The sequence below is a fragment of the Cornus florida genome, unplaced genomic scaffold, assembly GCF_030987335.1.
Source record: "Cornus florida cultivar Cherokee Brave unplaced genomic scaffold, ASM3098733v1 CherokeeBrave_3.0.0_Hap2_Chr10, whole genome shotgun sequence".
NCBI lineage: Eukaryota > Viridiplantae > Streptophyta > Magnoliopsida > Cornales > Cornaceae > Cornus > Cornus florida.
In genome coordinates, this window is record NW_026775580.1 from 66,827,334 (window position 1) to 66,899,422 (window position 72,089).

The following is a 72,089-nucleotide window of genomic DNA, read 5'->3' on the forward strand; positions in this document are numbered from 1 at the left end:
AATTATAAGTGTTTTTAATTATAATGTTAAAATAGGGTTTTAGTCTTTTATGTCTCACGCCGACTGGACTAGGAGTTAATTAGGTTCTTCATCTCTTATTAGAATTGGACCTAGGGTTTTATTAGTGCTTATATATACACTGTTATACGTCTTCAAAAGGGTTGGAAAAACCCTATGCACGTATAGTGTTATACAGAGGAATAGAGAAAGAAACAGAGGGAAACTGAGAGGAAGGAAAGCTAGGTTTAGCCAGAGGGTTGAGCCAAGGAGGAAGAGGAACAGGGGCTGGCTTGTGGGTTAAACCAAGAGTGGCAGAAGAGGTTCAATGGCAACTAAGGTCACCGAAAAATTTAGGAAGAAGACAGTTAAAGGTTTCACACCAAAACCTTTAGAGGCAAGTTCTATTATGTCTCTCTCCCTTTGCCCTGTGTTCTGTGTATACCTAGATGATCTTTAGGATCTTAATCGAATATTAACTGGTTCTTGCATGCTTAATAAGTGTTAATTTTCTCGTCTGTATGTATTTAACTTAATCGGTAATTGTTATTGCAAGTTGGAAGTTTTCGTCTGAAGTTAAAACATAATTAAATCAGTAATTGTTTTTGTTATTCTTTTGAATGCAAACTAGTTGGAAGGAATAACTGGGATGTTACTGGATGCATATAAGACTCTTAAGGTCAATATAAATGAAGAACATAGAGGTTAGAAACGGCCGAAAATGAAACAGACGAAGCGAGGAAGTGCGAGGAAGTGCAGAGCTCTAAGAGAGGGAGAGAGAACCAGCTCCAGGAGGTTGGGAGCCGGCTCCCCTCTTCTCAGAGCCGGCTCCAAGGACATGGGAGCCGGCTCCAAGGTTGTGTGAGCCTGCTCTAAGTTCTTGAGAGCAGGCTCTGTTGTTTTGGGTGTGTACTGAAGTCAGTCTGGGCACAGTTTGGGTATTTTGAGCTTCCCGAACTGTTTTAGAGCACTGCTAAGGGTTTAAATATTAATTTATGGTATATTAAAACCCTATGAGGCATACTTTATTTCTATATGCTAATGGATTACACAGTGTGAAAGTTTAAATAATTTCTTACACTGTTAACGGATATAAAATATTTAGTTACTTAATCATATTTTAGCAACTTAGATGATTGGAACATAATTTTTGAAGCTGTACTGGAGGCATAATAGGGTGATATACATGTTAGATGTTCCTATGTTTGTCCTGGATTTCATTTGATGAATAAATAAATTATATTCTGTCAAATTACATAGATGTGAGTCCGGATCTTAATTGAAGAATAATTAAATTAAATTCTATCAATTACATATATGTTGGTCTGGTTTCTTTTAATTGAAGAATTAGTAAATAATATTCTATAAATTATATGGATTAAGTGTTGTTATGCTATTGGATTCAACAGTATGAAAGTTTAACCGACCTTGCATACTGTTAATGGATAGACAGGATTAAATTATTTAGTCTTATTTTAACAATTTAATGGGTTGTATTATAATTTATAAATCATATTCGGGATGCATAATAAAGTCATTTAATTATCAGACTTGTTTTATGCTTGCTTTGGATTTTAATTGCTTAGATATTAAAACTCTGCTCTGCTTACATGGATTAAATGCTTTGGATACTAATTGCTGAACTATTAAATAATGTTCTAGCAATTACAGGGATATTTTCTTGAATTTTAGTTGAAGAACTGTTTAAATTTTGTTTTATCAACTATATGTATTATGTGGATTGTATTTGATGTACTGTATGAGGTGTTGCATCATTTATGGATCATATGCATTATATGCACCGGTATAGGACGGTGATATATGGAGGGATAGATTAGATCAAAAATCTAATTCCTACCCATTCATACATACGGAATGGATTAACTAAAACAATTAAATCCTACATGGTTTCATGTCCTGTCAACTAAAATAGTTGAACGACATATTGGATGGTTATTTATATTTCTGTATTAGGAAGGATAGGGATTTAATTAAATCATTTAAATCCTAATTATATGTTGTGTCTGGACGATGAACAGTTGACCGACACAACATTGTATTTGGATGGAATTTATATATATAATTATGGTACCGCGATATGAGCTTGAGTCTCATATTCGACGGTTAGGGAGCGTATATGCAGTAGGATGCGTAGCTGGCTATGTTGGTTAAGGTATACCCTGTTAGGCTTAGGCAGTCATGCCTACTCAGGTGCGTTTTGCATGTTGCCTTCTATTCAAGTTGAGACCCTCAACATAGTCTAGTGAGAGTCCTGTAATGTGGATATATATATATATATATATATATATATACGGACTATATAGTTATGGTTGAGACATCTAAGATGTATCTACATATCGGGTCTCTGTTTGGATTGTAGTTAGGACAGAACTTGTCTGTGGGCCTGACCACTTTATTTTTCAGGTAACGGATGGTTCCAGGTCTTAGAGTTTGTTTATGCTGAGCAGAGACGGCTACTCATTCTTCCGATGATGTAAGAGTTTTCTTTATGGTTTAGCATTGGATTTTCTTCAGTTATTATTTCAGTGTTGGTTTTTATTAGGGGTCCACTAGATGGATTCCTGAGTTGTATTAGAAATGGAGAAGTTAAATGTATCGGAATAGTTTCTTATTTATAAAATTTATTCTAAGGTTTTAGTTTCTGAATTATCGTTTTAGTTTCTGTTCAGCAATTTTCTTTATTCTTGTTTATCTTAATTGTATTTTATGTTCGTTTATTACTAATTGGTTTGATATTCTTGGGTAATCGGGCGTGGGCCTGGCCAACCCGTATCCGAAAATCCAGAGGGTATCACAACTGGGTCAGGAGAGCGATACTCATCCTGACTCTGCTCCTGAGAATGTATTGGCGACCCTCCCGGAGAGTGATGTGGTGACTCCGTCGGAAGCTTCTGCTCCAAGTCGATCTCCATATGCGGGTCTGCAGCCACATGTGGGTCTGCTGGATCATGCTCTGCTGCTACTGCCTCTGCCTCTATCTTTGTTAACTCTGCTTCCTAAGCTGTCAATGCTACCTCATCCACTAAGCTCTGAATAAAAGCATTGTAGCTCTTGTCCCAATCCTCCTTGCCATAGTGGCAAGCGCCAGACTCAGTATGCTCTGCCGGATGGAAAGGGTAGTGCTGATCTCTGAGGATCTGAGTAATCAGATGAGCAAATGGAACGAAGGTGGCGCACTCGGGCTTGGCCTTGCTGATGTAGCTGGAATAGAGTCTCATTATGACACTCTAGCAAAGTGCAGGAATAGAAAACCAATGGCCCGTGTAGAAGGCGTAGAGGGTAGCCAGAAAATCTGAATGCCGCTGCATGGCCCACCATAAATACATTTCGGTATAGCACCAAATCAAAGAACCATAGATCATCGGGCAAATAAGTCCTGGTGGCGAATGTCTCGCCATCACTGTAATGGCCAGTCAGGGCGACTGCTATATCTGCATCAGAAGGCCTCCTCAGAATAGGATATTGAAGATCGGGAGGGCAGACGTGTGGGCCCCAAGAAGATATAGCCAATGTCTCCACTGTAATGTGGATGAGATGGCCATCTATAGTAGTCCGCAACTTAGATAGGTTACTCGGGGCCGACCGGAGGTTCTGGTAAAACAACCGGATGAGCCTCGGGTAAATCGGGTAGGCGACTGGGGCAAGAATGGCTGAAATACAGCGCCGCTCTATCTCATCAAAGGCCTCCCTGGTCAGGACTGACCGGGAAAAGAAGGCAGTGTCAAAGACAAACTCATGTGCCACTGTAAGGCTTGAATATTTCCTGATAGGTCTGTCTCGGACCTGGCCGGGCTGTGCTGGTGGTGGTGAAAGAGGTGGAATATGCTCAGTCTCATTCGCTGATGGAGAAAATGAAGAGACAGATGCAAAAGAGGCATAGCTTGAACTGAGCTAGAGCTGGCTCCTCAGGCTCTTCTACTCGCTGTCTCACTCAGTGCTGATACTACCGGTTGGCAACAGTCTTGACTCGAGCCATGGCCTGCAAAAAGAAAAGAAACACTTGCAATTATAGTTAATAACAGGTATAACATATAGAATTGAAGCACAACAAATATAAACATGCATGTCAAGTTAAGATAGACAACTCAGAATAAATCACGTGAATCTATGCAAATGATAATGTAACCAGGTATAGACAGTGACTAAGTGAAACATGTTAAACATAATAAGTAGGGAATGCATCTAATGTGGAAGACACAGGCATTGGGCATTAATAAGATAGCATGAAACATGAAAGAGGGTAGATGAAGGGTGCATGCAAAGTATTGAGGTTCGATCGATCATGAAAAGATTGGATCGATCCAAGTTGGATCGATCAGGATTTGGTTGAGATTGATCGAGCTTCGATCGATCAGAAAAAGAGTGTAATCGATCGAACTCTGTAAAAAAAATGAATAGTCACAGATCTGTGACGTGGACAACACGGGGGGGCACCCGAGCAAAAGCTCGTGAGTCCCTCTACACCTCAACAAGTCAATTTTGGTCACTTAAATAGGCACGTGACCCCCTAAATAGAAATCAGAAATAAAACATATATATACAAAAATATCCATATATATACTTCAAAGCTTCAAAAATGGCAACAATCATCATGGGAACTCTAGATCTAAGCATAGCAACATTAAAATATGAAGATGAAGTTTGAAAATTGAAAATAGGACCCAAAACTTACCCAAAACGAAGAGAGAAGTGGTTTGAGAGAGAGAGAGTACATCTAGGAGCGATGGAGAGTTTGGAAGCTTTGGAAATGTCGCCGGAGGTTCGCCAGAGGTGGGGAAGAAGGTGAAACAGCTCCGGGAGAGAAAAAGGGTTGAGATCGATGGTGGAATTGATCAAAATGACCCTTGGGTTATATTTTTAAAAATGATCTCCGACGAGTTCAATTGATCACTTGGAAATCAGATCGATCGAACTCAGATCAATCATGAAGGAACTCGGATCGATCAAACTTACAAAACGACACAGTATTTTTGAAAATTTTTGAATTTTTTTCAAAATTAAAACCAAATATTTATTATATATATATTTTTATATTTTAAAATTAAGAGATGAATAAAAATAAAAGAAAAGAAAAATATTTTTGAATTTTTTCGTAAAATAAATTTTTGAAAAATATTTTTGGATTTTATTTTTTTTTATTTTTTATATATATTTTTATTTTTATAATATATATATATATATATATATATATATATATATATATATATATATATATATATATATAGAATACAGTTCAACAAGAAGTCAAAGGTCAACAGGAGCACCCAGATCGATCGAACATAGATCGATCAAAGCTCGATCGATCTAGCATGTGAAAAACCTACAAACATGCTCAAACGATCACACAGAGAGGTGATTTTCAGTGGGTTCAAAAATCTTTCTAAGTATAGAATGAAGATTGATCCAAGGGAAAACTGGATCGATCTTGGAATTTCAGATCGATTGAGAATAAGGTTCGCACCTTGCAGAGAAAGCTAAAATATGCAGGAAATTTACGCACGATGGGACAGAGAGATGATTGGATGCAAAGATGATGTTTGATCGATCGAACCTCTTTTAAGATCGATCGAACAGGCACAAAATGCTTATTTCAAAAATGACAATGCATGCATTCTCAATCAAATTCCCTAGCAATGTGTATGCACCCAGGATATATCTAGACTTCGTAAGAAATGAAAGGTAAAATAGGAATGAGGGAGGAATAGGGTTGTAAACCCTACAAAACACTAGTGTTTAGCGTCTCTAGCAAGACGTTGGGCTCTTTTAGCCCGGATCAAAAATCTTGTTGTGCATCCCCTCCTTGACGGGGTGAATGGTACTTTGAATCCTACCTAACAAATGGTTCCCTAAAGAACTTATTGGATTTGACTCAAAGGAGATTGATGGTCCTTTGTCAATGCTATTCTTGGGCTTCCATGCCATTTCAACAGTTGTTTTCAAAACCACATTCTTTGAAATCATTTTGGAAGATGGACCTTTGGAAATACGATTTTCAAGCAATGACTCCACTTTATCAAATTCATTTTTAATACACTTTTCCACAACACACACTTCTTCATGTTTGTCCATTGAACTCAGGGTTGGATTAAAGATATTTAACTTCACTTTCATGTGGCCAAATGAGATTTTTAGTATCCCCGTCCTACAATTAATGTTAGCATTTGCGGTTGCCAAAAAAAGATAGCCAAGGATAACGGGAAATGTGGCTCTTGGGATTTGGAACCGGTTCCGTGTCAATGACAATGAAATCAACTAGGAAGAAGAACTTATCAATCTTGATCAATACATCCTCAATAATACCCCGGGGCATTTTGATGGATCAGTCGGCAAGTTGTAAACTACCAACGTAGGTTTCAAATCGCCTAAGCCCAATTTAACATATATCGAGTACGGAAGAAGGTTAACACTTGCTCCTAAGTCAAGAAGAGCCCGATTAATAACATGGTCACCAATGACACAAGAAGTAGGAGGTGAACTAGGGTCTTTAAACTTTGGGAGAGTGTTGTGTTACAAAATGAAGCTTACTTGCTCGGTCAAGACCACTTTCTTTGATGCTCGGCTTTTATTCTTCTTCTTTTGGGTACAAAGATCTTTCAAGAACTTAGTATAAGCCAGAATTTGTTTGATTGCATCCAAAAGAGGAAGATTAAAAGGAAGATTAATTTTGGAAGATTAAAAGGAAGATTAATTTTAACTTACCAAAACACTTCAATGATTTCATTCACTTTGGTCTTTTGTTTTTCAAGAGAAATGGATCCTTTCAAGGCATCCAAATATGAAGCCTTTGGCTCAAAAGCTTTTTCAAAATCTTTCTTTGAATCACTTTCAACACAAAAAGTTTTCAAATCATTGTTCAAATCATTTTTCACCACTTTCTCAATATGTGACGACCCTGGATTTTTCAACCCAGTGTGTCCTGTGATAAACCATAGTTTGACCCGATAACGGATCCGAAATGCGGAAGCGAAAATAGAAAACAAGACTCTAAGAAGTCAAAGTGACCTTCCATGAGGTTGTGGAACTTAATGAGAACTAATGCGGAAGCAAAGATCGAAAATATGACAAATAAGACCCCAGGGGCAAAATAGTCATTTCTGAAAACTATGGGCTCGGATGCAACCGAGCACACCGCTGGAAGGAAAACGAAAAACTAATCAAGATGGACTTAAGAATCGCATGATTCGGAGTCCGGACAAAGGAGTTATGAAGCTCCAAAGTCTTATAAAAATTAGACTTTTCGGTTTAAAAATCAGTGCTGCAAGGGTACTTTATAAGGGGTAAAATGGTCTTTTTAGACAAAAATAGATCCAACTGATCATACCATTAGATAGACTAAGAAACATTAATGAATCTAGACTCAAGAATCACTTGATTCGGAGTCCAAATGAAGAAGATATGAAATGTCAAAGTTTCAAAAAAATCAACTTTTGGGTTTAAAATCAGTGCGGCAAGGGTATTTGACAAGGGGTAAAATGGTCTTTTAAGATAGAATTGGATGCAACTGTGCATACCGTTGTATAGACCAGCAAAAACTAATAAACTTAGACTCAAAAATCACTTAATTTGGAGTCGGGACGAAGAAGATATGAAGCCTCAAAGTTTCAAAAAAACCAACTTTCTGGGTTCAAATCTGGGCAGGACCTACACAGATTTTTGGACTTTAAATGTGGTTTTGAGGGCTTAAACCACATTTTTTGGCAAAAAGTTGTGAACAAACCCCCCCTCCTCCCCAAAATCATGTTTTCTACATGACCATGTCAAGAGAAGATTTTATTTTATAAGTGAAATACCCGAAATGGCCCTTAGATTAGCACTTTTTCGGAAAAACCTGGAACGCACCAGGTTTCCAGATCTGCGAGTTGTTTTCAGCATCAAAATGATTTTTTTTGTAAAAACAAAGAGAAGAACCCCCCCCCCCCCCCAAAATCATGTTTACTACTCGACTCACGCAAGAAAATGAAAAAAAATGCACTATGACATACCCAGAATGCCTCTAGATCAGAAAAGGGACAGAAGATTAAAAAGCTGCTATATGCATAACAAAAAGCTAAACTTTGCATGGGATTTCCGACACCAAGGCGACATTTTCTGGAAAAACATGAAAAAAAACCCCCTCCTAAAATCATGTTTTCTAAGTGACCATGTCAAGGCCGGAATTTATTTCCTGAAAGAAAATCCCAAAATGCCCTTAAACCGGATTATGCAACAAAAATGTGAAATGAGTCCATAGGAGGCTCAAATCACAAAGGAAAGGGTTTTTCTTGAAAACGACCATGCACGCAAGCATAACTTACTTATTAGGACGTGCTACAATGATCCACGGTGTAAAAATACCGTCGATGCAAAATCTGAGCCCCCAACGGGCAAAAAGGTAAAAATGAACAAGAAAAGGGAAATTTGAAAACCAAAATTATGAAATGATTTCAAATTACCATTTGGCCCTTAGCCATACCTCAAACATGATTTATAAGACCCTATGAAAGAATAAAAATGAAATTACCACACCTGATGCAAAAGTTATGAAGCAATGACATAGCATTTTTCTATATTTTCATAATATTTCATGAAATCAAAAGTTACATAGGATACAAATTAGATGTCATTGGCCTCGCCTCATCTCATACATGTCAAATACATTGTAAAGAGTGTACTTATATACACGTTACATGATTTGAATCAAATATACAAATTTTGATATATAAGGCTACAAGTGGCATTTCAAGCCAACTTTTACAAGAATTGAAACCTTCAAGGCTACAAATCATCCAAGCAATATGAGAATCTCGAACCTTGATTCCTGTATCTGAAAAATGTCCCCACTACGTGGGTGAGTAACATAAAGCTACTCGTAGGAGATGAGCATGCATCGACCTAGCATTTTACAATTCTATAACCTTAAGGTTAAACATGTTAAAAGGGCTCATGCTACCTAACGTCTATATCAAAATGAGACTCAGGGATCATCCTAAGCTACTCATGCAATTGAAATGAACAATGACATACAAGTATACATGCTTAAGTACACTAAATCGTATTAAAATATGATACACGACATACAAGCATTCATTTCCAAATATACTAAACCGTATTAAGACAAGTCATGCAATGTCTAAGCATATGTATACAAGTATACATTTTATATGGAAATCTCATAAATCAAGTATACGAACAAAAGTATACTAAGCTAAAAGAGATACGCCTAAAACAAGTATACACGGCACAAGCATACTAAATGAAATTTAAACTCACGGAGCAAGTGTACAAGTTCAAGTATACTAAGTATGATTCAAATATCCAAAGCAAGAATCAATTCTCAAGCTACAAGTAATCCATGATTAACAACTTGAAATTAAATGCGAAATCAAATAGTGGAAAGAGTAGGACATGCGGTCGCTAGACCAAACAAGTATTTTCAGTAATTACGACCCACAAGGTACCACCTAGTACGCATATGCATAAGTTATTCCGGGCAATTATGACCCACAAGGTACTACCTAGTGCGCACTTATGACTTAGAAGACTCTTGTCTCCGTATTAGAGCCAAACCCTAGCCATCACGTGAAATATGTCCTTACAATCTTCCTAAAATCAATAAGTTCAAAACTTATACCAAAATCAATAAGTTAGACTAAACTTATATCAAAATCAATAATGCATAAAACCATCTTCCATGCACAAATAAGGTTGAATCCACACAAACCATGTCTTAGGATTCAGGTCTAAATAGCATATGACATGTCAAGTCTCCAATATGCAATTATACACAATCAAGAATATTTTACAACAATTGAATCATATTACCATCCTAAGCCACAAGTACTAAATAAGCTTCAATTTAGTAACAAGCTTTCAAGGTAAACAATTGTAATATTCTAACAAGCTATATACCTACACAAGATATATTTAAACAAGCTTTATAAGTCAATAATATTCTATATCATGCTAAGTCCAATTACCATTAAAAGGGATTTTCAACCTAACATGAAAAGTCTCTAGATTTCATATTAATCCCAAATAAACTCAAATTAATATATGTTAAAGGACATAGCATAGTCTTCACATATATTATACCCAAAATCAATTTAAGTGACTACAATACTTAAAAATAAAATTAATTAAGCTAATTAATTAATTTTCTCTAGATTTTTAAACATATCTAAATATCCTCAATTTAATATATGTTAAAAAATTCATCAAGGCCTAGTTTAATATCATATTACAAGTTGATTCTATACTTGATACAACTAGGTGAATTAAACTTTCACAAAAGATAAATATTAAATAAAATTGCAATTCTTATTCAAATAATCTCAATTTAATATATATCAACCAGCATACCAAGGCCTAAATTTCTAGCATGCCACAATTTAATTCTAAATTGCCTAGCATCATGAGAATTAAATCTTAAACAAAGAAAATAATTAAATGAAATTCTATAACTTGAACAAGGCATGCTCACAAGTTATATATGCTCATATAACAATCAATACAACATTAATATAACCCTAAATCGTCCCCTACCTCAATTTGAGATGAAAATCTTAAAAACCACCTAAATGAAACGGCTCCGAATCCGATAATACTTCGGGGTTTTGTCGGGGACAATGATAAGTGCTTAAATGTTGCACATTTCAGCACCTAAGCTAGGGTATTTCAATCTTTGCATCTATTTTAATTTCATGTTTTAGTCCTAATTTATGTTTATGTGTATTTCAGGGCAATAAAGTTAAAATGAGCTAAGAACGGTCCATTAAAGCCTTTTTGGAGTCAAGCAAAGATATTCAGAAAAAGTTCAGAAAATGACAAAAAGAGGTCGTAGCCCATCACTCGTATAGTGTGTTTATTCTTCGAAAGCGGTCAATCTCAGACCTTTGATGATGCTCCCAAAGATGAAGAAGCAAACTAATGAGCTCGGGGCCAAAATGGAGCTAAATAGGGATTAAAGGAAATTTCCAACTCTGGGGGGATCGATCCCCCAAGACTTGGTAACATTACAGATTTTTCTTATTGTTTGGGCTTATTTTGTGAACTATTGGGTTTTAATAGGGTTATTACTTAAGGCCCAGTAAGCCATTAGTTTAGGGTTAGTTTTTATTTTATTTAGGAGAGAGTTTTATTTTTTTATTATTAAGTTTTATTATTTTTTTCTGTACCGGGATATCACGTTCTCTCTAGGGGGAAAAAGGAAAAGCTAGGGTTTGAAGAACATTTTTACAGAGGCTTTGTCTACAATTGAAGGAAGAAGAAGAAGGAGCCAAAAGATGGAGATGGAGCTTGTTGACACCATGATCATCTTCTCCATGAGCTAGTTCTTCACTTAGGGCTTGGATGAGCCCTAAGTTCATGTAACCCTAACCTTTGTATTTCTTTTCTTGGGGAATTATTATGTTGTAATTAAATTATATGGCCTTGTGATTTCTTTATATATACATGCTTGATTTGATAAATTAGGATTTGTATTGATGAATTCTTCCATTGAAATCTCCAATTGATTGTATGTCTATGTATGATTAATTAGGGATTTTATTCTTCATTAGATGATTAGAACTTAATTCTTTCATTAATTCTATATGTAATTTGCATGTCTATGTGTGATTGCTTTAGGATTATATTCTGCATTAAATACTTCTTGTAGTTGTGTTTAGTGATGGCCATAACATGATACTTATTTGATACAATTGTCAATTAATTTGATGGATAAAGGCTTAATCTTGATGGGTTGTTCTACAAATTAACTTATTGTCATTAGTTAACTGTAGTAAAGTAGGCAATTTGTGCTTGATTATGTTAATCCATACTTCTAATTACAATTAGTATTATCTTCTTGAATGATATGTGCTCTTATCAGATACATTTGTGAATGTGTATGGTGGGTTATGACGTAGTCTTGAATGGGTTCTACACTTTAGTTTAATTGTCATTAAGTAGACAACTTATTCTTGATGTTGATAATCTATGCTTACAATTGTGATTTGTGATGATAATGTGGCTACATCTATAATTACACTAATGAATTCCCCATTAATTGAAAGCATGTGGTTAATTGCATGAGCTTAGTGGTGAATCCTAACCCTAAGACTCTCTTCATATCTCTTTAATTCTTAGTTTAATTTAATTTAATTTAGTTGCATTGTCATTTCTATTTCATGCTTTCGATTTCTAGTTTAATCACTTCCCCAAAAATCTTTTTCTCTCTCTCTCTCTCGTGCTACTATCTCTCTCGTGCAATCTCATTAGCACTAAAATCAAGTTTAATCCCAACACGTGTTCAATCCCTTGGGTTCGATCCCTTCTCACTTCATACTACATAGTATAAGTGTCTAGCGGTTTATAAATGTAAACTATGATGCCCGCTTGATACCATTTCCAAAACCAAAGTGTTGTGCATTATTTTGTGCACATGCTCAGGTCGCATCATAATTTTGGCGCCGTTGCCGGGGATTGACAGTTTAGTTGGAATTAAATTAGGCATTAGGGCTAATTTGATTGTTTTCTTTAAATTACTATTTTCTTACTAATTCTTCTTGTTATATTAGGTACTTGAAAAGAAGAGGAGTAAGCATTGGATCTTGGCACCATTGTGACATTGTTGCTAGGGACTTTCGTGAGCTTTCTTGAATTTATTTTACTATAATTGTTCAATTCTCTACATGCTTGCGAGATAGCCCTTGTCGAGGCTATCACATTTTTTTAAAAATTCTTCTCCAAGCATAAGCCTAAAAGGAGGCTATTACTTTCTTGATAAAAAGCATCGGCCCGTGTGGAGGCAATTTAATTTTGTGTATTGATATAACATGAGAGTATGGGACCATCGTATGTGGAGGTGGTGAATTATTGTTGATTGTTGTTGTGGTTTGTTGTTTCTAGGAGAATTCTTCCCATTCTTGATTATCCCACATTTAATGAAAAACTAATTCTAAAATCTAGGGCATATGGATAATCTAGGTGAGTATCACCCTCTTAATGGGCATCCACCTCAAGGTGTGCATCCACCCTTGAGAATTCCACATCCTAATGTGTTTCCACAACCCAATCAAATGCAGCAACCTCCAATAATACCAATCCATCCTCAAGATCATGTAGTGTATCCCCTAAATCCTCAATTATCTCTTCGGGATCACTACACTCCAAATGAATACAATGCACCAAAATGCATCCGGTTGCCAAACTTTCGGGCAACCCATTATGAAATCAAGCCCGCAACCATCCAAATGTGCCCCATTTTCTATGGGGTGAGCAATGAAGAACCACATAAACATTTGGAGGAGTTTTTGGAAGTTTGTTCAATCGTGAAAATCACGGACCTTCCGGAAGAAGTCTTAAAAATGAAGCTTTTCCCTTTCACTCTTCGGGAAAAGGCTAAATATTGGTTCAATAACTTGAGGGCAAATTCAATCACATCTTGGGGTCAATTACAATATGAATTCCTAAAAAAATTTTACCCCCCAAGTAGAACCGATGCTATGAGAACTTCTATCCGTGAATTCTCTCAAAATGAGGGAGAACCTTTGCATGAAGCATGGGAGCGTTTGAACAATTTGCTACGGAAGTGTCCACATCACGACATTCCAAAGTGGCAGTTAGTTCGCTGCTTCTATGAAAGCTTATCTGATACCCAAAAAGGTATGGTTGATGCTTCATGTGGAGGATCCTATTTGGACAAAAATGAAAACGATGTGTGGCATCTTTTTGATCGCATGAGCGAAAATTCAATGCATCGTTCTTCATCGTCCCGACTTGGCCAAAATTTGAATGAAGGAGGGAAGAAAACCTCCAGTCTTTCTCAAGTAGAGAGTTCCATGGAAATTGCCGTCGAAGTCAAAAATCTTACTCAAAGGTTCGATAAATTTCTTTCGAGCCAAAACCCGGCAATTCAATCATCCAACTCTTTCCATTCTCAAAGTGTGATGTGCATGACTTGCTCTAGTTATACTCACAATACTTCCAATTGTTGTAATACCCCTAATTTTAAAAAGGATATTCCTAGCATTTAATGGTATTTAATTTATTATTTAAGTGTATTTTATTTGATTATGTGTCATTATTTTTTTTATTAGGTGCTTAATTGTTTTCTTTTGTGGTGATTTAATTTATTTCTTTTGTGGTGATTTAATTTATTTAAATGATATTTATTTTTAGTTATTTGATTGGAATTACTTGTTAGTATTTTAATTATTTAAGTGGCATTAATGGTTTAAGTGTAATTGGTTTAGTTATTTGATTGGAATTACTTGTTAGTGTTTTAATTATTTAATTGGCATTAATGGTTTAAGTGTAATTGGTTTAATTATTCTATGTGTGTCTTATTTTATGTGTGTCTTATTTGGTTTAATTGGGTTTACTAATTATTATTTTGTTCAATTAGATTATTTGTTAAGTATTTAATGGTGAATAGGGTAATTAGGTAAATACATCTAACTAGGGTTTTAATTACAGTATAAATTAGGGTTTTATATTATAGCCGTCGTAGGTTTCTACGTTAATTGGATGGGCCGGTTAGGATTGTGAGTTGGACTTAAATGAACCTAGGGTTTAGGAAAACTCTATAAGTATAAGGTAGACGTCTGTGTAGGGTTTTTTTTAAACAAAGCACACGTTTTGTGGAAGTGGAGAAGGAAAAACGCAGTTTTTCACATTATGCCAAGGTTTGATCAAAGCTCCGATCTTGCTTCGTCCGTGGTCCGATCGAGCTGAATTTTGGAAGAGAGGTTCATGACTCAGTGACGCATAATCTGAACGGTGAAGATCAGAGTTTAACCTCGGGAACAGTGATTCGTACTCGTGAACAGTAACTGGGTCGCACAGGTTTTTTCCATTCTGCCCAGATTTGATCAAAGCTCCGATCCTGCTTCGTCCGTGGTCCGATCGAGCTAAATTTTGGAGGAGAGGTTCATGACTCAGTGACGCATAATCTGAACGGTGAAGATTAGAGTTTGACCTCGGGAACAGTGATTCGTACTCATGAACAGTAACTGGGTCGCACAGGTTTTTTTCCATTCTGCCCAGATTTCATCAAACATCCGATACCACTTCGTCCGTGGTCCGATCGAGCTGAAATTTGGCAGATAGGTTCATGACTCAGTGTTACACAAACTGAACGGTGGAGATCAGATTTTGAGTTTAGGAATAGTGTTTCGTACCCATGAACAGTAACCAGGTTTTGGAACTCGCCGGGATTTTTTAAGAAGACGACGTTGAAACTTTGAACAAAAGTTTCTAAGGCAAGATTCTATCCTTACTCTTTCCCTTAGGCTTCATACTCTTTGCACTCTTAAATGATTTCAGGATTAATGAAGATTAAACCAAACTAAAATGAAATCTATTTTGCTATGAAACTGGTAGTTACAGTAGTGTTGTATGCTTGTTCAACCTAGACTAAGCATGTTTGTGGATGCATTGTGGTTCTGTGGTTCACGTTTTTCTTTAACACTGCTAGTATAAATTATTGGAAGGATGGGTCTAGATGATAGCTATCTTAACTTCTGTAATAGCAACTGTTGGAACTTAAATACTAGGAGGATTTGAGTTTAACACTAGATCGGTTTTGTGGAACACTATAATTTGAGCATGTCTACATACATACTGTGAATATTGTTTTGATGCTTACATTATCACAGTTAGTATCAACTGTGGAGATTAGGAATTTGTGATACATACCCTACATATCTGTATGTCATTTGTAAGGTGTTAAATGGAAGTTTTAATTAATTCTGTCTTTATATCAGACTAAAGGGAACAACTTAAATTGGGCATGTATATGTTGTTGTTGTGACCCTGTTTATCAATGCTTATTTTATCACTGCTAACATTGAATGTTGGATGTTGGAATTTAGTTGATATATACTTGATTTATTGGTATTATTGATTACTGGAGGATTGGAAAGTAGGCACCGGTATGGGACGGTGGCATACTAAGGATGGGTTTGGTTTTTAAAACAATACCATTACCCACCTACTTGGAATAAGGATGGGATTAACTAAAAGTTAAGTCCCGTGGATTTGTATTGTCATGGCAACTACTTGTTGAGCGGCAATACTAGGGATTTTGGATGAATTTTATATATGTACTGTTATGGTGCCTCGGTATGAGCTTGAGCCTCAGGACCGATGGCTAGGGAGCATATATGCATCGGGATGTGTAGCTGGCGACGATGGTTGGAGGTGTACCCTGTTTAGGTATAGGTACATATGCCCACTTCGTGTGCGTTTTAGCATGTTACCTCTATTCAGGTTGAGACCGGCCTGTAGTCCAATGAGAGTCCTTTAGTGTGACTATATATATATATTTACGGACTATTAGCTATTGTTGAATTGTTTAGGATGTACATGCGTATCGGGCCTCTGTTTGGATTGTAGTAGTATAGAACTTGCGCGTGGGCCTGACCCACTTCTATTTTTTCAGGTACACGACAGTTCCAGGCTTAGACGTGTTCGTGCTGAGCAGAGGTCTCTATTCACTCTTCCGACGATGTAGGGCTCTCTCTATAGTTTTATTTCTGGACGTTTATTACAGTTGTTCTATCTTCCGTTTGGATGTTTAATAGGGGTCCACTAGAGATGGAGTCTCAAGTTGTAAACTGATGGATTTTAATAATTATAATATTTTACGGATTTTATTTTTAGTTCCTTCCAGCTTTAATTTTATTTCTTAATTTATTTTGTATTCCGTGTTCATTATAAAATATTAATTGTTTGATATTCCATCGGGTTTGGGCCTGGGCCTGATCAACCCGTGTCTCAGATCCGAGGGGTATCTCAATCCCATTCTTGAAATTAAAAAAATATATATATCACAAAAATTTCAAAAATATGTGTCCCCGTTATGCCCTTCTGCTTAGTTATGTTGAAAATAAACTTGATTTTAGTATTTAGTATTTTCAAGTATTTTTGTATTCATGATGCATGTGTTAATTTAGCATGTTAGTGGGTAGTAAATTGTCTTAGTGTGAGTTAAGGTTATATAAAATAAAGAGTCATGAGAGTTAAGCCTAACAAATACTATGTTAGTGGGAGTTATACATATTGAAGATTATGTTAGTGGGAGATAGGAGAGTTATGGACATTTAAATGTAATGGTTACACATACATATGTGAGGCCTATATATTCATGTACTCTAGTCAAATAATATATCAAGTGAAATAAGAAATATTTTCCTCCATTTCTATTCTCTTCCAAATAGTATAGTGTTGTGTGTGTAACTAGGCCACTATTTCCAACAAAGTGGTATCAGAGCCTAGACAATCCTAAAGGCTAGACGAAGTTGATCCTAGAAGGTTCAACATTTGAGAAAAACATGTTTCTCCTTGATGATGATGAAGGGGAGAAAATGTATTTTCTTAGTGAAAACATGATGGTCTCTAATTACAAGAGAATGAGAATCATCATGACTTCATACCTCAAAGCATGCGATTTGTGGGATGTTGTTGGAGAAGAGCCAAAGAATGGCATGTCCAACAAGCTTCATGAAAAGAAAGAAGATAAGGCATTGGTAGTGTTGCAAAAGGCAATACATCAAGAAATTTGGGAGTATTTTGGAGAGTCCAAAACTCCAAGTTGTATTTGGAAGATGCTCGAGACCATCGTTTCCAATCATAGAGGTGAATCACTACCCATGGAGTATTGGGTACAATGCTTTGAGAATGATGAGTTTACGAAAGATGATTATGAAAGTCTTGAAGACAAAGTTGTGGAGAATGAAGAGGTGTATCGTGCAAAAGAAGTTGAAGATTTTGGAGATTCAAAAGTTGAAGGAGAATTTGAAATGGTGAATAAGGAAGAGGTAAGAAAAGGTGTTAAAGAAGAGATTGAAAAAGTGAAGGAGGATGAAGTGAAAATAGAAGATTTAGAAGAAGGAAGTGCTAAAGAACAGGCAAAAGTTCAAGTTGGTGAATTAACATCTTCAGGTATGGTTACAAATTCCACCTTGAAAGAAGTTATATTTGACTTATTTGATGAAATTATTATTTCTTCATATTCATCAAATAATGCTTATTTTGTGGAGAATGATGAACTTCTCTTAAAGAAAGTTGTTCCAAAGAAGTATGAGATTGAAGCCCAGGATGATAAGAAATTCTCATATTATTTTTTAAAAAATAGTTTGGAGAATTTTGTAATTGATACAGGTTGGGTGAATATGGAATTATTTTTTGACTCTAAAGAAGAAGTATATGTGAAGTTGAAGATCTATAAAAAATTTAAGAAGAAAAAAGATCGGTGGTGTGCTTGTATAAAGAGGATGATATATGATTATACATCAAACAAGCATTTGAAGAAGTTTCACAAGCCTTACACATCAATGGAAATGGCCAAGAAGATTGAAGCTATTGAAGGAGGTGGAATTGAAGATCAACTATCGAACTTTTGATCAAGCCCCCAAGATTAATAAGAAGGTTTTTCAAGTTACAAAATCAAGTTTAAAGGGGGGTGTTGAAAATAAACTTGATTTTAGTATTTAGTATTTTCAAGTATTTTTGTATTCATGATGCATGTGTTAATTTAGCATGTTAGTGGGTAGTAAATTGTCTTAGTGTGAGTTAAGGTTATATAAAATAAAGAGTCATGAGAGTTAAGCCTAACAAATACTATGTTAGTGGGAGTTATACATATTGAAGATTATGTTAGTGGGAGATAGGAGAGTTATGGACATTTAAATGTAATGGTTACACATACATATGTGAGGCCTATATATTCATGTACTCTAGTCAAATAATATATCAAGTGAAATAAGAAATATTTTCCTCCATTTCTATTCTCTTCCAAATAGTATAGTGTTGTGTGTGTAACTAGGCCACTATTTCCAACAAGTTATGCATGTTTTCATCTTTTACAAAGGGCTTGATATCATATCTCTTTACATCTTGTTCTATATTGTTTTGGAATGTATGCTTTACTTATCCCATTTGATATTTGATGTGAGTTGCTAGTGTGGCTTTTCTAGTAGGTTTTGGCTTCCAAGTTTGAGGGAGACCTCTTTTATCATGGATCATTGTCGGGCGTCATAAACTTTTGCCATCACGGTATACTCTTTTCATTTCTTCCATTGTTCTCATTGCACATTGAGGACAATGTGCAGTTTAAGTTTGGGGGTAAGGTAACCTTGTTACATTCTACTTTAAGTTGAGTTTTAAATGCATGATTGAGATTTGAGATATATTTGGCAATGATTTCGAACTTTTGAAGCATAGTGCCTTTAAAAAACAAGTTGTTAGAGTCTAATACTTCTTGTATGCTCTGAGATGCCATTTAGGGGTCAATTTTAATTTTTGACATCATGTTTGCTTTTGTGGTACACATCATCTTGTTGATTGAAAATGCTTTGAGAGTTGATTCTAGAATTCTACATTTGCACTTGCGCACACTAGCATTCAATTTGTGCGGTACATGCTTAGTTGATTATTGTCTTAGTTTATCCCAATTGAGCTAGTATGTTTTGAAAGCTTTCATTCTTGATAAAATGACCTTGCAGAAAAGAAATAAAAGCACTTACCAAAGTTGAGGAAAAAAAAAAAAAAAAAAAAAAAAAAAAAAAAAAAAAAAAAAAACTGCATTCTTTCAACATGTCAACTGATTAAAAAGGAAGACAAGGAAAGAATGTAAGATGTATGATTAGTTTGAGTTCGTAGTCTAGCCATTCCGAGTCATTACGCCCTTAGGAGTGTCTTTACACTTAACGCCCTAAGATCATCTGGTTTGGGAGTCGTTGGCTCAACGCTTGTTACATGGGGTGATTAGAGAGCTTAAGGAACTTGGACATTGCACATGGTCATACATAAAAAATAAAAAAAAATAAAAATGAAATCAATAAAAAATAAAAAAAAATGTTTGATTGAATAACAAGGTTCATTCAATGTCTTGATGTCTGGTACTATATTTGTATGCTAGTTTGAGGGTAAGGCTATGCTAATACTTTGATTTGCTAGGATAGCAACACATTTTGATGCCGGTTCACTCAAAAAGGATGATAGAATTGATTCAATTTGCATGATTAATTGATTGATGTGTGGAGGACCATTTTTGCTTACATGATGTTGAAATGTTGATAATAGCTTAGAAATGGCAGAATTTGCATACTTGAGGTAGTCTACTTTCAACACTTGTTTAATATGTGACGTTACTTCTCAAGTAAGAAAGAGCTTTTGATGTTTGTGGGTACCATTACTGGAAACCCTCACGAGACTTCACTCGTCCACTAGGGGTATCCTAGGGGTTTAAAAGGCTTGTTGCATATACTAAATGCAACCGTGATCCCTACGAAAGTGGTGTTATCTTTATTTGCTTTATTAGTTCATAGTTGTATATATGTTTGTTTTATTTCCATGCTTTAGTTCATTGCTAGGGACTAGCAATATTTAAGTTTGGGGGTGTGATAAGTGCTTAAATGTTGCACATTTCAGCACCTAAGCAAGGGTATTTCAGTCTTTGCATCTATTTTAATTTCATGTTTTAGTCCTAATTTATGTTTATGTGTATTTCAGGGTAATAAAGTTAAAATGAGCTAAGAACGGTCCATTAAAGCCTTTTTGGAGTCAAGCAAAGATATTCAGAAAAAGTTCAGAAAATGACAAAAAGAGGTCGTAGCCCATCGCTCGTATAGTGTGTTTATTCTTCGAAAGCGGTCAATCTCCGATCTTTGATGATGTTCCCAAAGATGAAGAAGCAAACTAATGAGCTCGGGGCCAAAATGGAGCTAAATAGGGATTAAAGGAAATTTCCAACTCTGGGGGGATCGATCCCCCAGGGTGGGGGATCGATCCCCTAGGACTTGGCAACATTACAGATTTTTCTTATTGTTTGGGCTTATTTTGTGAACTATTGGGTTTTAATAGGGTTATTACTTAAGGCCCAGTGAGCCATTAGTGTAGGGTTAGTTTTTATTTTATTTAGGAGAGAGTTTTATTTTTTTATTATTAAGTTTTATTATTTTTTTCTGTACCGGGATATCACGTTCTCTCTGGGGGAAAAAGGAAAAGCTAGGGTTTGAAGAACATTTTTACAGAGGCTTTGTCTACAATTGAAGGAAGAAGAAGAAGGAGCCAAAAGATGGAGATGGAGCTTGTTGACACCGTGATCATCTTCTCCATGAGCTAGTTCTTCACTTAGGGCTTGGATGAGCCCTAAGTTCATGTAACCCTAACCTTTGTATTTCTTTTCTTGGGGAATTATTATGTTGTAATTAAATTATATGGCCTTGTGATTTCTTTATATATACATGCTTGATTTGATAAATTAGGATTTGTATTGATGAATTCTTCCATTGAAATCTCCAATTGATTGTATGTCTATGTATGATTAATTAGGGATTTTATTCTTCATTAGATGATTAGAACTTAATTCTTTCATTAATTCTATATGTGTGATTGCTTTATGTGTGATTGCTTTAGGATTATATTCTGCATTAAATACTTCTTGTAGTTGTGTTTAGTGATGGCCATAACATGATACTTATTTGATATAATTGTCAATTAATTTGATGGATAAAGGCTTAATCTTGATGGGTTGTTCTACAAATTAGCTTTCTTGTTATTAGTTAATTGTAGTTAAGTAGGCAATTTGTGCTTGATTATGTTAATCCATGCTTCTAATTACAATTAGTATTATTCTCTTGATTGATGTGTGCTCTTATTTGATACATTTGTGAATGTGTATGGTGGGTTATGACGTAGTCTTGAATGGGTTTGACACTTTAGTTTAATTGTCATTAAGTAGACAACTCATTCTTGATGTTGATAATCTATGCTTACAATTGTGATTTGTGATGATAATATGGCTACATCTATAATTACACTAATGAATTCCCCATTAATTGAAAGCATGTGGTTAATTGCATGAGCTTAGTGGTGAATCCTAACCCTAAGACTCTCTTCATATCTCTTTAATTCTTAGTTTAATTTAGTTGCATTGTCATTTCTATTTCATGCTTTCGATTTCTAGTTTAATCACTTCACCAAAAATCTTTTTCTCTCTCTCTATCTTTCTCTCTCTCTCTCTTGTACAATCTCATTAGCACTAAAATCAAGTTTAATCCCAACACATGTTCAATCCCTTGGGTTCGATCCCTTCTTACTTCATACTACATAGTATAAGTGTCTAGCGGTTTATAAATGTAAACTATGATGCCCGCTTGATACCATTTCCAAAACCAAAGTGTTGTGCATTATTTTGTGCACACGCTCAGGTCGCATCAGACAATGCCGTGAACAAGAATCCCAAGAAAGCCCCATGAAAATCACAACTTAACCTCAAACCCGAACTCAAGAAATGGTCAAAAATGGATTCTAATAAGGGTGAAAGAAGCGCGTAGTCAAGACAAACACAAACCGCGAAGGCACTATGACTTTAAAACAAAGGGAAGGAGGTTTAAATGAGAGTAGAAGGGTGGCAGCCCCCCTTGGGCGACCATGGAAGATCCAGGTCGTGCATGGAGAGAGGAGAAGATTACTTTTTGACTTTAAGTCCCCCTATTTATAGAAAATCTCAAAAAGTGGCCCGAACGGGTCCCGACGGGTCTGGAAAAGTAAAATTTGAGCATACGCACTCAAACGGCAAAACTCTGTGAACGAAAAAGATTCAAAATGAGAAAATATGAATAACGGAACAAACGACATCAGAAACTGAGTCCCGAACAGAAAGTTATGCCCCGAACAAGTTCTGCGGCAACCGGGGTCAGAAACTCTGAAACTAGAGAAAAACGACCAGAATGGAATTCTATGAGTACATGACTCGACAAAAAGTGAAAATGAATCCCGTACGAGGATCCATGCTCAAAACAAGGCATTTTTGTAATAACTTTCATTAATTGCACAATGACCCATCCAAAAAGTGAAAACTGCACTAATGATCCAGAATGAAAATATCTTCCAAAAATATTTTCTTAAAAACTCTTGAAATAAAATATCTTTAAAAGATATTTATGAAAAACACTCCAAGAAAAGAAAATAATTCCAGAGAACTTTGCATCCATGCCCCTATGGACACTAGGAGCAACCAAAGTACTTTCTTGCAAAAGTAAAGATACGTATTTCATGGAAACCACTTAGAATGAAGATACGTGAAGTCAAAAACCAACTCCGAACACAAAAAGTGAGGTTACGCCAACAAAGTGACAAACGGGGAAAAGACAAAATAGGAAAAAGGACGAAATAGGGAAAATGACGAAAAATGAATAGTGTCAAAAAACGAAAAATGTGGAAATGACTCGGTCCTCAAAGGAATTTGTCAATCCAAAGAAAAGAGTCTCAGAAACCATTTTCGAGCACTCGAGATGACACTAAGCAACGAGAAACTAAACTCAGAAAAGAAATTTCAACGAAAAAAATTCATCCGTAAAATTCTGAGGAAAAAGGAAATGAAGTAAATGACCGGGTCATTACTACCTACCCTCCTTAAAGAGATTTCATCCCCGAAATCAGGAACATTCCTAGAAGAACCGAACAAGGACCGTACACAAGGTCACACCAAGGAATAGATCATAAAGTACCCAAGGACAACTCCTAAGGTCTCAAGATCAACGAAAGGACACGAAACCACGAACCGTGAGACACCTCTCCAACAAATTGACATACTAACCCAATGTCAACCACCCTAAGGAGATCAAGGCAACTATACATCGAAACAAGGAACACAACAAGAAGCAACATGGCAGCACTAATACCGACTAGAACCCGCCCACAACGTACCTAAGGTGTAGTAGCATCCACAGTGTCAAGTGCCCGCCCACACTCACATTATTAGCTAGGTAATGCAAGGTAACATCGATGGCAACTAGCACTTGCCCACGCACAACCTGTACGGTAGCATGACAGTATAAAGCCCTAATTCATCACCTGCCCCCAACAAACTTACCCATGAAACCTATCGACACAAATGACATCAATGTCAAAATGATCATTACCAAAAGTACCACAGAAACCAAGCATTCTATGAGAGTTGCGATATGGTCCAAAATGTCCGGCCGAACCATTCTGGCCAATCCAAAACTCTGACAACAATGTCATAGGCACCGCTACGCTTAAGACCTTAAATCCTCAATACTGGAAAAACTAACAACCACAAGTCTCAAAACACTGTTGTCAACCACACCAGTCACAAATCCAAAGCCTGACAAGTCTATGCCTTTAAGCCAATGGATCGGACTTTACAAATCGAACAACATCATTATCGCCTTAGTCACAATGACTCCCAACAAGACAATGCACCTAAAATCCTCCACATCATGCTAAAGCTGACCTACTACAAGGCTACGCCTAAGAATCAAGACATCCGATCAAGCTCACACACACAATCCCGACAACCAAGGTTATACAACCCCAAGTTCAGTACAGGAATAATAAAATAAATGAACTAATTAAGCAATTAGTCATGAAACATATATATATCTATACAAGTATACATTCACAAGTATACTAAGAAATATCAAAATGGAAATACAATATATATATATATATATGCACAAGTATACTAAGCAGTACTACATCCATGGTAGACAAGTATATGGCTCAAGTATTCTAAACCAAAATGAAATGAAATAAGCAACGTACAAGCATACTAGGTACAAGTATACTAAACGTAATAAAAATCCATGCACCAAACAACTAAACACATAGTGTACAAAGGCAATTAAGTATGCTACCTATCACATAGGGGTCAAGCATCAGAGACACGCTACACATCACCTATGACGCTAGCATGACAAGCAGATATAGTAAATAAAAATACATCACCTATATCATCACATAACTACCAAATAGTCACATCCCCTAACATATTTCTAAGGCATGCACAAAACAACAAGGCATATAAACATATAAGAATGACTATGCAAATAATAATCCCGCAAAATCACAAGCAAGAAGGGATGAAATGCCTCTCAGAAAAACAAACTCACTAAAGTGAATCCCCAAAACCCGGATGAGTCAAATCCCTCATAGCAAGGAAGTGAATTACCTCCTAGAATGAACACTAAGGTTCCCGAAACAAAGAGTCTACAAGTCTTTCCCAAGACTGGCTCAAACACAAGGTGGAATCCTAATGTCACACAGGATAAAACCACCACTCTAAGAAGAAAGGGCACGGGAACCTCGCCGTTAAGGCCTACGAAGACAAAACTTCCAATCCCCAACGAAGGACTCGAGTCAATCCGACTCGTCATCCCATGACGTTAGAAACAAGACCCCAATGACGTCACCACATTAAGGTTACCACGAAACCCCAAGAGATAATGCCCTAGCATCAATCTCAACCAACCAAGCTGGAACAACCCACAATGCCTAAACAAGACATAAAAGTAAGAAGTTGACACGTAACATAGCAATAGACTACATACTCACACAAGTAGTAAGGTCATATAAGGCATGTCAATGTATGCATCATACTATCATACTAAGAATAACAAGTACATGCAATACGTTAAAGTAGACAAACATAACCAACATGCTAAGCAGACAAGCGTAAGTTAATATGCTAAAACAAACAAGCATATACAATGTACTGAAACTGACAAACATATACCGTATGCTAAGGCAGACAAGCACATACAACATGCTGAGATCTACAAGTATATGCAATGTACTAAGGTAAACAGGCATATGTATCATGCTGTGATAGTTAAGGTAAACTTCAAAACATACGTCTACATAAGCACGTAAACAAGTTATCAAGAAGCAACTAAACACATAGAGCATGGCAACACAAGCATGATATGCACCTAAAACCCATCGTCCTAAGGTTTTTGAACCTAGGAGCTCTGATACCACCTGTGACGACCCTGGATTTTTCAACCCAGTCTGTCCTGTGATGAACCATAGTTTGACCCGATAACGGATCCGAAATGTGGAAGCGAAAATAGAAAACAAGACTCTAAGAAGTTAAAGTGACCTTCCATGAGGTCGTGGAACTTAATGAGAACTGATGCGGAAGCAAAGATCAAAAATATAACAAATAAGCCCCCAGGGGCAAAACAGTCATTTCTGAAAACTATGGACTCGGATGCTACCGAGCACACCGCTGGAAGGAAAACAAAAAACTAATCAAGATGGACTCAAGAATCGCATGATTCGGAGTCCGGACGAAGGAGATATGAAGCTCCAAAGTCTCATAAAAATCAGACTTTTCGGTTTAAAAATCAGTGCGGCAAGGGTACTTTACAAGGGGTAAAATGGTCTTTTCAGACAAAAATAGATCCAACTGATCAGACCATTAGATAGACTAGGAAACATTAATGAATCTAGACTCAAGAATCACTTGATTCGGAGTCCAGATGAAGAAGATATGAAACGTCAAAGTTTCTAAAAAATTAACTTTTGGGTTTAAAATCAGTGCGGCAAGGGTATTTGACAAAGGGTAAAATGGTCTTTTAAGATAGAATTGGATGCAACCGTGTATACCGTTGTATAGACCAGCAAAAACTAATAAACTTAGACTCAAAAATCACTTGATTTGGAGTCGGGACGAAGAAGATATGAAGCCTCAAAGTTTCAAAAAAACCAAATTTCTGGGTTCAAATCTGGGCAGGACCTGCACAGATTTTTGGACTTCAAATGTGGTTTTGAGGGCTTAAACCACATTTTTTGGCAAAAAGTTGTGCACAATCCCCCCCCCCCCCCCCCCCCCAAATCATGTTTTCTACATAACCATGTCAAGAGAAGATTTTATTTTACAAGTGAAACACCCGAAATGCTCCTTAGATTAGCACTTTTTCCGGAAAAACCTGGAACGCACCAGGTTTTTAGATTTGCAAGTTGTTTTCGGCATCAAAACGATTTTTTTTGTAAAAACACAGAGAAGAAACCCTCCCCTAAAATCATGTTTTCTACTCAACACATAAAAGAAAACGAAAAAAATGCATTGTGAAGTACCCAGAATGCCCCTACATCAGAAAAGGGCAAGAGGATTAAAAAGCTACTATATGCATAACAGAAAGCTGAACTTTACGTGGGATTTCCAGCACCAAGGCGACATTTTCTGAAAAAACACAAAGAAGAAACCCCCCCTAAAATCACATTTTCTAAGTGACCATGTCAAGGCTGGAATTTATTTCCCGAAAGAAAATCCCAAAATGCCCTTAAACCGGATTATGCAACAAAAATGTGAAATGAGTCCATAGGAGGCTCAAATCACAAAGGAAAGGGTTTTTCTTAAAAACGACCACGCACACAGACATAACTTACTTATTAGGACGTGCTACAATGATCCACAGTGTAAAAATACCGCCGATGCAAAATCCGACCCCCCAACGGGCAAAAAGGCAAAAATGAACAAGAAAAGGGAAATTTGAAAACCAAAATTATCAAATGATTTCAAATTACCATTTGGCGCTTAGCCACACTTTAAACATGATTTATAAGACCCTATAAAAGAATAAAAATGAAAATACCACACCCGATGCAAAACTTATGAAGCAATGACGTAACATTTTTCAATATTTTCATAATATTTTATGAAATCAAAAGCTACATAGGAAACAAATTAGATGTCATTGACCTATGGCCTCATCTCATACATGCCAAATACATTGTAAAGAGTGTACTTATGTACACGTTACATGATTTGAATCAAATATACACATTTTGACATATAAGGCTACAAGTGGCATTTCAAGCCAACTTTTACAAGAATTGAAACCTTCAAGGCTACAAATCATCCAAGCAATATGAGAATCTCAAACCTTCATTCCTGTACCTGAAAAATGTCCCCACTACGTGGGTGAGTAACATAAAGCTACTCGTAGGAGATAAGCATGCATCGACCTAGCATTTTACAATTCTATTACCTTAAGGTGAAACATGTTAAAAGGGCTCATGCCACCTAATGTCTATGTCAAAATGAGACTCAGGGATCATCCTAAGCTACTTATGCAATTGAAATGAACAACGACATACAAGTATACATGCTCAAGTACACTAAATTGTATTAAAACATGATACACGACATACAAGTATACATTTCCAAGTATACTAAACCATATTAAGACAAGTCATGCAATGTCTAAGCATATGTACACAAGTATACATTTTATATGGAAATCTCATAAATCAAGTATACGAACAAAAGTATATTAAGCTAAAAGAGATACGCCTAAAACAAGTATACACGGCACAAGCATATTAAATGAAATTTAAACTCACGGAGCAAGTATACAAGTTCAAGTATACTAAGTAAGATTCAAATATCCAAAGCAAGCATCAATTCTCAAGCTACAAGTAATCCATGATTAACAACTTGAAATTAAATGCGAAATCAAATAGTGGAAAGACTAGGACATGCGGTCGCTAGACCAAGCAAGTATTTTCGGGTAATTACGACTCACAAGGTACTACCTAGTGCGCACTTATGACTTAGAAAACTCTTGTCTTCGTATTAGAGCCAAACCCTAGCCATCACGTGAAATATGTCCTTACAAGCTTCCCAAAATCATTAAGTTCTAAACTTATACCACAATCAATAAGTTAGACCAAACTTATATCAAAATCAATCATGCATAAAACCATATTCCATGCACAAATAAGGTTGAATCCATACAAACCATGTCCTAGGATTCAGGTTTAAATAGCATATGACATGTCAAGTCTCCAATATGCAATTATACACAAGGAAAAATATTTTACAACAATTGAATCACATTACCATCCTAAGCCACAAGTACTAAATAAGTTTCAATTTAGTAACAAGCTTTCAAGGTAAACAATTGTAATATTCTAACAAACTATATACCAACACAAGATATATTTAAACAAGCTTTACAAGTCAATGATATTCTATACCATGCTATGTCCAATTACCATTTTAAGAGGCCCCAAGTACTAATTCTACATCCAATTAGTAATATGCTCACAAGGTAATTAATTTCACTACATTAAAAGGGATTTTCAACCTAACATGAAAAGTCTCTAAATTTTATATTAATCACGAATAAACTCAAATTAATATATGTTAAAGGACATAGCATAGTCTTCACATATATTATACCCAAAATCAATTTAAGTGACTACAACACTTAAAAATAAAATTAATTAAGCTAATTAATTAATTTTCTCTAGATTTTCAAACATATCTAAATGCCCTCAATTTAATATATGTTAAAGAACTCACCAAGGCCTACTTTAATATCACATTACAAGTTGATTCCATACTTGATACAACTAGGTAAATTAACTTTCACAAAAGATAAATATTAAATAAAATTTGCTATTCTTATTCAAATAATCCCAAATTAGTATATATCAACCACCATACCAAGGCCTAAATTTCTAGCATCCCACAATTTAATTCTAAGTTGCCTAGCATCATGAGAATTAAATCTTAAACAAATAAAATAATTAAATTAAATTCTATAACTTGAACAAAGCCTGCTCACAAGTTGTATATGCTCATATAACAATCCATACAACATTAATATAACCCTAAAACGTCCCCTACCTCAATTTGAGATGAAAATCTCAAAAGCCACCTAAACGAAACGGCTCCGAATCCAACAAAACTTCGGGGTTTTGTCGGGGACAACGCCGTGAACAAGAATCCCAAGAAAGCCCCATGAAAATCACAACTTGACCTCAAACCCGAACTCAAGAAATGGTCAGAAATTGATTCTAATAAGGGGGAAAGAAGCGCGTAGTCAAGACAAACACAAAACGCGAAGGCACTATGACTTTAAAACAAAGGGAATGAGGTTTAAATGAGAGGAGAAGGGTGGCAGCCCCCCTTGGGCTTCCATGGAAGATCCAGGTCGTGTATGGAGAGAGGAGAAGATTACTTTTTGACTTTAAGTCCCCCTATTTATAAAAAATCTCAAAAAGTGCCCTAAACGGGTCCTGCCGGGTCCGAAAAAGTGAAATTTGAGCAGACGCACTCAAACAGCAAAATTCTGTGAACGAAAAAGATTCAAAATAAGAAAATATAAATAATGGAAGAAACGGCGTCAGAAATCGAGTCCCGAGTAGAAAGTTATGCCCCGAACAAGTTTGGTGGCAACTGGGATCAGAAACTCTGAAACTAGAGAAAAACGACCAGAACGGAATTCTATGAGTACACGACTCGACGAAAAGTGAAAATGAATCCCATACAAGGATCCAGGCTCAAAACGAGGCATTTTTTCAATAACTTTCATTAATTGCACAATGACCCCTCTAAAAAGTGAAAACTGCACTAATGACCCAGAATGGAAATATCTTCCAAAAATATTTTCTTAAAAACCCCTGAAATAAAATATCTTCAAAACATATTTATGAAAAACACCCCAAGAAAAGAAAATAATTCCAAAGAACTTTGCATCCATGCCCCTATGGATACCGGGAGTAACCAGAGTACTTTCTTGCAAAAGTAAAGATACGTATTTCGTGGAAACCACTTAGAATGAAGATACGTGAAGTCAAAAACCAACTCCGAACACAAAGAGTGAGGTTACGCCAACAAAGTGACAAACGGGGAAAAGACAAAATAAGGAAAATGACGAAAAGTGAATAGTGTCAAAAAATGAAAAATATGGAAATGACTCGGCCCTCAAAGGAAGTTGTCAATCCAAAGAAAAGAGTCTCAAAAATCATTTCCGAGCACTCGAGATGACACTAAGCGACGAGAAACTAAACTCAGAAAAGAAATTTCAACGAAAAAAAATTCATCCGTAAAATTCTGAGGAAAAAGGAAAGGAATGAAATGACCGGGTCATTACACAATAAGATGATCATGCACTTGCAATAAAGGAGGAATAGAATGTGAAATGGGACACTTTTGGTTGCACCAGTTCACTCTCTTCATTGGAAACACCAATTCGATTGTCAATATTTTCCCACTTCTCAAGGTTGTCACAGCGTTAACATGTTCAATTGTGTGACCTTCATTGGTTTTTACAACAAATTGTTGCTTTGGTGGGGCATTTAAAGGCATCTTCCCTTTCTCTCTAACATTCAAAGTACTAGCTATTTGCCTGACTTGGGTTTCTAGCTTAGCAATGGATTGAGAATGGAAATGAAGTAATTGAGTGTTTGCCTCTAGAGTACCCAAAAATTGATCAAACCTTGAGTTAAGGATTTCACCTCGGCGGCTATGTCATTAGAATTGTCAACTTGATATAAGCCGACATTTTTCCTTTCACCTAGAATTCTACAATTTTTAGAGGACAAAGATCAATGCATGGAATTTTCACTCATACTTTCATACAATTGTCAAACATCATTTTCACGTTTATCAAGATAAAAACCACCAATAGATGCATCGACTATTCCTTTTTTATTATCCGGTAAACTTTCAAAGAATTATTGGACTAATTGCCACTTAGGAATGTCATGATGTGGACACTTCCTAAGCAAATCATTAAATCTTTCCCATGCCTCTTGAAACAATTGCCCATCCCCTTGAGAAAATTCACGAATGAAAGTTCTCATAGCATTGGTCTTTGATATCGGGTAGTAATTCTTCAAGAACTCTTGTTGCATTTCTGCCCAAGAAGTTATCGAAAAAGACGTAAGATTGTTGAACCAATATTTTGCTTTGGCTTAAAGGGTAAAAGGAAAAAGTTTGAGTCTCAAAACCTCTTCCGACATGTCCGTGTATTTCACGGTGCAGCATACTTCAAGAAACTCATCCAAATGCTTGTACGGTTCTTCACTTGGAAGTCCATGATAGTTAGGAAGCATTTGAATAGTTTATGGTTTAATCTCATAGTGATGTGCTCTAAATGGGGGCAATTGAATGCAAGTAGGTGCATTATATTCATTTGGCACATTATGATCACGTAAAACAATGGGAAGATTCCCAACCGGTGGTGCTATACGAACACCTTGATGACCTTGCATAATGGGAGGTTATGGAATAAAAATTGGCCGAGGCATTCCCAATGGAATTTGGCCTTATTGTTGTGGTGGAATGAATGGTTTTGGCATGCCTAATGGGACTTAAATGTTTTCATGATGCACATTAGGGTGGAGGATGTCTTGTTAGTTTATATGACCAAGGTCCTCCACATGTTAGTCATTTTGCTCCTTCATTAATGAAATAGAGTGATGAGAACTACCTTTTCCCCTAGGATTACGAACAACCGATTCAAGATGGAAATCAAGTGGGACAAGAGTAAGATTTAATGATCTACGACCATGCATGCACTAACAAAATAAATAACAAGTAATCAATCAAATAGCAATCACTTCGCTCCCACAACAAATCAATTAATAAACATCATCCACATACATTGATCCCATACTCCCATGCTTTGAACAATATGCAAAGAAAAGTAAATTGCCTCAATGCGGGCTCATGGTATATTTAAAAATTTAAGAACTTGCCACCACGTGGGCCAACGATTTAACTAGAGATTAAGTTAGAAAATGATCACAAAGGGTCCTTAAGCAACTTCAATTTAGTTTTCAAGTTTCGCTATGCCTTGCAATTTTTTTAAAATTTCGCCCTTTTTATGCTTAGTTTAGCTTATTGTTTATCCCATTCTCCTTTGCTTCACTTCCTTTCTCAATGCACCTAGCCAATCAAAAACAAACACAATAAGTAATCAAAATAAAATAAAGTAAAGACACGATCAAAAGAGTACTAATTCCTAATTATTTCCAAAACACGGCGTTACCAATTCAATCCTCGGCAACAGCACCAAAACTTGGTGTGGCCCTAGTCATGTCGACCAACAAGTTGAAATGTGTTATAGAATGGCCAAGTTTGAATTTATAAAGTGTCACTACTACCTCTAACTACTAATATAGCTAGGGTGAGTAGGGATCGTCCCAAGGGATTGGGGGCAATGTTAATATGGAAACAAGGTCAGACTAATAGGTCGAGTGATCAAAAAGTGGTTTGATTGGTTAATTAAACTATAATGTAAATAAATTTAATGCAAAGCAATTAAATTAAGTAAAGGGGTAGAGAACAAGAGAGAGGGATCTTGGGATTTACTGGTCACCACTAAACATCACCTTTCTAGATACTTAATATGTAATGAATGAGGGGAAATATATGTTACAACACCAATATGTGTGATTGATTGAATCAACAAGCATGGATGACTAATTAAGTATACATTGTCTAGATAACCTAATGAATGGCACAATATATCAAATCAAGCCATTATTCATTCCTTTAAACTCACAATCAAACACTTTAACAAGCTAAAGAATTATACTACTTGCATTCATAAGTATGGAACATCAAACAACAAGCATGGATTGTCCTCCTTTCTAAGAAAATAAGGCAACTACACTACAATTAAACTAAGGACATGCAAATTAAACTAATTAAATTAAGGTAGAGGCACAATCCATCAAGAAATGAGTATGAACCATCAAACAAATTACAAGAGTATTCCATTAAAACACCATGCCTTGACAATCTCTAGATTCATAGCATCAACACACATAGACATGCATCAATATCACAAAACCAAGAGATAAATACATGAACATCTATTCTAGCATACATAGACATATGAATAGAATAAAATGATCAATTGGAAGTATTAAACAATACAAATCATTGTAAAAACAAGATTCATATATAAATCAAATGTCAAGGTAAGAATTACAACATAAATCCCCTCAAAATACAAAACATCAAGATCTAGAAGGCATGCTTAGGGCTAACTCTAGCCCTAAAAAGATGTTTAGCCACTCATTGATGTAGTCATCCAACCCTCAAGGGCCATCTCCATGGTAGGGTTGATGTTCTCCTCCTTGATGGAAACCCTGGATGAATGGAAGAACTCCCAAATGGTGTGTGTATCTCTCTAAAACTCTCTCCTCTATTCTATTGTTGTATGATGATATATGGTGTAAAAATGACTCAAAATCCTTATATAGATAGCTCCAATGTCACACCCAATGGTCAGGTCTCGTGCACTAGAGCCCCTTTTAATGATTGCACCATGAGCCATCTTTTAACGAGCTGGACTTTGTTTTATTTCGAACTTGAGGAGATTCAATTGATCGAATTCTGATAAGATCGATCGAAGAATGTTCAGATCGATCAAAATGTGGCCGGATCAATCAAACCTTGGCAGTGCCTTTTTGGAATAAGACAAGTCTGAGATATTTTTGGGATATTTTGGGAAAAAGACAAAAGTGTTAGGTGGGGATAAGATCAAAGAAGTTCGATCGATCAAAAGGAAAGTTGGATCGATCGAAGATGGAAATTCTTCAGGATAAGGACAAGAGGTTTGATCCATCTTGGTGAGGCTGAATCGATCACTGAGAGATCGATCGAAGATGGATCTGATCGATTGAAACTTGCTGTTTTCCACCACTTTGCTCCTTTTTGCTCCTTTCTTCCATTCAGCTTGAGATTGCTTCTTTTATGCTCTAATTTGGCTGGATTGACTTATTTTGGGGATAAGCGCCTGAAAAAGGCAATAACATGAAATTAGTCTAAAACAAAAAAATAAGATAGATAAAGGTCCTAGAATACTTGAGCTTAAGGAGTTTAAATGTGCACTTGTCAGCGCTCATCAGGCTCTACTCCTGGGACTTTACTTGGGATGCGAAATTTGGCTACTGTTTGGAATTTTTGGGATTTCAGTGACGGTTGGTTGAAGATGGGGGGTTTAAAATAATATTAATTGACATGTTTAAATTCAGGAAGCATAATTTACATGCATATGCTAAGGATTGGAACAATATGAAATTTTATATAAATTTGCATATGGTTATTTGATGATTTAATTGCTTAAATTTCTTCTAGCATTTTAAATGGATATTATATGATTTTGATCATGTATTAGTAGTATAATATACTCAGTTATTTACCTGATTTTTATTATACTAAGGATTTAATCAGTATGAAATTCTAATAGAATTTGCATGTTGATAATGAAGGATTTAATTGCTTAAAATTAACTGAGTAATTAATATGGATGTTATATGGATTATTTGATGTATTTAGATTATTGCATCAACTGTGAATTTATTTGATGTATTACTTTAGATGTTGCATCATTTATGGATCATATGCATTATATGCACCGATATGGGACGGTAGTATATTAGGGACGGATTAACTAAAAACGTTAAGTCCTACATATTCATGTAACGGAATGGATTAACAAACAAATGTTAAATCCTACATATATTCATGTCAGGTTAGCTGAATCAGTTGGATGACATACCGGATGTTTATGTTATGTTCTGGATTAGAATGGAATATATATATATATATATATATATATATATATATATATATATATATATATATGATTATGATGCCATGATATGAGCTTGAATCCTAGGATCATGGTTAGGGTGCGTATATGCAGTGGGATGCATAGCTGGCTATGATGGTTAGTGGTGTACCCTATTAGGTCTAGGTACTCATGCCCACTTCAGATGCATTTTGCATGTTGCCTACTAGTCAAGTTAAAACGGCCTTGTAGTCCAGTGAGAGTCCCTTAGTGTGTGTGTGTATGTATGTATGTATATATATATATATATATATATATATATATATATATATATACGGACTACTAGTTATTATTGGATTGATTAGGGTATATACATGTATCGGATCTCTGTTTGGATTGTAGTAGAGTAGAACTTGTTTATAGGCCTGACCCACCATTATTTTTCAGGTATTCTCCAGGTGTAGAGGATTGTTCGTGCTGAGCGGGGATCAGTCTACTTCACTCTTTCGAGTTTATTTAGGAGATTCATTTTTATTTTATGTAGACAGTCATTACTGTTACTTGTTCAGTTTTGGATTTTTCTAGGAGTCCACAATGTATGGATTCCCAAGATGTATTAATGGAGGATTAATTGTATCAGAATAATTTATTATTTAATAAAATTTTATTCTGAGGTTTCAATTAATGGATTATCATTTTAGTTTTCTTTCAGAAATTTATTTATTCTTTTTATCTATTTTGTACTCTGTGTTCGATTATTACCTATTCGTTTTTTATATCCTCGGGTATTCGGGCGTGGGCCTGGCCAGCCCGTATCTGAAAATCCGGGGGTATCACAGAATAGCCCACTTATAGTTGGAAATTAGGCTATCAACTGAGGCATAAGTATCCAATTGAAGAATTCCCACTTCAGTGAGCTGTAATTGAGTGACAATTAGACCATTTGGAAGCCAGAAATCTAACCACATCATTGTATCTATGCCAGCCCTCAACCCTATATCTTATAAGACCCCTAGCCAAACCCCTTAACTTTAGCAACCTCTTCCAAAAACCAAAACTCAGTGTAGTTAGTCTAATGGTCCAAATAATCTTTGTTTTGATTAGGTACCTATATGTCCAAGCAACCCACAAATTGTCTTTCTTGATACAAAGCTTCCATATATGTCTGAGGTTTGCAAGAATGTTAGAAAGCTCTAGGTCAAGGAATCCCAATCCACCATAAATCTTTGGCCTATATATGGCTGTCCAAGCAACTTTAGTTCCCCTCTTCCTCATCTCAACACCAAACCAAAAGAAGGACCTTAAAATTTGGTTCATCTGCACAAAAACACATCTTGGCAAAACAAAAAACTGGGACCAATATGCTTGGATAGAGCAAATAATAGATTTTATCAGTATTACCCTACCTACATAAGAGAGAAGCCTTGAAGTCCAATTCCCAATTCTTGAAGTGATCCTTTCAACTAAGGTTTTATAATCCCTAGACTTTATAGCAGAACAAGAGAAAGGCACTCCAAGGTAAGTTATAGGCAAAGAGCCAGCCTCAAATTGGAGAAGTTGTAGTATAGCACCCTTAGTAGAACTGTCTACACTAGCAAAGAATGCTAAGCATTTAGAATTGTTGATAGCTAGGCCAAAGCAGGATAGAAATTGATTAAGGGCATCCAGAAGTGTTTAAACTTAGGCTAAATTGGCATAAGAGAACATCATAATGTCATTTGCAAAAGTAAGGTAAGTGATTGCCAATTTGCTGCATCTCCAGTGGAATTTAAAATATGTGCTAAGGTTAATATGAGATGAAATGGACAATGAGAGCACTTCTATAGCCAACACAAAGAGCAAAGGTGAAATTGGATCACCTTACCTAACCCCTCTTTTCCCTTTGAAGAATCCAAAAAGTTCACCATTAAGAAAGATGGAATAAGAGGCTGTTGTGATGCATTATGTGATCCATCCAACAAACTGGTTTGGAAATCCAAATATAACCAGGAGATCAATGATAAACTGCCAATGGACTGTTTCAAATACCTTCTTGATGTCAATTTTGAGGGTACAATTAGGAATATGTTTGGACTTGTGATAGCCATTAAGCAACTCTTGAGCAAGAACAATGTTATATGTGATCTGTCTTCCTTTAATAAATGCATTTTGTGTTGGACTAATGAGAAAGGGAAGAATGGGAGCAAGCTTGTTTGCTAACAACTTGGATATAGTTTTATAGATCAGGTTATAGCAGGAAATTGGCCTGAAATCATTTACTGTGGTAAGGTAGGGTTTTTTGGGGACAAGGGCAATATAGGAGCAGTTAATCTGAGTGAGTAGCTTTCCTAAAATGAAGAAGTCTCTAATGGCTGCAATAACATCTTATCCTATAATTGGCCAGGAGTGGGAGAAGAAACAAGAATTGAAACCATCTGGACCTGGACTTTTGTAGGGGTGAAAGGATAAAATGCAAGTTTGGATTTCTAAGTCAGTGGGAACAAAAGTAAGGGAGGGGAGAAGGTGAGCAGGTACTGTCTTAGAGATAAGGCATGAGAAGGAGGACATACCTAAGTACTATATGTAGTTCTGGCCAAGGATGAATTGGAAATGATCAAGGATCTCCTTTTAGAGGTCTTTGCCATGAATTTGATCACCATTCTGATCCTCAAGAACCATAACTTTCCTTCTATTTGCTTTGGAAGTGAAACTTCTCATGAAAAATGGTGTATTATGATCACCTTCCTTGAGCCAGTGAATTTGGGATTTTTGTTTGTAGAACATTTTCTCAGCAAGGCTCAATTCAAAGAATTTAGAGGCTAGTTCCTTCTCATTGAGTCTCAAAGTATCATCTGATGGATTCCAATCCAAACTCGGTTGGCATTATGAGAGTTCATTCCTGCATTCTGCAACTCCTTAAAAGATAACACTGAATTTATCCCTATTGAGCTACCTCAGAGGCTGCTTAAGGGCCTTAAGTTTCTGCACAAGGATATACAGTCTTGATCCATGAACCTTTATATTCCAAGTTTGAGCAACCAGGGGTAGGAAATCAGAGTTAAGAGCTCAGAAATTAAAAAAACCTAAATGGAATGTTCCTCTTTGGAGCTAATGTTAACCACCAAATAAATGTCACTTTGAGAAGGCTATTTTATGTCTTTTTAAAAAGTAATCAGATATTTTTTATTTTTTCATTATGTTTAAAGAAAAAAACAATTCATTAAGGGCTTGTTTAGTAACAGGAATTAATTCATGATTTCTACTATCTATTCCTAAAATAGGAATCAAAAGTGAAAATCATGTTTAGTAAAATATTTTTACTTTTTCACTTTAAGGAAGTATTTTCTAATTTTGTGAACAGAAGTGAAAGTGATCTCACTTTCTCTATTTTGTGTACTGTAGCAAGGAATTATTTCCTTTTACTGTAGCTCTCATATTTGTTCGCCCTCTCTCTCTCTCTACCTACAGATTTCCTTTTACTTCTTTGACTCCATTTCTGCTCTGTTGCTTTTTTATCAATTCTTTCTCTATCTGTTCTTTGGTTCCATTTTTTATAGAGAAAGTGAGGATAGTTTAGGGAGAGAAAGAGATAGGGCTCTCTGCGACTGTGTAATGGCAATGGCGGTTCTAAGAAGTGGATTTATCTGTGTTCGTCTCTGCTTCTGTTGCTGTTTGTTGGTGTCATGGCGAGAGTGAACAAGGACGAGATCTCTGAGACGAGATATGTTTCTCTCTCTAAACTCACTTGTACTTTCTCTCTCTAAATCCCCTTTTTCACTCTCTGAGTTTGTGTTCTGTAAAATTGAAGATTCTTTGAATGTATGAAAACTAGAGATTCTCTGTAGTAGTAGTCTCTCTCTCTCTAAATTCTTTGTTCTGAGTTCATTTGAGCGTAGAGATTCGTTACAATGCTCGGTCGATTTTTGTGTTTGTAGCTCTATCTTGTGCTTAATTGCTTGTTTGGTTCGAAATTTATCTACATTATTACATGGTTTTCTCAGCGAAATCTTGAGTGTTCAAGGGTTTTTTTTTTTTTTTTTAAATAGAATTCAAAAAAGTGCTTGTAGATCTTTGGGTATCTCTAGTTTACTAACTATTTTTTAACAATTTTACTCTACGAAATTCGGTGTTAGAGAGAGAGAGAAAGAGAGAGTTCATAGAGATTTATTTGTGTTCATGAGGTCTCCAGACCCAATTGAATATTGGAGAAGCTGAGCCCAGTTGAAATACCCAATTTACACCTTACTTATGGGTTGAGAGACCCAATTGAATAATGGCTCGCCGGAGCAGACCAAGTTTAATCTGAGAAAGAAAGATAATAAGAAAGCAAAATTAAAATCAAAATTATTAAACTTACTTTCTATTTTTTACTTTCAAAATATTAAAAATAAAATCTTTTTATTAAACATTATTTCACTTTCTATTTCATCATGATTTTATTTTTGAAGAAAGTAAAAGTAAGAAAGTGAAAGTGTTAGTAAACGGGCCCTAAAGTTTTTGCATTTGCGATTGACAAAGTCGATGACATGAAATGTAAATCAAAAAGTTTATTAAGCATATTTGTATGATTTTAATCTATCATGTTCTTTTTGCATATACAAAGATACATCCCATTAGAATGACCATTACCATTATATGTAACTCTTCTATTCTTTTATTTCTTAAACTTAGAAGACAGAGCTATTAAATAATTTTTTTAAAAACGTGATATGATTACATTTAAATCATTAAAATAGATGGGAGGAAACTAAACTCAAAAAAGTCATTTACTCAGTTTTAGAATAGAATAAATTAAATATTTGAATTCCTTACTACTTTTTACAATGGAAATGTTATTTGTAATTTGCATTTGGTGCAGAGGAAATAAACATGAAGGAGTAGTTTAGTTTCTTTCTAAAAGCTAATTAGACATTTTTTTCTTTTTCATGATGTTTAAAGAAGAAAAACAATTTATTACAGTTTTTGTGTTTGTAGAGGACAACGCTAATGACATGAAATGTATATCAACTGGTCTATTAAAAATCTTGATGTTAATACATCCTATAGAATTACGATAACCATTATATGTAGCCGGTGTTAAATACATTTGTTTAAAGGTGATATGGGTACATATATATAAATCATTAAAATAAATTTATTAATGTATGGGAGGAAATTAAACTCAAAGAATATGTTGTGAACCGATCTCAAATACTATCAAATTTGAGCTTGCAAAAAGTTTGGGAGCAAGTAGAACCTCCAAAAGAATATTGAAATACTAGTGGTGATAAACTTTAATCTATGTGTTGGTTAACTATATGGATAATTTGTCTTGTAATTTAGTTTATGTAATTGATGTATATGCTCTAAATTTATCATTTTTCAATTAATTTTTTGTTTTCTTTTTCTTGATTCATACGATATCATGCGTGACCGAGAACTGCAAACCAATTATGCCAGTTACCTTCTATGTTAATTGTTGCCTATTACTTGTTTACAGAAGTTTTATTTAGTGGCACAGTAATATATTTAAAATTTCATCAAGTTCTCCAATGGCCCTTATTGCATGGCAATAATAAGGACTGCAAATGAGCCGAGCCGAGCTTTGGCATGCTCGGACTCGGCTCGTCAAAATCAGGGGAGTGCTCGGGCTCGACTCGGGCGAGCTTGACTAGGCCGAGCTCAGGCTTTGGCTCGTGAATATTTTGCCAAGCTAGGGCTCGTTTTGCCAAAACTCATATAATCTCTTCTTGTATCAAGATATTCATAGAAGTTGGAACCATGGATCAAATCTCTGATTCATATACATAAACAAATATTCATGTGTATGTATAAACAAAATCTATGTATATATAATTGTAAATATGTATATATTATAAATATGCCTTCTTGGAGGTTCATCCCATAGTTATCAAAATCGCGATTCTGAGTCGTAGAATCGCACGATTCTATGACTCAGAACTCAAAATCGAGTCAAATCGTAGCAGAATCGTTCAATTGGTAGAATCGGATGTAGAATCGGGAGTACAATCGTAGAATCGGAGGTAGAATCGTACGATTCTACACGATTCTACTGATTCTACAAAATTGGTTATTTGGGCCTTTATTTTTGGGCTTTTTTATTTTTAAAAGAGGCCTGGCCCAAGTATAGTATGCAAAGTTAAATATTTATTCTATAAAATATAAATTATTTTTCATTATTGGCAGAAAAAGAAATATATATATGTATATATATCAATTATTTTTACCATGCATGTCGATGTTGCATAATATATTTTTGTGTTTAATTATAAAAAATTAAAATGATCAATTATATCTCAAGGATGCATACTCGTGACTAATACATTTAGGCAAACTTTGGTTTCATGATCAATATTTTCATTTGACTATTTTTTTTTTTTTTTTTTTTTTTTGAAGGCTTATCATATAAATTAAAAATTAAAAATAATTTAAAAGTTTAAAAGACTTGCCGGATATGCCACTTGGATTGGTGGACAAAAAGGTCTTTTTATTTCTTCAGTTTTTGAAAAAAAAAAAAAAAAATTCCTTTCGATATATTATATTAGTTTCTAACTTTGGAGATGGATGAGTTAAGATTTGAGATTTGTAAACTCATGTTATTTTAAGCTATATTCTCTTTTATTTATATTCAGACTTTGAAATATTGTTAGGATTTGAGATTTGTGAACTCATGAATATGTAATATTATGTGTTTTGGCCTCATTTTTGTTATATTTTACAGATCTTATTGTTTAAGAAGTTAGTTTCAATTGGTTTTTCACATTTTGGTAGAATCTTACGATTCACGATCCGATTCTACAATTCCGATTCTACGAAGCCCAAAACGATTCTGCGTAGAATCCCGATTTTAACAACCTTGGTTCATCCATTGTTCTCCTTTGGTCTCTATCTCGATCGTACTCCATCTTCTCACAAATCACATGGCTGAATTTGTAGCATGCATCAACTACAGCGGAAGACAAAGAAGAGAGATGGGGAACTTTGAAAAGAGATGATAGATGAGGATGAACTGATGAAGCCTTGCCGCACAGATCTGATGCTGAGATAAGAATAGGGCTGACAGGTGGGGCTTTTGTGTGGAGAGATTTTAGGGTTCTAATTCAAGTGGGCTTATAAGTTGGACTCAGCAAAAGAGTTTTTTTATTTATTTTTTTATTGTATGGGCTTAACATTTTGATATGGGCTTAGTAATAAACACTATTGGGTATCATTTATTTGGGCCAACTATAAATTAAATAAAACATTTTGCTAAACAAGCTTGTTCACGAGCTTACCGAGCCGAGCCTAGTAGTGTTCAAGCTCAGCTCGTTTACTAAACGAGCTTGAAAATCAAGCTCAAATTCGGTTCATTTAACTCATGAACAAGCCCGAACCGAACTTTTAACGAGCCGAGCCCGAGCTGTTCATAAACAACTCAGTTCATTTGCAGCCTTAGCAACAATTGTTTAAATTTTGGATTGTGCTTGGATATAACCAAACACCTAACATATTTCTCAAAGGATACGGAACTTGTTTGGAATAACATGTTAGGTATTATAACATCATTATAATAAGTATTTTTCATAATTAAATTATTTTTTTAATTTGTTTCTATTGTTAATCTTACAATAATATCTTTTATAGAATGTTATTATATTTGACAATAACAATTTTATAAAGGGATAAGTGTTATTGTCAAAAAAAAAAAAAAAAAAAAATTATTATTATCTAAAGATTTAGAGTTAGTTAAAATTAGGATCTGCTTCATTTGTAATTCTGAAAACAGTTATTAAGAATTCAAAAAACATAAAATATATAAAAAATTCTGCTTAGTTCAATTTTCTGTCTCAGTTACAAAAATACTTATTTTTAAAGAACAATCTTTTATAATTATATGAAAACTGTTCTCCATTTTATGAGTTTTTGAGAACTATTTTAAGAATTACAAACTAAGCATACCCCAATCTTTTATAGTTCTCTGAAAACAGACATTTTTATAACAGGGGTTTCAGAAAATTGGAACTAAGCAAAGTTTTTGTATAATTTTCTGTTTTCAATTCTCTGATAACAAAAAACTGTTTTTTGAATTACAAATTAAACAAACCCTTAACCTCTACTTAGAAGAAGGTTTTGAAAACTTTAAATTATAGGTTGATTCAAAAAAACTCAACTGATCTAAAATCGGTAACTACTAAAAGTACATTTAAATACAATTTTTTAAAATAAAATTTGTGCTTTTGAACAGTTGAGAAGCAATTCCAAACAACTAGTGTCCAAAACAATCATCATTGCATCATATTTAAGATTTGTTTGGTTGTCTTTTATTCAAAAACAAAAAACAGTATAAAAAAAAGTCAAACATTTAAAATTTTCTGAAAATTAATTTTTTTTAGAAAAGCAAATTTATTTTTATTTTTGAACGGTAATCAGGTAATAATCTTTTATTATTTAGTATCTATTTTTTGCTTTCAAAATACTACGGCTGAACTAATTGATACTACGTAGAAGGGAGACGCTGATGTACACTCTTCAGTGCTCCAAGAAAAGGTATATTTTTTACCAAAAAAAAAAAAAAATGAGGGTACTCAACCAAAAGATTTCTAATTAGAAGATCATTACCTGTTTGATCATGAGAAAATAAATTTTTTTTTTATTTTAATTAACTTTGATGAAAAAAAGGGACATTAGTACTTAAACGCTTGACTTTCAAATTTAAAAAATCACTAGCACTTGGTGGCATTATTAAACAAAACTGTAAAGTGGAAAAGAAAATTGAACGAGAATAAAATAAATATATATAAACCAAAATAATAAAAAATAAAAAGATAAGAGGAAAATAATATTTTACTTTTGAAAAAAACAGCTGTATATAAAATATACGAGAGACAGAGACGGTTAATATTTACATGAGCAGGCTTTAGCCCAAAACAGCCCAAGCCAAAGAGCCCACCAGACTCAAACATGACAAGGTGAGGTTGACATAATAATAGAAGAACCTAACAAGATAAATCTTGAGCCCAATTAGAACCTTTTTGTTGTTGTCAATTTTACAAGGGATAATTTCATTAAAATGGTGTTTTGGTGGTCAAATGTAAAAAAAATAAAATCAAATTTAATTTTTCAAATGCTGACTTGGACATAGAAAGTTAGTGTAGATATTATTTTGATTCCCAAATTGTACATTCTATTATTATTGTGAAATTATACTACAATCCCTTGCCCACTTCACTAATTGACCACATTTTCAAATTGCACCTCTCACCAGAGAGGGTCCATTGAGAATCCAATGGCTGGGATGAAGCCACGTCAACCTACTTTACCATGTCATTGCCCTGTCGGCGATGACGAAACGCCAAGTTAACAATAACTTTTAAACCTTACTTTTGTTTTATCTATCATGTACAAGTACTGCAAACAATATACATATTTACCATATACACGAATACAATATACCAAAACCATCCTCACCACCGGTCTTCCTCCACCACCGGTCTTCCTCTCTCTTAGGAACTCTGGTATCGTCCATGCTCCTCTTTCTCTCTCTACCCTTACTCCAGTGTCATATACACACAGATACATATATACACAGACCACCATCACTGTCGGTCTGAACACCACAAACCGCCATCGCCGCAGGACTGAACTTCGAGCCGCACCGTGGTCTTCTTCACGCCCTCTGCCTCAACATCAACTCTCTGCTGCGGTCAAACACCAAGAAGGAATAGAGGCTGATTTGGGCGAATTCGCCGTCTTTACGAAGAGGAGAGGAACAAACACCAAACACCACCCAAAAATCCGGCCATCAATCACCACCGGTGCTTGTTCCGCCGATTTTCAGCCATTAAAGCCGGCCACCAAACACACCCAAAAAAACAATTACATATATGTGTGATGGATTTGCTTGTTTTCTTCGATTCTCGACTTAAAATCTTCTTTATTAGTTACTGTATATATTCTAAATCACTTGATCTTGGATCATATGTTCTTTTATATCTAATTATGTATATAATATATTTAAATTCATGTGAGTTTTTGAATTTTTTTTATGGAAAGGAAATATTTTACAAATTGGTATCATTGGTTTTGAGTTAAAGAAAACCCTAGATGGTGGGACAAAACAAGAATTGGGTCTGTGTTATTGATAAAAGTGTGTTGAATAGAAATGAGCGATTCTGAATTGTGAGGGAAAAGAAAATATTTTTTTTTTCTGGAAAGGAAATATTTTACAAATTGGTATCATTGGTTTTGAGTTAAAGAAAACCCAAGAATTGGGTCTCTGTTATATGCGGGCGTAGTTGAGGGGTTGGTCGAGCGCGCGGTGGCTGGAGGCGGAGATCTTGCCGTGGACGAGGTTGGTGTCGAAGTGGCCGGTAGAGGCGGAAGGTGAGGTAAGGGAAGGTTGTGAGGATGGTGCGGCGGAGGTTGGCGCGGCAGTGGGCGGCGAGGAAGTGGAAGACAATGTACAAATATATAGGTACAGATATATAGGTACAGATTATATACATACATAAGAATAGTAAATACCCTTTTTTATGGGAAAAAAAAAAAAAAATGCTTTCAAGCTTATGTATGGTGCTCATGGGCAGAATGAACTTGAATGACCGGTACATATGAGTAGAAAAAAAGACTGCTCTGATGAGCTGCAGCCTACCTACATTTGGTTGCATTAACATCCCAACGCGGTTTATAGATAAGAAGATGGACACATTTAAAACATTCTCAACGATAAACTTAATCATATGGGTCCTTGTGTCTATATAAACCCACATCGAGTCCTCACTTTTCATCAATATTAAAGTCATCTTTAATATATATCACAACTTGCAAAGATGACTTCCAAGTTTCTTCTTCTTTTTCTTCTTGGTTCTCTTGTCTATAACACCTATGGTAGGAAGCTTGTAAGCTCAAAGACTTCTCTGGAAGAAGAAAAAGGATTGTTTCACCGGGGAGGATTAGGTGGTGGAGGCGGTGGTGGATTCGGAGGTGGCGGTGGCGGTGGATTGGGTGGAGGTGCTGGTTCTGGTGGTGGAGCAGGCTTTGGTGGAGGTGCTGGTGCTGGTGCTGGTGGAGGAGCAGGTGGTGGACTTGGTGGAGGTGGTGGTGGAGGGTTCGGGGGAGGCAGTGGCGGAGGAGTAGGTGGCGGGTCTGGTTTTGGAGGAGGAGCTGGTGGTGGGTTTGGAGGAGGGTCTGGACTTGGTGGGGGAGCTGGAGGTGGTGGTGGTGGTGGAGGGTTTGGCGGTGGTGGTGGCGGGGGACTTGGTGGAGGTGCTGGTGGCGGATTTGGTGGAGGAGCTGGCGGCGGCGTTGGAGGTGGACTGCCTTGAGGGCAGAAGCTGCATTTCCAACCATTCTTAGTTTCAATTACATATAAGTAATTTGTATCATGATGGGTTTGCTATCTTGCAAGTGCAACTGTTTAAATGTTAAATTGTTACTTGCTAAGTATTATCCTTAAAAGAAAGTGCTTTAATGTTTGTTGTGCTTAATTTGCTGTCTAAATATTATAATATATATATATATATTTTGGAAAGATTGTAAAAAATATATATTCTGTCATTGGCAACTTTCGGTATTAAAACAAATCCTTGTCGAGTTTACCAACTGAGATCATTCAAAAAAAAATAAAAACAACACTTTAAAAATGAATCTAAAAAGGTGAGGACATATTCTACACTAGGTATATTTTCAGAACTTACCAAAACAGTGTTTTCAGCCTTTCAGAACTGAAAATTCAAGTCTGCTAGACTTGAACCGGTTCAGCCCCATTGAACCGGTTCAAGGCCTTAAAGATTGGCATCAAATTCTCACTGTCAATCTTGAACCTATTCAGCACTCTTGAACCGGTTCAAGAAGTCATGTTCAGGTTACAATTCTAGTTTCCTGTTTCCGATTTCTTTTCCTATTTGGTTTAGAACTGTACCAAATCCTATGCACGAAATTTTCTATATTTTTAGAGGGATTAGGACATTCTAAACTCTATATAAACCTTGTTATTCACATAGGTTTATTCACAACTTTTGCATAGAAAATTCAAATCCAATTGAGAGCCATTTTTTAGAAATATTTTTATTCAAAAAATCAATCTGATTTTCTGATTCTATTTTTGAGAGCATACACATAAACACAAGAGTGATTTATTAGTGTTGTTCTCTATCTCATTGGAATTGAAGTATAATTGAAGATTCAGAAATTCTGAAAAAGCAGAATTCATTCGTTCTTCGTCGAATTCAAATCTAGAAGAAAATGGGTGAAGCGATCACACTTTGAAGTCAGAGCATTCGTGGAGTGTTGTCTGATCTACCTGCAACTCTTCTAAGAGATCGAGAGTAAGCCTGAGGTCGAGAGCTGTTGGACGGGGGAGTCGCAAAGTCAAGGATTGTCAGCAATTGGTTTTTGGTAGAACGATAGAGTGTGAGACTGAGTTAAAGTTCGGTATACTTTTCTTCAAAAATAGTGGATCGTTTATTTCAGGACTGGAGAGTTCAATGAGGTTTTTCCTGTTACAATTAGTCTATTCTACTAATTGGGGTTTCCTAGATAAAATCCTGGTATCATCTCTCAAACTCTATTTACTTTACTTGCACTTTATTTTTGCTTTGTGGTTTTATTTTAGTTTTATTTCGGTAAAATTAAAATAAGTAAAAATTAGATAAAAGAGCAAGTTAAATATATTTACTATCCTCTAGGTTATCTATCCATATTATATTCCACAACCATTTCGCTGTGTACAAACTCTCAACAAGTGGTATCAGAGCCAACCTCTATATATTGAGTTAATCCTTGTGGAAGTTTTTTTTTGAAAAATAAAATTATTTTTGTTTTCAAAAATTCATGATGGAAAATCCTATGAATAAGGGTGAATTGGATCTTGTTTTTAATGATTTAAGTTCGGATGAAGAACTTTCTCGTTTATTTAAAAGATATGGAAAACTCCTTAAAAATAAAAAGAATAAAAATTTTAGTAAAGGAGATTCTTCTAAATTCAAATATAAGAAAAATAAGAAAGATGTTTCTAACACTTTTCTTGCTAATGTTGATAATGATACTGCTAATAATTCTTCTTTTTATATAGGTGATTTTATCAAATTTGGGACATTAAGCAAGGTTCTTTTTATGTAGGTGATTTTATCAAAATTGGGACATTAAGCAAGGTTAGTTCTTATGATTCGGATAATCAGAAAATTGATGGAAAACCAAGTGAAAGCAATACATTGAAAATCTTTGAGGCAATGTTAAAGGCTAATTAGAAGCAATATAAGGAACTAGAGTTGATGAAAAAGGAGAATGAGATCTTGAAAAAGGAGAATAAGCAAAAACAGAATTTGCTTGAGGAGAACAAAGTTAAAATTCAGAATCTTCAAGATAAAGTAAAAATTATCAAGAGCGAGGTAAGTCAAGCTAATTATGATAGAGAATCTTTTATTGCTAAAATTAATTTTCTTGAACCTGAATTAGAAAAATCTCAAGAGAAATTCATTGCTTTTACTTTTGGACAGATTAAGCTTAATAAGATGATTAATGTTGGTAAGCATATAAGCGATAAAACTAGATTAGGTTTTAATGAGGCTTCATCTAGTAAAGAGGGTCAAACTGTTAAACCCGTAAACTTGAATGTGCCTATTGTTAAGCCTAAACTTTTTGTTGATCTTATGCATGCTAAGAATGTGTCCAATGTGCTTTATTGTTCTTATTGTGGTAGAACTAGATATAGTCAACACTATTGTTATAAAAAGAAAAGATAATCTTTTTCTGAATTTCATGCTTTTGGTTCTTATGCTAAGCAAAATTTTGTGAATCAACCCAAAAATTCTCATGCTAAGAATTACTCAAACAAAAAAAAGGTTGAAATTGAAAAGTCTTTTCAAAAGTTGAATGTAAAGACTGAGTGGATCAAAAAGGAAGACTTGGTTAATTATGTGCCTGTTGATATTATGGGACTTACTCCTATTAAGTCTATGGGTGCAAACCCCCCTAACTAAGTCCTAAAGAGTTTTTATGGTCATGGACTATGCTTTGATGAATATCTTGTTTTCATTGGACCATATCTTGTAATTTAGGATTTAAGTTTTTTTCTTTCCTGAGAAAGTGATGATCATATTTTTCTTGTCAATGCATGAATGATAATTATTTCTCTTGAATTAATTATTTTTGAATGCAAATTAGGGAAACATGATTATTTGATGAAAAGATTCTTGATGTGCAAAAATTGTGTTTCAAGATTCTCTTGAAATTCTTCAAAAAATTTTGGATTTCATATATGCTTGAAATTCATGGAAATTGCTATCTCATATTTTTTTGTTCGAATATTAGAAAAATGAAAAATAAAAATAAAAAAAAAATCCAAAAAGATTTTCCTTTTAGTTTTTATTAGGAATTTTTATTTTTGATTGGATGGAGATATTATGTGTGTGATTTTGAATATGATTGGTTCTTATATATCTTGTAGATGGAACATGTGTTATCTTAGATACTAGTTTTTGGTTCCATTGCTACTATATATCATCATGTTTTTGTGCTTATAGCAATATCTTATACATGGATGATAGTTTTGATCTCTCTTCTTGTTAATTCTCCCACATTTTTTTTTTCTTTTCCTTCTTTGGTGCGGTGAATGTAGTGAAGTGTGCATATTTGTCAATTTGTAACAAAAAGGAGGGAGAAGTGTTCATATTTGAGGGGGAGATATATATATATATATATATATATATTATATATTGATATTCACACATATTGATATATGTTGATTGTTTATCTTTCTTGATTAAGCTTCCCGAGTAGTTTTGTTGAACTAATATGCAAATTACAGGTTGCTACATGTGTTGAAGCTTCATGATGATCAAGAAGAGTTCAATTGTATTTCTTTGACCATTCATTGTAATTTGTTTTTTCTGTTTAGGTAGATTACATATTGTTTTTAGGGTTTTGTCACGAAATTGCCAAAGGGGGAGATTGTGAGATATATATATATATAATGAGAAGATTGTAAAAAATATATATTTTGTTATTGGCAACTTTCGGTGTCAAAACAAATTATTGTCGAGTTATAATTTCAAGATATTATATCGGCATCGACAGCGACTGCAGAATTGGAAGGTTGTTCAAAGTTACCATGATTGAGCTCATTCGAAAAAAAAAGTAAGAACAACACTTTAGGAATGAATCTAAAAAGGTGAGGACATATTCTACACAAGGTATATTTTCATAACTTACCAAAACAGTGTTTTCAGCCTTTTAGAACTGAAATTCAAGTCTGCTAGACTTGAACCGGTTCAGCCCCATTGAACTGGTTCAAGGCCTTCAAGATTGGCTTCAAATTCTCACTATCAATCTTGAACCGGCTCAGCACCCTTGAACCAATTCGAGAAGTCCTGTTCAGGTTACAATTCTAGTTTCCTGTTTCTAATTTCTTTTCCTATTTGGTTTAGAACTGTACCAAATCCTATGCATGAAATTTTCTATATTTTCAAAGGGATTAGAAAATTCTAAACTCCATATAAACCTTGTCATTCACATAGGTTTATTCATGACTTTTGCATAGAAAATTCAGATCCAATTGAGAGCCATTTTTTAGAGATATTTTTATTCATAAAATCAATCTAATTGTTTTAATTTTATTTTTGAGAGCACACACATAAACACAGAGTGATTTAGTAGTGTTATTCTCTATCTCATCGGAATTGAAGCATAATTGAAGATTTAGAAATTCTGGAAAAGCAGAATTCATTCGTTCTTCGTCAAATTAAGATCTAGAAGAAAAGGGGTGAAGCGATCACACTTTGAAGGGGTCAGAGTATTCGTGGAGTGTTGTCTAATCTACCTGCAGCTCTTCTACAGAGATCGAGAGTAAGCCTGAGGTCGAGAGCTATTGGACGGGGAGGTCGCAAAGCCAAAGATTGTCAGCAATTGGTTTTTGGTAGAACGATAGAGTGTGAGACTGAGTCAAAGTTCGGTATACTTTGCTTCAAACATAGTGGATCATTTATATCAGGACTGGAGAGTTCAAAGAGGTTTTTCCTGTTATAATTGGTCTATTCTACCAATTGGGGTTTCCTCGATAAAATCCTGGTGTCATCTCTCAAACTCTATTTATTTTACTTGCACTTTATTTTTGTTTTGTGGTTTGATTTTAGTTTTATTTTAGTAAAATTAAAATAAATAAAAATTAGATAAAAGAGCAAGTTAAATATATTTACCATCATCTAGGTTATCTATCCATATTATATTCCACAATCATTCCGCTGCGCACAAACTCTCAACAAATATTATAACAAAGAAATAAAAAAAAACTCTTTAAAAAATAAAATATAAGCCTGAAATGCATGTTGAACAATTCATGATACTCGTATTATTATTATTATTATTATTATTATTATTATTATTATTATTATTATTAACTGCAACCCAAAATAGAAAATATTTTTCTGTTGTATGCACCCATGCATTTGTTTTGTTCACATGTAGATGGAACTCTAATCGTTGCTTATAAGCTGCGAGTCGCTCCTCTCCCTCCAGACCTCCTCTAACATGGATATGGATCTGATTTCGGTTTTGATACTTTAAACAAAAATCTTAAAGCTTGTCTGGTTAGATAGAAATGATACAAAAAGAAAATTAAAAGAAAAATTATAACTTTTTAAGATTTTGGTTAAGAATAAAAATGAAAATTTTAAAATGTCGGTTGTCGAGGTTGATTTTTCACAAAAACATTTTTGGCATGGAAAATGATTTTTACACTACTTGTTCTAAACTTGCAGTGAATTGTTACACCTATTGTTTTTAATTGGTCATCTATTCTATAAATAAATGAATGAGTCCCTCTACTTATATTTTGTATAAATAACCAATGAAAAGTAACTCGTTTAGGCAATTCATTGCAAGTCTTTGATGTGAATATCATTACTCTTCTAGTATAAAATTAAAACCCAAATTTGTCCCTCTATAGTTTATTTTTCTATTATGTTCCTTATCAGCTAGTAATTTTTATGTGCTTAAATATAAATAATTTAATCAAATCGGAAAAACTCAAGAAGAATGTTTGAGCTGAACTCTCAGACAATAATATCATTTCCAAATCAGCTTCAAAAATGAGTTTGGACTCTTCTGTGCAATGAACAAGTTAATCTTAACCGGAGACTCCAGTTAACTTGATTATTCATGTAATCTCAATATATTTGCAACCATAATTGAGGGAATACTGGTTGTTCTGTGCACTATTTTTTATTATTTTTGTAATCTCAAAACTCATCGATTCCAGCGTAGAAAAAACTTCTTTAATTCCACAAATTTTAGGATAAAGTACAGTCACACTCCCTAAGGTTTGACAAAAGGACACTCAGATGAAACTTACCTGTTTTTTGGACAAAAACACGCCCTAAAGGTTCAAAATTGGACAAAGACACCCTTTTATATGAGAAATTGACCAAATTACCCTTTGATCGTTTAGAGACTTTTTTTATTTTTCAATTTAATAAATTGGACCAATCTATCCTCATGAACAATTTATGCATAAAAAAAAAAACATTTATATTGTTCACTTTTTTTTTTATTTACTTTATAAATGTCCCAACTTCTTAAAAATGTAGACGTCTAAAATAATTTTTTGATCCAATACATATATTTCAAATAAATTATATTTTGTTATTATTTCTTTTCTTTTTCTTTTTTATTTTTAAATTAAGATGCTTAATTCTTTCATCTAAAAAATTAAACTAATTTCTTTTCCATAAAAATAAAAAAATATGGTACCAGTATAACTTTATGCATCTTAAATTATATATCAAATATTATGCATTTCCCATCATTAAAGGGAAAAAAAAAATTAATAATAAAACAAAGGGAAAAAAAAAATAATAATAAAAAGGCCTGCATAAAGTTAAGATGCATAAAGTTATATTGGTACCTATTTTCTTTTATGTTGGGAAATGCATAATATTTTATATATAATTTAAGATGTATAAAGTTTTATTTGTACCATATTTTTTATTTTTAAGGAAAAGAGATTTGTTTAATTTTTTTAGATGAGAGAATTAAGTATCTTAATTTAAAAATAAAAAAGAAAAAGAAAAGAAGTAATAACAAAATATAATTTATTTCAAATATATGTATTGAATCAAAAAATCATTTTAGACGTTTACATTTTTAAGAAGTTGGGACATTTATAAAGTAAATAACCAAAAAAAAAAAAAAAAAAGTGAACAATATAAAGTTTTTTTTTTACTTTTTTTTATGCATAAATTATTCATGAAGGTAGATTGGTCCAATTTATTAAATTGTAAAGTTAAAAAAGTCTCCTAAATGGTTAAAGGGTAATTTGGTCAATTTTTCATGTAGAGGGGTGTCTTTGTCCATTTTTGAACCTTCGGAGGGTATCTTTGTCTAAAAAACAAGTAAGTTTATTCTAAATGTCCTTTTGTCAAATCTCAAGGGGTGTGACTGTACTTTACCCCAAATTTTAAATGCCAAATCTTCACCAACCCAAAATTTAATAAAACATTCCTCCTTTGATCTGTTTTATCATAAAAAATAAAAATAAAATAAAAAAGTGCAACAAAATAAAGATTTGTAATGTGTAATTCGTGGCTACCTTGTCTGTATGTTATTTGTAATTTACATTTGGTGCAAAGGAAATAAATGTCACTTTGAGAAGGCTAGTTTATGCTTTTTTTTAAAAGTAATAGATATTTTTTATTTTTTCATTATGTTTAAAGAAAAAAACAATTCATTAAAGTTTTGCATTTGCAGTGGACAAAGTCAATGACATGAAATGTAAACCAAAAAGTTTATTAAGCATTTTTGTATGATGTTAATCTATCATGTTCTTTTTGCATATACAAAGATACATCCCATTAGAATGACCATTACCATTATATGTAACTTCTATTCTTTTATTTGTTAAACTTAGAAGACAGGGGTATTAATTATTTTTTTTTTAAACGTGATATGAGTATATATAAATTATTAAAATCGATACGTTGATGTATGGGAGGAAACTATAGTTCTGGATAAATATCAAAAAAATAAATTAAAATTTTAAAAACAAAAAACTTATAAATACGTTCACGACTGCTTTTGGATTGAAGTAGAACTCTCCTTCGTCCACATTCAACCTATATATCAAATTCTGTATGTGTTGTGTCCAACTTGTTCTCTCTTTCTAGAGTTGTCCGTACAATGGAGAATTAAGATTTTATGCAAAACAATGAACAATTTTTGTCTAAATTTTTTCTTTAGATTGGTATACACAAAAGTCAAAACACGTGTATTACATAATATATACGTATGTTAAATTATCAGTAATGGATAAAAAAATTAGATTAGATTTGTTTTGGAAACACATGAAAGCAGCCAGATGTGCAAAAAGAAAAAATAGAGCACAAAGTTTTTTTTTTTTTTTTTTTTTTTTTTTTTTTTTTTTTTTTTTTAAAAAGGAGTCTTTTGCACATGATTGTTTGATTTCTAAGGATATGTGATGTCAATGATTTATTATCTAAAATCTAAACAATTGGTAGATTAATTGTTTATAAAACTTGATGGTGATTTTACTATACTTATTGAGTTTGTGAAATTAACTATACATGTTCAACTCATATAGTCTTGTGGAGTCTCTATGCTTATTAGGTTCAATATACAAGTTCTATATAGCTGATTGCTTCCTCCTTCTATATTTATTTCTTCCTTGAAACCCATGTCAATTTCTGACAAAAAGGGGAATAGAGTTAAGAGCTTTACCATTCAGGGGGAGAGAGCACATGATCATTGCATTTGTATTGCATTGACTTTTGGGCATTTGCATTTTATGTTTGTGCTTATCTTTCTTGATTCAGCTTCACAGATAGTTTTTGTTGAGCTACTGTGTAGATTATAGAATTGAGATGATATAGGTGTTGAAGCTTTATAAAGTTGAAGATGAGTTTCGCATTATTTTTTAGCAATCATTGTATTTGTTTTTCTTGCTTAGGTAAATTACATATTGTTTTTAGGGTTTTATCACGAAATTGCCAAAGGGAGAGATTGTGAAATATAAAAATTTATTTTGGGTAATTTCGTTGTCAAAACAAGTCCGACCAATTGTAGATTTTTGTTCGTTTTGTCAAGACTTAAGATCGGACGTGGAATTGGCGGAATAAAAAAAGTGCTCGTGCTCGTGCTTCGATGAATGATGAGAACAACGCCTTAGTACAGTATGTGAGTGCGTGAGGAAAGTTAGGGAGTTCAAAATTAGGCTTTGAGAGAAGTTTGACATTCTGCCTAACTTGAACCGGTTCAACTTGTCAAGGCTTTTCAAGATGTTCAAGTCTGGCCAACTTGAACCGGTTCAGACCCACTTGAACCGGTTCAAGTTTCAACGTCAATTTCTTGATTTTTCCTCTAGGTAACTTGAACAGGTTGAGCACCACTTGAACCGGTTCAAGTCTTTCAGATCTTTTTGGTAACTTACTTTTCTAGTCTGTTTTTATTCCTATTTTGGGTAGACTTCTTCTATATTGATTATGCACGAAATTGACTTGGTCTTCAAGTATTTTTAGGTCTTCCAAAATCCTATATAATATTTTTTTACTCAAAGTTCAATACAGCTTTTTGGAACAAAAATTCATTATTTTGAGAGAGCGTTTTAAGAGATATTTTTTAGAAAATTAAACATAATTTTTCTTTTTTTTTTTCTTTTTTTTAGAGCACACCCATAAACACAAGAGTGATTTAGGAGTGTTGTTCTCTATCTCATCGGAATTGGAGCATAACTGAAGATTCAGAAATTCCGAGAAACAGGAATTATTTCTTCTACAACAAATTCATATTCGAAAAAGAAGAATTTTCAATCACACTTTGAAGGAATCAATGCACTTGCGGAGTGTATTGTTGATCTACCGGCAATCTTTCTACAAGGTTCGAGGCACAAGTTTGAAGTCGAGAGCTGTTAGATGGGAAGAAGAATATAAGTCGAGAGATTCGAAAAAGAAGAATTTCTGATCACACTTTGAAAGGATCAAGGCACTTTCACCATCGCCCACCGCTTTCCACCACCGCTACCACCTTTCACCACCGATACCACATTCCTTTGCCGCAACCGCCGTCGCCGCCACCTTTCACCACTGCTATAGGCCACCACCTTCCTCCAGTACCACCGCCTTTCACCACCATTACCACCTTCCACCACCACCTTTCACCACCACCGCCGCCTTCCATTGCCACAGCCTTCCACCCCCACCGCCATCCCCTTCCACCACCACTACAGCAGCCCACCGCCTTCCACCACCACTACCGCCACCTACACCAGTATCTCCTTCCACCACCACCACTACACTACTACCACCATTTATTTTTAAAAAAAATTATTACAGAATGTCATTTTGCTAATTTAATTTATTTGAAAGTGATATTTTGGAGAATTTAATATAAAATTTATTCGATTCTAAATTTTAAATTGGTCTAACCGAACACTAGAATGGTTATTATCATTCAATTCCTACACATTTCATATTTACAGCCAAACAAAAAGTCATTCTATTCCATTCACATTCTTATTCTCATTTCAATCCCACTTGCATTCCATTCCATTCCTATACACCAAACACAACATTATAGTTAAAGAGAATTTTTTCAATTCTCACTATTGATTTGATCTGAGCTAAGTTTGATTATAAGTATTTTTAGGCATGTTTGGATTTCTATTTATGGTGAACACAATATGAATGTAACATAATCTCCACCATTCCCTCTCCTTTTAACTCTCCCTTGCATGCCCTATACGTTTTCATCAAACCAAATGATGAATTGAAATAAAATCGACAGACCATACTTACTGTAATGACCCGGTCATTTTCATTCCTTTCATTTTCTCAGATTTTCACGAATATTTTTTTTCCGTTGATCTTTTCCTTTCTGAGTTCGATTTCTTGTCACTTAGTGTCATTTTGAGTGCTCGGGGATGGTTTCCAAGACTCTATTCCTTAGATTGATGACTTCCTTTAAGGATCGAGTCATTTTCACATTTTCACTTTTGTGACACTATTCACTTTTCGTCTTTTTCTCGGTTATCACTTTGTTGGCATAACCTCACTTTTCATGTTCGGATTTGATTCCGATTTTGCATGCATCCACGATATTTAAATTCCATGCTATGTGTATTTTCACTTTTTTAGAAAAGCATGCTAGTTGTGTAGTTTCTTCCTTAGGGTGGATACACACTTCTTTGGAATTTTCCTTTCTTTTGTGGTTTTTGTGTAATTACTGTAAATCAATTACTTTTCGTCTTAGGGACTATTTTGTAATTTAATTTGGAAGATATATTCAAAAAGGACTTTTTGCAATTTTCGGAAAGTGTGACAAGTGTCACACTCTCATTGGTCCACTTGTTGACATTTGTGTGGAAACACTTTGAGGCCTTGGATGAGGACATGTGGAGGGTGGAGATTTAACCACTTGTTGACCTAAGATAGGTGCACTTGTTGGCTTGGATGGTTTACAAGTGTAGGCTTAGGATTAAGCCTACAATGGATGCTTGGATGAGTGACAAGTGTATCCTCCAAATTAAGTCTTGCAATTAATTTTTGGGCCACTTTGGAATTATGGTTTTAAAGAAGGGTTTTTGTGCAATTGACCAAGACTTATGTGTGTTGACCATGGTGTATGATCACATAGTGAGTGGAGGATTTCTAATTTCTCCACTCACACTTCATCTAATTGTTTCATTTCCTTCCTCACCAAAAACCCTAGCCTCCATGGATGAAGCTTAAAGCCTTAAGCTTTGACTTTGATTTTTGAGAGCCTTCCATTGATTTCCAAGCTTGACCTTGAGAATACCTTTTGTTCCTCTTATCCTTCTCTTCATAACCCTTGAAGGGTTTACCATCTTGTGTTGATTTGCCTTGGATTCTAGAGAAACACTTCTCTAATGAGGTAGGGGGTGTTATAATTTATTTTCCAAGTTGTTTTACTTGCTCTTGTATGAAATATAAGTTGTATGCATGACTTTTGTTAATTTGAGAAATTAGAGATTTATCATAGCTTGTATATAACTCATTTTAAACTTGGTAAATAGCATGGCCATGAGTTGATCTTTGTTATATATTAAATTGGGAAGATTTAAATAAGTTTTCAAATCTAGAGATTTAATGAATTTAATTTGATTTAAATTCTAGTTAATTGTGTTTTACTTGTATTCTATTTTAGACTTGATATATGGTATGACTATGACTTAGTGTTTGCTATATATTAATTTAAGGTCATTTGAATAACTTTTGAAATCTAGAGATTTAATTGATTTAAATTAATTAAATTCTACATGATGGTATCTTGCTCACTTTGCACTTTTGATTTGATATATGTAATGACCATCATATGTTGTTTAACATATATTAAGTTGAGGTTATTTGAAATTGATTTGAAATCTAGAGAATTTAATCATCTTGTTTAATTAAATTCTATCCAATGCCTCCATGGATCTATTTGTGTTTTAGAAGTTGTTTCTATATTCAAATCATGGACTTGGACTTGTTGTGTACTCACTTGGTTGTGTTTTGAGTATTGGATAACATTGTTGTTATATTTATATTCATGAGAACATGTTTTCTTTATGGAATATATTGTGGCCTTGTGTAATGAATTGCACACTTCATAATTGACATTATATATGCCATTTTAGAATTTAAACTATAAGGCATGGATTGTGTGGTTTCAACCTACTTGTGCATGGAATGTGATTTCGTGCATTGTATAACTTATGTATAAGTTGTGAACTTATTTGGTTTATTTTGGAGTCTAGGGACATTGTTTTTACAAGTGACATGGCTAGAGTTTGGCTCTAGTGCGGGAGGTACGAGTTCTCCCCAATTGAGATAGTGCGCACTAGGGTGGTCTTCCCAGCGGGTTAATGTCCGGAATAACCAATTTGATCTTGGTTTAGTCCGAGACGTAATGTTCAAGTTTTTCACTATTTGATTTTGCATTCAATTCCAAGTTGACAATTATGTTTAATTGTGACTTGTGGTTTTGGCTATTGGCGAATTGATGTTGTTAAGTACATCCATGCTAAATTGTTATATTTAGTTATTTTTTGCACTTTTAGATTTCGAGTCGATAACTTTGAGAATCTATGTCTTGATGCGTTGTGTTAAAAATTCTAATTATGCTAAATTATTATATTTGGTTGTTTTCATATTTTAGATTTCAAGTTGATAACCTTGAGAAACTATATCTTATTGTTTTGTATAGCATGTCCTTATGTTGTTTGGAATTGCATGAAGGGTGTGAATTATGCTATAAATGAGCTAAGGTAGCTTAGGATGCTCCTTGAGTCTCACATTTGACATAGACATTAGGTGGCATGATCCTTTTGAACTGTTTCATCTTAGTCTAAAAATCTCAAAAGAAATCGAGTCTATGCATACTCATTCTCTACGAGTAAACTTGTTTACTCACCCCAAAGTTATTGGGGGGCTGTTTCAAGTACGAAGACTTGGTGCGTGATGTTCATCATTGCTTGGATGATAGTTGACTTGAAGGCTTTAATTTTTGTAAAGGTTGGCTTGAAATGCCACTTGTAGCCTCAGTTGTCAAAATGTGTATATTTGATTCCATATATGTAGTGTGTACATGAGTACACTCTTTACAATGTATTTGACATATATGAGATTAGGCCGGAAGCCAATGACATGTATTTTGTATCCTATGTAATTTATGACTTCATGAAATATTATAAAATTATTGAAAAATGTTAAGTTATTGTCTCCCTATGTTTGCATCGGGTGTGGGAATCCCATTTTGATTCTTCCGTAGAATCTCATTAGTCATGTATGAAGTGAGGCTAAGGGCCAAATGGTCATTTGAAACCATTTTATAATTTTGGATTTCAAAATTTCCATTTCAGGTTCATTTTCATCTTTTTGGCCAGGGGGGGTTGAATTTTGACTCAGCCATTTCTGGGAGGCGCGGACCATTCCCGCATGCTCAAAATCACTATTTACGTTTGCGTGCATGATCATTTTCATGAAAAACCCTTTCCTTTGTGTTTTGAGCCTCCTATGGACTCATTTCACCCATTTGTTGAAAAATCTGACCTTAAGGGCATTTTGGGGATTTCCTTTGGGAATAAATTCCGTTCTCGACTTTGTCACATAAAAAATGTGATTTTAAGGGGAGTTTTTTCTTTCGTTTTTTCCCGAAAAATGTCAGCTTGACTTCATAAACCGCGCTCCAAGTTCAATTTTCTGCTAAAAACATTGCTTCTGCATTTTTGGTGGTTCCAGCCCACGCCACTGCCGCATTTGGCGGGACCCCGCAGCTTTTGGGTGGGCGCCCGAGGGTTTTTACCGCAATTGGTGGGCCCCCGCAGCTTTTGGGCGGGCGCCCGCGAGTACTATTCCTACTCCAGATACCTTTCTTCAACGGGCCATATCTCACTCGTTTTAACTCCGAATTGGTCCGTTCTTGAGTCTAAACTGACCGCGTCAAAATAAGATTTTAAACGGTACCAATTAGAACTTCATATTCCATTTGTAACTCAAGTTATTCATGTTTTAGTAAGGTAGTGTCAGAATTTGGTTCTAACCAGGATAGGGTTTTCCTTCCTTCAACTTTGGGACTTAATATCTTTTCCGTCCAGACTCCGAATCAGGTGATTCTTGAGTCTAACTTCATTATTTTTTTGTTTTCTTTCCAATGGTACCAGTTTTAGTTTCAAATTTTTCTCCTAGCTCAGGATATCCTTGTTTTAGTGAGAGGGCGTCGGATTTGGTTTGAACCGGGATAGGGTTCATCTGGGATTTCTCTTCCTTTGCCCTTGGGACTTCATGTGAAGTTACCAAAGGATGTTTTAGGATATTTTAAATCTAATTTGACTTGTTGAAAGTTAAATTCCTTCCTCTTAGGGTAAAATGACCATTTTACCTCTAACTCTTCTCTTGTAGGGTTTTGATGCCCTTCTCTTTATTTTGTTTCCGTTAAGTCTCGAAACTCTTTGAGAGTCCATTTTTGTGCCCTAGGGATGACGTCCATCTCTAAGGACTTGTCTTTGTTTTATTTCCGCACTTTATTCATTTGAATTCCGTGACTTCATAGGGAGTCATCGTGGTGCCTAAGGATGGCGTACATCTCTTGAGGCCATTTTGCTTCTTTTGCTTTCGCATCTTGGATCTGGTTCGGGTCATCACAGGACACACTGGGTTGAAAAATCTAGGGTCGTCACACTTACCTTGAAAAACAAGAAAAAAAATAAAAATCAATAGATATATACTTTTTTTCGTACACTTTAGCATATGATTTTGTCCACATATATGTAATACAAGTGACACGAGTAGGTATTTGGTGAGTCCAGCATGTTGTGTCATTATTCATTAGTATGCCCAGTCAATGAACATATACCATGTATGTTTGGCTCACCTAATATTTTCTCGAGTAACAGGATCAGCAACATTTCACTTGTTGTCAACAACAATTCACTTACCGTCTTCATTCATTCAAACGAAAGTTATCTAACGTATAAAGTTGAATATTTGAGCTCAGTTTTCACACATTATACTTGGGCATTACTTGTTAAGCTTGAGTTTGACTCATTTATTAGCTTGTTTAGACAAATTCATGCTCATACTGGATCTCATTCTCTCATTCTCAATCTCGAATAAACACTCAGGTACACATGTTTGTAAGGCTAGCAACATACTATATAAGTTATTACTCCCAACCCAAACCCAAATAATGGATTATTGAAGCTCTACTCATTTCTTAAATGAGCTTCAAAAATGACTTTGGACTTAACTTTTTGAGCAATAAATAAGTTAATCTTTACTCGGGACTCGGGTTAACCTGATTATTCATATAATCTGGACCAAATAGAAAACTTGTTAACCATACTATTTTTTATTGTTAGTAAATATATTAGTACGAGAAAGGAGAAGTGAGGGATTTTTTTTTTTTTCCTTGGAGATGTGAGGAATTAATATATACTTCCTTCAACATTTTCAATATCATATATATGCCTCATTAATATATGGTTAACTCAAGAAAATAATGCACCTCGAAATAGATGTGCTTGAGTTTAAAACATGAGTCATCTCATCAACAATATATATGAGGGCAGGTAAAATAATTTTGGTAGGTCCCATCAGTTATATGTCAATCTATCAAATATTCCATGATTATACTATATGAAGTCTATTTTCATTATGTAGATTGATTTATTTTGAAGACAACCATAAAAATTAACCAAAATGGAATTAATACACACACACACACACACACAGATGCAAAAATGGGGAATATCCATTAAAGACAGCTTTGAGAAGACAAATGCTTAAGTACTTGCATTAAGATTTTTTTTTGAAAGGTAGAGTGAAATATATTAAAAAAAACAAGGCAGGCTAGCAATAGCTAAACCTATACAGAGAGCCCGAAGGCAAATAGAGCCCAAGAGGCCCAATGAAACAAACATTCAAAAGAACGCAAATAGACCAGAGAGAGCCCAAAACATAGGGACCAAGCCTAACCCTGCATAATTCAAATGCAACAACCGTTACTGGTTATGGCTGCAAAATCCTGTACTGAAGGAGAAGAACTCCAACCAAATCACAATGATTTCATGAAGCAAGATTAGGTGGCTACGCTGGAGGTCGTATCACTAACTCAGGTATATCCCATTCCTCTGCTATATGTTTCCTATTGAAAGAATCCGAGATTGTAGAGGTTAGCAACTTGGAGCAAATTATTTGTAAGGTTTGATGGAGAAGGGAATTTGCTAATAGTGCCTTCTTTTGGAAAATCCTGCAATTGCATTCATTCCATATATGATAAACCAAGGCTGCAAGACTCATCTTGGATAATGAGTAACTATGGAACTTCGAGTTTCCTCGCCAATGATATGATGCCCAACCAATGAGGTATGTCCATGAAGATGGTTGGATGTAGAACCCGTAACGTGCTTGTATAAATGACCATAAGGGTCTAACATAAGGACATAAGGACATTTGAAGAATAGGTGGTCATGGCTTTCCAAGTCAGAGTTATAGAGAGTGCACATGGTGGAGTTAATATGGGATATACATCTTCTATTTAGAGTGGGTAGTTTGTTCTGTATTGCAACCCATAAGGTAAATGAATGTTTTGGAATAGAGGGTTTTGTCCATACTAGGTGAGTCCAAGGTAGGGTGGTGTTGTGATGGTTGAAATATTTCATAGTATATATGGGATGGAGATGGAAAATTTCCCAGAAGGGGATGGTAGCCACATTGTTTTATTACTGGAGTTGGTTTTGGCTGAGGGGAGTGATGTGGTGCATAGAAGTTGAGGTATGATGCAGGTTATGGGTTGAGGGAAGGTCCATGAGGTGTTGGATATAAATGAGGATACCATTGTTTTGCTGTCAACACTTGAATTGGTGAGCTGTTGAGGGGTAATCAGCTGGTGTAAAGGCCCAAGGTGGCACTAATTGTCAAACCAAAAATTGGTTCTAGATCCATCACCAATTTTGAGTTTGACAAGAGGTTTGAAATGGGCTCTTAGGCTGAGTAAATTCCTCCAAGACCAAGAGCACTGGCCAAAGGTTTTGACCTCCCAAATGCTCCTGCCCTTGAAGAGGTAAGAGTTAATCTAATTTACCCAAAGCATATCATTTGAAGTGATAATGTGCCAAAGGTGTTTCTATTGGGATTTATATGCCCTAGTATAGCGAATTTTTATTTGGATTAAAATGACATATATATGTTCCTATCATATCTGAAATATTTATGTTTTATACAATTAGTGAATTCAATGTGTCATGTTTCGATTTATTATGGAATTGATAGTGTCCACTTGATTACAAGAGATATTTATATGTATGTGATGGCGATCAATACATGAACATAAATAGTAATCATAAATAGTTCATAGTTGGTAATAATGGATGGACTCATTATTTACTAAGACTTGAAATGGATCTGCGTTAGGTTGAGATATATTGCGAGAACCGTCGTACGCAATTACTCCCTATCACTATCATGGCATTTGACTCTTAAGCATCAGAGAAGTATAGACTCTTTTATTAATTAGTAATTATTTTAATTTGTTCGGCGGATTCTTTAGAATCCATAAATTGACACTTTGGGTAATTATATAATTAATAGTTAGAGGGGTATATTTTCAATATTTGCATTATTACTACTTCTATTTATTTTGTATTGATTGTGATTGATCACAAAATAAATTCGAAGACCTTCATGTGTTTTTAGACAAAATGATTTTCTATATATTTATTTATTTAAATTATTATTTTTATCAAACAAATATTTTATTGTGATCAAACCAGATATAATCGAAGGTATCAAAATAAATATATTAATTTAGTAGTCGAATTGATGGCTTTATTTATCCAATAACTAATTATGCATAGAGGGGTCAAAATGCAACATTGACTTAGAGGTTATTTATTGTTTAATTGGAGTTCAATTAATTTACAAATTAATTGAATTGGGTCCATGGTATAATGGATTGGGCCAATTATTAATTTATTGTAGCCAAGAAAATAATAAGCCCAAAGAATTCTCACTCATAACCCAACTTGATATTGAAGGCTTATTAGATTTGAGATACCACGTGAATTTTAGAGATTGAAAAAAATAGATTGTCTTCAATTATTTTTTTTATTTTGCCTATATATACATGGGGTCCATGTATATTTTAGGTTAGGCTTTTAAGTAATAATTTTGGAAAAAAAGAAAATATTTTCTCTCTCTAAGATTTTAAGGTTAGCGTTCTCATCTGATGGAGGGTCCCACAAGTTTAGCTCTCCAAGGTCATTCATGGAGGTTTATGGGTGATTTCTAAAGATAAGATCATTAGATGGAGATCCAAGAAAGAGGCATCTAGTAAGGGGATCTATAATAAGTGAGAACATTCACTTTAAAGGAGAGATCTAAGGTTTACTCAAACCTTTATATAAGTTTTCTATCTCTAATTGAATAGATCATCATGTTATTCATGCATAAAACTTGTCTCTACACATTAATCAAGATCTTTATTTAAAAATCCCTCATAAAGTTTTAAAAACTTTTGTTTCCCCAACAGTTTCATCCTAAGTCACATAAAGCCGAAGTAGGAGCGAGGGCGAATTCAAAAGCAGAAGCGTGAGAGCGGCAGAATTAAATCATAAGCAGTGAGAATTTAACCGAGAGCGTGTGCGGAGCGTGAGAGTGGGAGCGCGCTCGGAGTGTGAGAGCGACACCTATTGAGAAAGATTATGTGACCTATGTTTCATCACTGCAATCTCATTCCAGGCAACAAGTTTTGGCTGGCCAAGGCCCTCAGCTCTCTTTGGGACACAGCACATATCCCAAGCAACTTTGGTATAGGTGCTCTTAAGGGTTGGGCCACTCCATAGGAAAGCTCCAAAAATGTTTTCAAGCTCATGTACTGATCGGTCGTCGACTATCGCAATAATAATCAACCCTTTTGTAATAGCACAAATCATTATAAAATAGGGCTATTGTTTGGGTAAGTCGAACCACAGGGATTACTAGTTTATAGTAACCAAGGTCTTCAAATTCACTATTAGTTTGATGAAAAGGGGTATAAGAGTTGTGTTTGATTTGTCACTTAGAAACTAGGAATTAGAGATTGCATAAAACAATACTTGCAAGGAATTGAAGAGATAAAAATAATGTAGAGGAGACTAGAGAAGTGAATCCATTACCTACCCTATTAACATGCTAGTTTTTGGTTAACTTAGGAAATAAATTAGATATATGGCAATGATATGTAGCAACACAAAATTGCTACACTATCTTCAAGAATTTCATAGAATCAAGAATTAAGCATAATCCCTCAAAGTTCCACATGCTTGACTACCTAAATTAGAGTGTAGCTTCACATCTTCACTAAGCTAGGGACTATCAAACCCCTCAATAACTATGGTGATAGCACATGGAGCCAAGAATCAAGAAAAGTCCATCAAAAGGGGGACCCTAAGCCATGGATTAACAAGGTTCTCAAATACATGCCAATAAAAACACTTCCACAATCTCATTTCCATTGTCACTATGAAAATGAAAGCAATATAATCATGAGAGGAAGCAATCTAAGACAAGATAATTAACTCAAAATGATCATTTATAAGCATTTAAATCCATTACATCAAGTGCAAAGCTCTAGATCATGAAAATGCCATATATATACAAATTTTCCAAAATTAAACTCAAAACTAAGACATGCTTACAAGGGAGGGCTTCATCATCTCCCTAAAAATGGAGTTAGTTACCCATAGAAGCAATGGAGGAAGGAGTTGTGATGGCCCAACCTTCCATTTTCACACCTAGAGCGAAGCTTCAACCTAAAACTCTCAAGAACACCTCTTTCTCTCTCTAAAACCTTATAAATTGAGATATATTTTTCTGACAACCATACATGCCTTATATCCATCAAGATAGCCTCCTAACTACCCTTAATTTCGTGACCTCTCATCCCTAGAAGATTACAGAACCGCCCATTGGGTCAAAGGGGACAAGATGAGCTAAATTATGGAGTGGGTGAGCAGCTCTCTACAGATTGGCAGGCGCCCGTACTATGATGAAGCTACTGCCAAAATTGGTGCCCGTGCTATTTGGCGGGTGCCTGTGGCTTCACGAGCCCGCTGCCCATTTTGGCAGGCGCCCGCAGCTTTCTTACGGGCGCCTGCAGGTTGTCTTCAGCTCTGTGCACCTTTAGTAAAAAGGCCATAACTCTCTTCTTTGAACTCCAAATGATGAACTGTTTGATGATTTGGAAAGCTAACTCAAAGATCTAAGTACGTCATGTTTTAATAGGAGTCTAATTCTCAAGTGTGGTGGGTCGAAAATGAGGAACAAAGTCAACTTCACTGTTGTCAGGCTACTTTTGGTAAAAAGGCCATAACTTTCTACTCCGAACTCCAAATGATGAATCATTTGGTGATTTGGAAAGCTAACTCAAAGATCTAAGTAAGTCATGTTTTAATGGGAGTCCACTTCTTAAGTGTAATGGGTCAAAAATGAAGAACAAAGTCAAACTTCGTTACTGCCAGACTGCTTTTGGCTCGGTCCGTTGACGTGCTGATCGCGGCTAGCGCTTTTTGCAAGGATAACCAAGAGTTCAATGGGACACTGCCTTGGGCAAAAATGAAGGTTCCCAGCAATAGCACGCTTTGATTCTTCACAAACTTAATAAAGCCGGACTTTTAACTATCTTTGGGGAACCAACCTAAAAGTAAACAAAAACACGCAAATGAAGCTAATATGTATAATATGATCAACTAATGGACTTAACTAATACAAATAAGGGCGTTTAAATATGCAATATTCGGCACTTATCACACCCCCAAACTTACATTTTGCTAGTCCCATAGCAAAACCAAGATGAAGACACTTAATGAAATGACAACAAATCTCCTCTTTCGTGGGAGTGACGGTTGCATTTAGCATATACAACAGGCCTTTTAAAACCCCTTGTCATCCCTAGAGGACGAGTGAAGTCTCGTGAGGGTTTAACAGAAATGTTATCCACAAATATCAAACATGGTGCATGAAGATGCACAAAGCTCATTTGATAACATGGAACATAGAGAACATTGGAGATAGAATCATTATGAAGATTACCTTGTGTATATGAAGCCTTGATATAACATAATGGCTAAACACATTTCAATTCTCATGCCTAAACACATTTCAATTCTCATGCATCAACATTATAGTTTATATAAATACTTCAATTGTCATTTATTTAATAGAAATTAACTCTAACTTCAATGAAAGTGAACCGAATTCCTAATATGTGGCTTTTACCTTCTTTTTCCAATTTCAAAACACAAGCTTCAAATCATTGAATTTCCCTTTTGAATGAGGTCTCTAAGGCATGAATTTATTTAGAAAACAACTTTTGTTGCTCTTATATATATATATATGATACATATTATGGTCGTACAATGCCGAAGTCCCTTAAGCTTTCTAACCGACCCATGTAGCAAGTGTTAGGCCAGCAACTCCCAAACCGGACGGCTTTAGGGTGCTAAGTGTAAAGACAGTCCAAGGGCTTAATAACTCAAGTTGGCAAAGCTACGAACTCCAACGAACCATATTTATTTATTTTTATTTTTGTGAATGACCGTGCAATGCCTAAGTCCCTTAAGCTTTCTAACTAACCCATGTAACAAGTGTTAGGCCAGCAACTCCCAAACCGGACGGCTTTAGGGTGCTAAGTGTAAGGACACTCCAAAGGCTTAATAACTCGAGTTAGCAAGGCTACGAACTTAAACTAGTCATTATCTTTATTTTATTTTTTTTTTTCAATGCCAAAGATATCTATTCATTAGGGTCATCAATTCAAATCAACTGAGTCATGGTCAAGGTAAATCGTATTACATGCCTCACAATTGAGTTTCCGGTGTGCATCTGTGAAGTGTGAAGCATAGAAGAGTATGAAATCAGACGAAAATTTAATTGAAGCATTTATACAAACTGGTTTGAATCAACATAATCATTTCAGATTTTTCTTCATTTTAAAACTATCATTTACCTCTATACACAGAGTATTCAACACATGCTTCAATCTCCAATAAGTTCCAAGACTACAAAACCATTGCTTCCATTTTTTTTTTCAGTTTTATACCAATACATTTGAACAAAATAGCAAATGCGAACAAAATAGCAAAAGCGAACACTATACAATATACAATACCCACAAACTTGAATGGCACATTGTCCTCAATGTGTGAAGACAAAGGTGTATAAATAAATAGCATAGGGGGCAAAAGGAACAATAATACCAAGTGAGTGAGGCAACTTTGGCATTGTAGCCGCATGCAATCCCAGGAAAAGATGCCAAAATGATCTTCCCCCAAACTTGAACATAAAAACATATGAAAACAACACTAAATCACACAAGTATAAAAGTATAGGCACACAAAAACAAAATGAAAATGTGCAAAGAAAACTAAACTAAGCATATCCACAAGTTCATGAAATCAAATCTAAAATTGTCTAATAAAATCAAAACATCTAAAAATTAAAATCTAACTACGAATCTCATAGTAGGGTTTACCCTACACCAAGTCTCTCTAGAGAGTTATACTTCCCCAAATAAGAAAGTTCCTATAGAAGTGGAGGAAAAAGAGCTTGAAGAAAAACAAAATGAAAAGAGATAAAGGAAAGACCTCAACCCACTCTTCATCCTCAATGAAGAACTTTGAACTATGGGGCTATTTTGGATTATAGGAAGGTGGATCAAGTGAGGGTACATCAAGCAAAGACTTGTGACGGGTCATATTTAGCGCGAGAATTTCTGAAAAAATATCCTTCAAACTTTCAACATCCTCTTCACACTTATCAGGTGGTTCGGGCTCAACATCTTGAGATAACTCAAGTGAAGGAATGGGAGGAGGTGCAAGCCCCCAAGAGAGAGATACATTTGATGCTTCCCAATAAGGAGAGTGAATGAATGGAGGAATATCAAGCAAAGAATTCACCTCCCAAATAGAATTGTCAACATCAAAATCCTCATAATTGAAATGAGCTAAGCAAATTTTTAGAGGATCCTTCATTGAAGGAGGTGTATCAACCAAAGGATTATTTAGGGGTTGTTTTGGATTATCAAGGGAGACAATCTCTTCATCATTATTTTCCTCATTTTGAACCACAAATTCTTTAATTTTTTGTGTGGCAATAATTTGATCTTCAACCATAATTTCTTCATTTTCACATGTGGTAACCATTTGATCATTCTCGTGATGAAAGTTATTAGGAGTAATCTCATCATTCATAGAATTTTCTTTTGGATTGGCCACAAGTTCAATTAGAAATTTTTCCTCCTCTTCATGATTTAGAACATTAACTCTGTGTTGAATTTAGGCTATTTGGTCATCTAGCTCAACTCTAGATTAGGAATGAGAATAGGTGGTGGATTGCATGCTAACAATGTCATCCAACATTTGCTTGTTGGAATCCATCATTTGATTGTTGATAGACTCCATCATTCCTTTGTTAGCAGCAATTAACTTATCCAATTAAGATGGTGGAAAAAGAGAAGAGGGCTAGAAATAATGATCATTGGGCTGAAAATTGGCATGAAAATGTTGCCCATAAGATTATGGGACTGAATTTCCCATGTCATGCCATAAGAAGTTTTGATGATCTCCCCAACCCGAGTCATAACCATTGAAGTATGGATCATTACCCGATTCAAAGAAATTTGCATTTGGTTGCTCTAGATAAAAATCTAAAAATTGTCTCGGTAGAGGACAATCTCTTATATGATGTGTATGATTAGAGCAAAATGCACAAAACTCATGTGGTGTGTAAAATTGAGTTGGAAGATAATTACCCTCCATCAAGGATTAATTCAGCCACTTGTTTAGATACATTAAGATAAATTCACACAATATATATATACAACACAAAAATAAATGTAAAAATAGAACATCAAACACTTACCTATAGTAATTAAGATTTCAGATTTTCAGTTTCTCCATAGCGAGTTTTGAGTTCCTAGGATCACATAGAAACACACAAAACACAAAAATAAAAAATATACACAAAACAAAATAGTCACAATCAAACAAAAGGTAATCTTTAAAACCTCGGTCACAGAACTATTTGCAATCCCCAGCAATGGAGCCAAAAATTGATCGATCGTCGACTATCACAATAATAATCAACCATTTTGCAATTGCACAAATCATTGTAAAATAGGGCTATTGTTCGGGTAAATCGAACGACAGGGATTTCTAGTTTATGGCAACCAAGGTCTTTAAATTCACTTTTAGTTTAATGAAAGGGGGTATAAGAGTTTTGTTTAATTTGTCACTTAGAAACTAGGAATTAGAGATTGCATAAAACAATACTTGCAGGAATTAAAGAGATAAAAATAATGTAGAGGAGACTAGGGAAGTAAATCCACTACCTACCCTATTAACATGCTAGTCTGTGGTTAACTTAGGAAATAAATTAGATATATGACAATGATATATAGTAACACAAAATTTCTACACTATCTTCAAGAACTTCATAGAATCAAGAATTAAGCATAATCCCTCAAAGTTCTACATGCTTGACTTCCTAAATTAAAGTGTAGCTTCATAGCTTCACTAAGTTAGGGACTATCAAACCCCTCAATAACTATGGTGATAGCACATGGAGCCAAGAATCAAGAAAAGTCCATCAAAAGGGAGACCCTAAGCGATGGACTAACAAGGTTCTCAAACAACATGCCATTAAAACCATTCCACAATCTCATTTCCACTGTCATTATAAAAATGCAAGCCATACAATCATGAGAAAATATGATCTAAGATAAGATAATAGATTCAACATAATCATTTATAAGAATTTAGGTTCATTACATCAAGTGTAAACTTTAGATTATGAAATAACCACATATACACATCATTTCCCCCAAAATAAACCAAAACTAGAACATGCTTACTAAAGAGGGCTCATCACCTCCCTAGATAGGGAGTTAGTTCCCATGGATGCAAGGGAGGAAGGAGAAGGAGTAGGTTTAAGAGTTGTGTTTGATTTGTCACTTAGAAACTAGGAATTAGAGATTGCATAAAATAATACTTGCAAGGAATTGAAGAGATAAAAATAATGTAAAGGAGACTAGGGAAGTGAATCCACGACCTACCCTATTAACATGCTAGTTTTTGGTTAACTTAGGAAATAAATTAGATATATGGCAATGATATGTAGCAACACAAAATTACTACTCTATCTTCAAGAATTTCATAGAATCAAGAATTAAGCATAATCCCTCAAAGTTCCACATGCTTGACTTCCTAAATTAGAGTGTAGCTTCACATCTTCACTAAGCTAAGGACAATCAAACCCCTGAATAACTATGGTGATAGCACATGGAGCCAAGAATCAAGAAAAGTCCATCAAAAGGGGGACCCTAAGCCATGAACTAACAAGGCTCTCAAATACATGCCAATAAAACACTTCCACAATCTCATTTCCATTGTCACTATGAAATGGAAGCAATATAATCATAAGAGGAAACAATCTAAGGCAAGATAATTAACTCAAAATGATCATTTATAAGCAT

At 34.8% G+C, this 72,089-nt stretch overlaps 1 protein-coding gene across 1 annotated transcript; it reads left to right on the forward strand.

The window, feature by feature from the left end:
- Nucleotides 1-17,630: 17,630 nt before the first annotated feature.
- On the forward strand, nt 17,631-46,399 carry LOC132277748 (glycine-rich protein 5-like). Its single transcript, XM_059779597.1, has 3 exons — nt 17,631-17,922; nt 45,332-45,458; nt 45,967-46,399. The coding sequence occupies exons 1-3, from the start codon at nt 17,631-17,633 to the stop codon at nt 46,397-46,399; spliced, it is 852 nt and encodes a 283-aa protein (XP_059635580.1).
- Nucleotides 46,400-72,089: the final 25,690 nt, after the last annotated feature.

Bases quoted from the DNA above. Each gene is read 5' to 3' on its own strand.
- LOC132277748 (XM_059779597.1), top strand. From the start codon at position 17,631: ATGGAGTATTGGGTACAATGCTTTGAGAATGATGAGTTTACGAAAGAT. The intron at 17,923-45,331 runs GTATGGTTACAA...TTTGAGTTAAAG, and splicing joins TGGTGAATTAACATCTTCAG to AAAACCCAAGAATTGGGTCT. The intron at 45,459-45,966 runs GTGAGGTAAGGG...CACCTATGGTAG, and splicing joins GTGGCCGGTAGAGGCGGAAG to GAAGCTTGTAAGCTCAAAGA.